Below are 72,089 nucleotides of genomic sequence, written 5' to 3'. Positions count from 1 at the left end.
GTGCTGGACTGGGCTTTTATGATCATATTTTTCAGAGTTTCCCATGCTTCTTGAGTTGTTTTCCTCTTTGAGTTGAGTTGGAATTTTTCTTAGGCTCTCTCTGAGTTTGTTAAAATCAGTTTTTTTAAAGTGTAAGACACTGGTTGGATTATATTCTATTGCATGTGTTTTTATATAAGTGTGCATAAAATTTATTTTATCCTTGTTTTTATAATATTGATGTATTATACTTTTTGTTTCATTTTTAGGCTATTGGGCTTTTAATTATAAACTTCCAAGAGTAACTCTGAGAGTGAGCTTTATATATTTGATAAGCAAACAAATAAAAATAAATCATGATTCCCCCTGTCTTTCTTCATTTGTCACCGATTTAAATTTACCACTCATTAGCACTGTGGAGAAATTTCGTAATAAAGAGAAGGTTTCTTTATTGAAAAAGCAATGGCTGTCAAATCTCTCCTGCAGAGGCTGATGCCAATACTCAGGTTCATTTGATATTTATTAGCATTTGCACAGAGGTCATATGTGGTTATTGTGTCACAATTTAATTGGCTACGGTAACCTTGTGCCCATCTATGATATTGCTATAGTAATAAACATAAAAGATTCTTCTCATATAAATGTCTTAAGCGTGCACAGCATGGAAGATGGATGAGCAGAGATGTACTTGGGACTGAATTCTACTTAGCTATATGGACTCCATTTTGTTTCTACACCAGTTATTGTCAGGTAGAAGATTAGGATACCTTTATAGGTGCCCAAAGGGATGTGGTGGCTCAGCGGCTAAGACACTGAGCTTGTCTAGTGAAAGGTCGGCAGTTCAGCGGTTCGAATCCCTAGTGCCGTGTAATGGGGTGAGCTCCCGTTACTTGTCCCAGCTTTTGCCAACCTAGCAGTTCAAAAGCACGTAAAAAATGCAAGTAGAAAAATAGAGACCACCTTTGCTGGGAAGGCAACAGCGTTCCTTGCGCCTCTGGTGTTAGACATGCCGGTCACATGACCATGGAGACGTCTTCGGACGGTGCTGGCACTTCGGCTTTGAAACGGAGATGAGCACCGCCCCCTAGAGTCAGGAACGACTAGCACATATGTGCGAGGGGAACCTTTACTTTTACCTATAGGTGCCCCAAAGTTGCTAATATCGAAGCAAATGGAAAGATTGTTTGGAACCTAAGTCAAATGGGTAATTTTGAGATATGACCATTCATTTGGTGACCGTTTGAAACTACAACGGCACTGAAAGTAGGGACCTATGACCTGTATCCAAAATTTGGGTTGTGAGAATTGTGGCTGCTTGCAAAATGACACCACCAGCCTCTGGTGGATCAGCTGTTTGTCCTTCCCAAAGGTGATCTTCAGAAAAGGTAAGGGGATCAAGATATGATGGGGCAGAGGAAGCCCAAGGGGCTGTGAGTATTAAGATACTTAAACTTAGTAGCTGGAGTAGTGGGGTTGTGCACTGAGCCAGAACGTACAGTTGTGGTTGATTACTACCAGAATGCTGGCTCCTGTGTGAGGCAATCTCCACTGTGATTGGTTACTATGGGTGTGGAGGGGGAGTTTCCCTTTTTCCCGCCTTTTTTTCACCTTGTTTGCTCTGATTTACCTCATGATATTGCTGCTGTGTTGATTTACCTCATGATGTTCCCGCTGTGCTGATTTACCTCACGATGCTCCTGTTTGCCTGACTTCTTGTTTGCTGTGCATATGGTTGTTAAATATATTTAATTATATAAAACTAGAAGTTTGTGTCAGCATCTCTGACTCCATTTGGACACCAGTTGCGCAAATCCCTGGCACCAGGGCAGACCTTGTGTGAACTGTGGTACGGGCCTGCAGCCTCCCAGTGGCTCCCCTACTTTCAGAGGCACCCTGTGTGCCACTTAATGACCTGTGCAATCACTTAATGACCGCAATAGGGAGAGCAGGGATTGTGGTGGTTTAGCAAGGTGATCATGTGGTCTCCTCGCTTATTGGCCACCACAACCTACGATCGTAATGGGCAGGTTCCATTATGGTCATAAATCGAGGACCACCTGTAACTGCAAATAGATTTGCTGGTTTCTTAGAAATGCAGGAATGAATGAAGCTGGCTTGGGAATCTATAAATGGTGGTTGATCATGTGCTCAAACAAGCAGATGTAGGAGAAGAGCAGGCAGGGCTGGTGGTAGAGTTAAATGTGTCATTAGTGTAGAGTCATTACATTGCTGTAAAAGATCCAGGTTCAACACCCCCTGAATTTCACTGACCCTTATTTAGTGCCAATTTAGTGCTCACAGTTGATTGACTAGATTTTTATGTGTAGACGAATAAATCTTCTCTACTGCAACGTAATGTATCCTTTGTGCCTGACAAAAATAAACATTGTGCTTTTAAGTCTACTACACTAGTAACATGGGGAAGCTTTGTAGGACTCTCCCAAATCTTTGAAAGGGGTTGTGTGGGGCTCTGGAGCTACCAGCTATGCACCCTTGATTGATGATAACGATTGGTTGGATCTGCATCATTTTGCTGATCAAATTATGTGTGTGTGTGTACACATACACACATTAACTTATGGAAGGCTCTTAAATCAAACAAACAATGTGTCAAATCTTATTTTTCTATCTTAAAAATGCCGCTGTTCATCAAGATGGAATAAACTTGACTAAAGAGACAAAGACCAGATTTCCTAGAAGAACGTAGTAGTAACATCTAACTGACTTCCGTTCTTGAAGCTTTCGTTTTTGTTATCCCCATCAAAGGAAAATCCAGCAGTTCATTTTGACATATGCTGCATTTTTATTTTTTGGAGTGCAATGTTTGCTGCAAAAATGCCACCAGGGGGAAAAAAAATCTAAAATTGGAAGATAGCACCTGATCGCTTGACCTACTTAGAGGATGAAGCAGTGGTGGGATTCAACCGGTTCGCACCACTTCGGCAGAACCAGTTTTTAAATTGCTGGCTGGCCCCACTCCTTCCCTCTCTGCCCCTTCCAGAAGTCCCCACATGCCCCATTTTGGCTCCCAGGTAAGTGCCTACTAGGCCCAAAACGGGGCGCGGGAGGAGGGTATGGCGCCGCCCCCTGTGGCTCGTTTTTGCTCCCAGGAGGCTGCAGGGAGGCCTACTAGGCCCAAAACGGGGCATGTGTCCTGTTTTTGCTCCCAGGGGGTGCAAGAGGCTGAGTGATGCCTGTCACACACCCTGGCCACGCCCAACCTGGCCACGCCCATCAAGCCAATCATTAGAGCAGAGAACCGGTTTTTAAATTATTTGAATCCCACCAAGGGGATGAAGATACTAATGGTCTCATGATGAGATGGGGAAAAAAGCTGAAAAATAAAGGTCAGTGGTGAAATGTAAAATTTGTTACTACCAGTTCTGTGGGCGTGGCTTGGTGGGGGGGTAATATGACTGAGTGGGCGTGGCCAACTTTTTTTTATTACTTTTAAAACCATTTTTTCTACAACCTCTTCAGCTGAAGAGGTTGTAAAAAAATGCTTTTAAAAGCCTCTGACGATCCCAGCTGACTTGCCTGATCGGCAGAGGCTTTGTTTTTACTTTTAAAAGCATTTGGAATTTGGAAACCATTCGTGGACTATGCGCTGGGAAAATTGGATGCTTCGGTACCTGTACCCCGAGAACGTGGATTTTGGCGATCATGAGGATATATCCGAAGAACCAAATCTTCCTTTCTTATGTATAGCACAGGGTGAAGTATTGTATATGTTGTTTGTAATGTTAGTAATTAAAAAAATTAAAAAAAAAAAAAAAAGCATTTTTTCGGCCGAAGAGGTTGTAGAAAAAATGCTTTTAAAAATAAAATAAAAAGCCTCTGATGATTGTGCGGCTCAGCTGGGCATGGGGGTGGGGAGGGATTTTTGCTACCGGTTCTCCGAACCACCCGCCACATCGCTACCTGATCGGGTGATCTGGTCCGAACTGGGAGCATTTCACCCCTGATAAAGGTACTAGCTAGGCCAATATTTAAAGAAAAACAAAGTGAAGTCTTCTATCCTTCTCCTTTGTGTGCCCGTCCATAACCCAGAGTGAGGTGGTTAGCAGCACCTATTGATTGCTATGAAGCAAAAGAGCTAAAGCATGAAGAGGGTCTCAGATTCTCAGTTTCAGATTCTCCAAAACACAGATAGTCCTCTACTTACAATCACAATTGAGCCCCAAATATCTCTTGCTAAGTGAGACAGTTGTTAAGTGATTTTCGTCCCGTTTTACGTCCTTTCTTCCTACAGTTAAGTGAATCACTGTAGTTATTAAGTTAGTAACATGGTTGTTAAGTGAATCTGGCTTCCCCAATTGATTTTGCTTGTCAGGAGGTCACATGACCCTGGCACACTGCAACTGTCATAAATATGAGTCAGTTGCCAAGCATAAAAAATCTGATCAGGTGACCATGAAGCGGTTGTAAATGTGAAAAACAATCATTCAGCACCGTTGAAACATCGATTAGTTACTGAATAAACTGCTGTAAGTCAAGGACTACCTGTAGTCTTTAAGTATTTGGTGATCCTTCCTTGTTCCCCACTTGGCCTCATCAATGTGATGCTCTGGTTGAGTTGTTTTGCATTTGTAGACAATAATTAAAAAAAGAATTCCCTGCCTGCTTCCTTTCATAGCAAAGGTTCCTTAATAGAAAGCTAGAATTAAATCAAAATGCTAAGCTCTTAATTTAAACAAATGAACACCGACTAGCAGTCAGGACACATGATGAAAATTAGTTAATTGCCACACACATGGACAGACTTCACCACAGTTTTAACTGAGAAACTGAGCATCCGAGAGCAGGCTGAGTCCAAAAAAATGCCAGAGAATTCCTGGCAGCCTGGCAGCCAGACAAATCAGCCATCAACAGGCACATAGAGATAAACAACATCTACCTACCATTCAAAAGAAACAACCACAAAGCCAAAAAGGAGGGGGGAAAGACCTGAATCAGAAGACCCAGATAAGCAGAGATTAAAACCAAGATTAATACTAGACCAACAATCAAACAGTAAACAATACCCCAAAACAGTGGTGAAATGTAAAATTTGTTACTCCCAGTTCTGTGGGTGTGGCTTGGTGAGGGGGTAATATGACTGGGTGGACGTGGCCAACTTTTTTTTATTTTTTATTTTTAAAAGCATTTTTTTCTACAACCTCTTCGGCTGAAGAGGTTGCAGAAAAAATGCTTTTAAAAGCCTCTAATGATCAGGCAACTCAGCTGGGATCGTCAGAGCTTTTTAAAAGCATTTTGTTCTACAACCTCTTAAAAATGCTTTTAAAAGGCTCTGACGATCCCAGCTGAGCTGCGTGATCATCAGAGCCTTTTTTAAAAAAAAACTTTTAAAAGCATTTGTAGAAAAAATGCTTTTAAAACTAAAAAAAAAAAGCCTCTGATGATCGCACGGCTCAGCTGGGCATGGGAGGGGAGGGATTTCTGCTACCGGTTCTCCGAACCACCCACCGCCATCGCTACCGGATTGGGCGATCCGGTCCGAACCGGGAGCATTTCACCCCTGCCCCATACTTACGACTACCAATTCAAACAAACAATCCAACGATAAACCAGCTAATCAAGGAACCACCAAGAATACTCCCACCAAAATGGTGAGTTAATCAAGGATAGTTTATGGTTCAAAGCATTGGCTATCTCTGGAAGTAGATCATGTGATTAATCAAGAGAGGATGCTTCAAAGAAGCCAAATTATTTAATTATTTTAAATCTATTTTAACTTTTGTGTATAAAGTGTTTTACTTGGCTGTTCACCGCCCTGAGTCCAAAAGGAGAAGTGGGGTATAGAAATCTGAAAAATAAAAATAAATAAATAAATAAATAAAGAGAATATCTGTAGCTCAGGGTTGAACTGTGGGGTCCTTGGTGCTCTCTAAGCTTGGTTGTTGCTTTGCAGACATTTTAATACTCAACTGGGCAACATCATTGGTGCACCATTAGTCAGACAAAAATTTGCCAAATCAAATTAGTCACCATTAGGTGCACCATTAGTCAGCCAAATCAAGGAATCACTAAGAATACTCCCACCAAACCGGACAGGATAAGCGACTTGTATATAAACAGAGAGGAAACCCCACTCCCTTCTAGCACTGATCATGTTACCTAGTTGGCTCATGAAATTTCTGCAAGGAAGCAACCAAGTTCAGAGACCACCAAACAGCCCACCCTCCTCCTCCTCCTCCTTATTTTTTATTTATTTATTTAATTTAATTTATTTTTATATCCCGCCCTTCTCCAGAGACTCAGGGCGGCTTACAATGCATTAAGCAATAGCCTTCATACTTTTGTATATTTTATACAAAGTCAGCTTATTGCCCCCACAAACCGGGTTCTCATTTTACCCACCTTAGAAAGGATGGAAGGCTGGGTCGACCTTGAGCCTGGTGAGATTCGAACTCACAGTAATTGCAGGCAGCTGGATGTTAAATGCTGCCTTAGTAGGAGGCATTAGCCTCCTATGCCATTCAGGCTCCTCTCCACTCCCTTCTAGCACTGGAGATGTTATTTAGTTGGGCAATAAAACGACTGCAAAAAAAACCCCACCAAGCTCAGACTCCCACAATTTAAACAATTTCGAAGCATGGCAGTCAATATAGCTCTGATTGGATTGTGTTCCTTCCAATTGTTGGAATCATCCACATAGCTGCCTTACGATGGGAGCCAGAATTGGGTAAGAGAAGAAGATGGAGCGGTTTTGCATTTACTGACCTGGCCTATAGATATGCAATAAAATTTAAATGGTCGAAATAAGAGGTGGTAGAAGTAATACTTGATAATATTGTATTATACAATTGATGCATTTGTGGGTAGTCGGGTTACGACCACAAGGGTCCTTCTCCTTTCTTTAATCACCTCTAGGTATGTTCAGAATTATCTGACACCAGCAGTCAGAATTAGAGAATAACAGAATTTGAAAGGACCTTGAACAGTGGTGAAATCCAATTTTTTTTACTACCGGTTCTGTGGGCGTGGCTTGGTGGGCGTGGCAGGGGAAGGATACTGCAAAATCTCCATTCCCACGCTGCTCCTGGGGGAAGGATACTACAAAATCTCCATTCCCACCCCACTCCAGGGGAAGGATACTGCAAAATCTCCATTCCCACCCCACTCCAGGGGAAGGATACTGCAAAATCCCCATTCCCACACCACTCTGGGGCCAGCCAGAGGTGGTATTTGCCGGTTCTCCGAACTACTCAAAATTTCCGCTACTGGTTCTCATGCGTGCTGGCCAACTGGTCTTCGCATGCGCTGGAGCACCAGAAAATGGCCTGAAAACTGCCCCCAAAATGGCCCCCAAAATAGCCAAAAAAATGCCCAAAAAACCCAGGCCATTTTTCAGGCCATTTTTTGCCCGAAAAAATGCCTGGAAAATGCCCCCCAAAACACCCTGAAAATGGCCAAAAAACAGACATGTGCACACTGGCCAACTCATCTTCGGGTTTCCGGCGTTCTAGCGTCTGCTCATGCACACACTTGCACACGCATTCTGGTTTGGGCTCTCGGTGCCGAAAAGGTTCTCCATCACTGGTATAGATGAACTTCAGCCTGTCAGCAATGGACATTTGATGGAGTGGAGATGAGAGCAATGAGGGGGAAAAAAACCCACCCTCAATTCTTGACCAAAGGAATGGTCCAGTGCATTCAGACCCAAATGAAACCTTCTCGTTTTGAAGATGCAGAACTTATGGCTACCTACCCTTGCATATCCATCTTTTCGAGCGGGGTGGCGCCTATTTTGAAGACCTCCCTTCCTGAGCACTTAGCTTTTGGGGGATTAGAAATGTTAAATGACAACCATAACCTGGAGCAGCTGCTTCCCTATATCTTTAATTAGAATGGCCCCATGGATTTCCCCCCCCCCAAAGCAGATAACTAATAAATGCAAGCGAGCGTCAGCTCTACAAGATGGCACACGGCCTCTTGTTTTGTCCTCTCTCTCCTTTCTTTATTTTCCCCTTCTCTAAATCTTTGATTAAGCCCAGCACTAAATCTACAAGCACAGGGGATGGGGGCGAAGAGGGGGGGAGAGGAGAGAGAGAGAGAGAGAGAGAAAGAAAAGATGCTATTTAGGCCTTGCCAGTTCCCGGCATTATATATGCAAATGTGGCTGTTCCTTTGGCTCCCGAGAACAGCGGGCGTTGAATGAGGCAGCGGCGGCGAGCGACACGACATCATTCATTTCCATCATTAAAACAAAAGCAGGATAAATCGGTAGCTAATTTGTAAAATATGCTTATCATATCGGCTGGTTGGGTTCTTTAAAAAAAAAGAGAGAGAGAGAGAGAGGCACCAGCTCAAGGATTGGAAGATGGGAGAGGAGAGAGATGGGGAGGGGAAGAATGGGTTTCGGTTGAAATGAGTTCATTTTCTTGTTGGCTTGCAATTGTCCTTTTTCTGCCTTCTTTTTGTTCTTGTTCAGTTTCTATGTTGTGTCCGACTCTTTGCGACCCTATGGACCATACCTGTTCTGACCTAAGCTCCCTTAACAAGCAGGAGGCAGGAATTGGTCCTGGCAAAACCTCTTTTATCTACACGACTCTGAATTACGTTCATTCACAGTCAGCAAGGTTTGTCCAAACAGTTTTTCAAAGGAATATTTCTCAACACAGACCTTATCTCGTTTGGCAAGCTGCCACGTAACTTGTTTCCAACCACAGTACAAGGCAAAACTTGGAACAGAGTCTCTCAGAGTCACGGAACGAACGAATTGTTTCCTGCAAAAGCCCATTCCCTGTTCGCTTCTCTTTTGTTTCCTATGGGAGGGGCTAATCACCTCCGAGGTGTGGCTTTACTCCTGAGTCGCCCCTGCTTTCTGAGTTGTTCTTGTCTTCTGGCAGCTCTGCGCATGCCCACACTGGGAACAGGTTCCAGCTGTTACTCTGCCTCGCTGCTGTCTAGCTCCCTCTCTGCCTCCGACACAGAGCCCTTGTCCGAGCTTTCCCTAGCCTCCAGGACTGCCTCAAGTTCCTCCCCAACCTCCTCACTATCCAACTCTGCTGCCAGCTCTGCTGGCCACCGGCGGGCCACAACGATACCATGCCAGGCTCCCCCCTCCCATCTTCCCGAAGATTGAACATAGAAGCTAGAAATACAACATAGAACCTTCGAGTTGGAAGGGACCTTGAAGGTCTTCAAGGTCGGAGGCTCCAGCTGGTCCAGAATGCGGCCGCGCGGGTGGTTATGGGTGCAACCCTTTGTGCCCACGTGACACCCCTCCTGCGCGCGCTGCACTGGCTCCCAGTGGTCTTCCGGGTGCGATTCAAGGTGTTGGTTACCACCTTTAAAGCGCTCCATGGCATAGGACCCGGGTACATTCGAGACCGTCTTCTGCCACCAGTAGCCTCCCACCGACCAGTTCGCTCCCACAGAGAGGGTCTCCTCAGGGTGCCATTCGCCAAATTATGTCAGCTGGCGACACCCAGGGGAAGGGCCTTCTCTGTGGGAGCCCCTGCCCTGTGGAATGAACTGCCCCCGGAAATGTGTAAGATCTCCGACCTCCGGATATTTCGCTGTGCCCTCAAGACCCTGCTGTTCCGCCAAGCCGGGCTATCAATGTAATGATTTTTAAATTGGGTGTTTTAAATTCTTGGGGTTTTAAATCTGAGCCAAAATTATGTAATAATTTTAATTATTTTTAACTGATGTTTGTCTTTGTGTTTTTAATAGACTGTACACCGCCCTAAGTCCTTCGGGAGAAGGGCGGTATAGAAATAAAATTATTTATTTATTTTATTTAAATCCAACCCCCTGCTCAAGCAGGAGACCCCCCATACCGTTTCAAATAAATGGGTGTCCAGTCTCTTTGTGAAAGTCTCCAGTGATGGAGCATCCACAACTTCTGGAGGCAAGTTGTTCCACTGGTTGATTGCTCTCACCGTTAGGAAATGTCTCCTTTGGTTCCAGGTTGCTTCTCTCCTTGGTTAGTTTCCATCCATTGTTTCTCGTCTTGCCTTCTGGTTCTTTGGAGAATAGTTTGGCCCAAGGGTGCTATTCAGCAGGTTCTGACAGGTCCTGGAGAACCGGTAGCGGAAATTTTGAGTAGTTTGGAGAACTGGCAAATACCACCTCTGGCTGGCCCTAGAGTGGGGTGGGAATGGAGATTTTGCAATATCCTTCCCCCAGGAGTAGAGAGGGAATAGAGATTTTGTAGTATCTTTCGCCTGGAGTGGGGTGGGAATGGAGATTTTGCAGTATCCTTCCCCCAGGAGTAGGGAGGGAATGGAGATTTTGTAGTATCCTTCCTCTGGAGTGGGGTGAGAATGGAGATTTTGCAATATCCTTCCCCCAGGAGTAGGGAGGGAATGGATATTTTGTAGTATCCTTCCTCTGGAGTGGGGTGAGAATGGAGATTTTGCAGTATCCTTCACCTGGAGTGGGGTGGGAATGGAGATTTTGCAGTATCCTTCCCCTGGAGTGGGGTGGGAATGGAGATTTTGCCGTATCCTTCCCCTGGAGTGGGATGGGAATAGAGATTTTGTAGTATCCTTCCCCTGGAGTGAGGTGGGAATGGAGATTTTGTAGTATCCTTCCCCCTGCCATGCCCACCAAGCCACGCCCACCAAGCCACGCCCATAGAACCGTTAGTAAAAAAATTGAATTCCACCAGTGGTTTGGCCCCTTTTGTAGGAGCTCCTCAAATATTGGAAGACTGCTATGATGTCTCCCCTAGTCCTTCTTTTTATTAGACTAGACGTACCCACTTCCTGTAACCGTTCTTCGTATGTTTTACCCCCTAATCATTCTTGTTGCTCTTCTCTGCACTCTTTCCAGAATCTCAACGTCTTTTTTTTTTTTTTTTTTAATATTGTGGTGATCAGAACTGGATGGAGAATTCCGAGGGTTTGCTCAAATTCATGTCCATTGCATCGGCAACACTATCTCACGATCTCATATTCTGCTGTCCTCCTCCTCCTTTTGCCTTCCCTCATTCCCAACATCAGGGTCTTCTCCAAGGACTCCTCTCTTCTCGTTTGGTGGCCAAAACTTTTGAGTTTCAGCTTCAGGATCTGTCCTTCCAAAGGACAAACAGAGTTGATTTCCTGGAAATCATTTTCTCGTCGATTTGGATTCAAGTCCCAATTGGATGGGCACATGCCGGTGGTTGGGTGACCTCTCTATTGGCACATCAAGTCATGTGGGCAGCTAGGGTTAGGCTTAGCTAACCCTAACTCTAGCGTATCTTGGTGGATCTTAAAAAGAACCTTTAACCTGCTAAACATTAAAAGAGAACATTTGTGGGTCAGGGCTGAACTGGTGCTCTGTGAATGTGGTGGCTTTCCTACGGACATTTCATTACTCAACCAGGTAACTTCATCAGGGCTAAAAGAGAGTACTGTTTGCAGATAGGAGGAGGAGGATGGCAGAATAACAGAGTTGGAAGGGATCTTGTAGGTCATCTAGTCCAACCCTCCACCCAAGCAGGAGAACCTACACCTTCCTCTTCCTCCTCCTCTCCCCCTTCTACTTCTCGTTCTGGTTCTCCTCCACCTCCTCCTCTTCCACCTCCTCCTCTTCCTCCTCTTCCTTTCTCCTCCTCCTCCTCTTCCTCTTTTCCCACTTTCTCTTCTCTTCCTCCACCTCCCACTTCTTCTTTTCCTTCTTCTCCTCCTCTCTTCCTCTTCCTCCTCTCCCTTCCTCTTCTCCCTCCCTCCTCCTCTTCTCCTTCTCCTCCTCCTCTCTTCCTCTTCCTCCTTCTCCCCCTTCCCCCTCTTCTACTTCTCCTTTTCCTCCTCCTCCTCCTCCTCCACCTCCTCCTCCTCTTCCTTTCTCCTTCTCCTTCTCATCTTCCTCTTCTCCTGCTTCCCCTATTCCCCACCTCTTCTCTTTTTCCTTCTTCTCCTCCTCTCTTCCTCCTCCTTCTCTCCCTCTTCCCCTTCTCCCTCCTCCTCCTCTTCTCCCTCTTCTCCTTTTCCTTCTCCGCCTCCTCTCTTTCTCTTCCTCCTTCTTCCCCTTCCCCCTTTTCTACTTCTCATTCTCCTCCTCCTCTTCCTTTCTTCTTCTCCTTCTCCTTCTCCTCTTCCTCTTCTCCTGCTTTCCCTTTTCCTCCTCCTCTCCCTATTCCCCTCCTCCTCTTCTCCTTTTCCTTCTTCTTCTCTCTTCCTCTTCCCCTTTGCCCTCTTCTCCTCATTTTCCTTCTCTTCCTCTTCTACTCCTTCTCTTTCCTCCTTCTCTTCCCTCTCCCTCCCCATTCTTTTTCCTCTTCTTCCTCCTCCTCCTCATTCTGATCTCTTATATTAAGAGAGTAATTTTTAAACCATTCTTTCCATGAATATTTTATTGCAACTGCTAATGTGGATGCTTTAGATTGGTTTGGGTTGATTTAAATTGCCAGAGTTTGGTGGCATATAAATGCAATAAATAGATCCCCTTCTCTAGAATTGCCCTCCAATATATCTGAAAATCAAACAGCAGCCAACAATAAGAAAGAAAACTTTTGCACTCTCCAAAATGTAACATAGGGACGGGAATGAACAAAATGGGAAATTATAAAACAGTTCCTTCTCACATGGTGATCTGGATTCTGAGGATGAGGAAGGGAGATATTAGAGAAATCAAAGAGAAAATTCATTCTTAGTTCCCTTCAGATTTGATGGTCATCAGTCACATTTTCTTTTTATACTATTTTTACACATACATTTGCCTGATTGATTACATGCCATCCAGTCGGTGTCGACTCTTAGCAACCACATGGATGAATTTTCTGCAGGACAATTTATCTCCTTCAGGTCTTCTGATGACGATATTTCCATCGCTGCTGTAATTGTGTCCATCCAACCCACTCACACACACAAAATAGCAATTGCGATAACATTTAGACTTATATACCACTTAATAGTGCTTTACAGCCCTCTCTAAGCGGCTTACAGAGTCAGCCTATTGCCCCCAACAATCTAGGTCCTCATTTTACTGATCTCGGAAAGGTGGAAGTCTGAGTCCACCTTCAGCCGGTCAGGATCGAACTCCTGGCAGTGGGCAGAATCAAGCCTGCAATACTGCATTCTACCCACTGCGCCACCACAACTCCTACAAACACAAATGGCTCCACAAACACACACACATAGACCTATTATCTACAGATAATCCTCATTTTACGACCACAATGGAGCCCAACATTTCCATTGCTAAGCAAAACCATTGTTAAGTGAGTTCTTCCCATTTTTATGACCTTTCTTGCCACAGTTGTTAAGTGAATCATGGCAGTTGTTAAGCGAATTGTGTGGTTGTTGAGTGAATCTGGCTTCTCCCATTGACTTCGCTTGTCAGGAGCCAGGTGGGAAGCTCACAAATGCTGATCACATGACCCCAGGACAGTGCAACCGTCATAAATACATGCCAGTTGTAAAGCACCCAAATTTTGATCATGTGACCCTGGGGACACTGCAACAGTCGTAAGTGTGAAAAACAGTCATAAGTCACTTTTTTCAGTGCCATTGTAACTTCAGTCACTAAATGAATTGTTGCACATCAAAATCTAGCTGTACTTGGTTCTTAGTTCCTCATTGGCCAACCAGGTTTGCTGTTCTCATGGCATTTTGTGGGTTTCTTTCTTTCTTTCTTTCTTTCTTTCTTTCTTTCTTTCTTTCTTTCTTTCTTTCTTTCTTTCTTCTTTCTTTCTCTTTCTTTCTTTCTTTCCTTCCTTCCCTCCTTCCTTCTTTCTCTCTCCCCCTCCCTCCCTCCCTGTCCTTTCTTTCGTCTTTCTTTCTTTCTTTCTTTCTCTTTCTTTCTTTCCTTCCTTCCTTCCCTCCTTCCTTCTTTCTCTCTCCCCCTCCCTCCCTGTCCTTTCTTCCTTCTTTCCTTACCTTTTCTTTCCTTCCTTCCCTCCTTCCTTCCTCTTTCTTTCTTTCTTTCTTTCTTTCTTTCTTTCTTTCTTTCCTTCCTTCCTTCCTTTTTTCTCTCTCTCTCCCCCTCCCTCCTTCCCTGTCCTTCTTTCCCTTCCTTCTTTCTCTCTCCTTTCTTTCTTTCTCCCTCCCTCCCTTTCCTTCCTTCCTTCCTTCCCCTTCCTTCCTCCCACCCTCCCTCCCTCCCTTCCTTTCTTTCTCTCTTCTTTCTTTCTTTCTCTCTTCTTTCTTTCTCCTTTCTTTTCCTTTCCTTTCCTTTCCTTTCCTTTCCTTTCCTTTCCTTTCCTTTCCTTTCCTTTCCTGTCCTGTCCTGTCCTGTCCTGTCCTGTCCTGTCCTGTCCTGTCCTGTCCTTTCCTTTCCTTTCCTTTCCTTTCCTTTCCTTCCTTCCTTCCTTTCTTCCTTCCTAGATGCCAACGTACCATACAAACCCGCAAGTAGACAAAGAAGCCGCCATGGTCGTCCCTCCTGTTCTGCAAAGCATCCTTGGTTGATTTGCGGGCTCTTCAGCCATTCAGCTGTTAAAGGACAGAGCCTCTGGCAGTGCAGATTCTCCGCGCGTTGAGCTGCGGGATCACCAGATGGAGCTGATTGTGGTTATTGAAGTCGGGTATGGATTCTCAGATGCTTGCTTTTCCCGGCATATGCAAATCGGTGGCAGGCATCTGTTTTGCCTTTGTTTTCTTGCAGGGAGGGAGGGAGGCCTTTAAAAAAAAGAGAGAGAGAAACAGTCGTAAATTCAAACAAGTACCCTGTGGATAGGTTGCCCCATGGATGACACCAGGGATTCCCCCATTCAATGGGGCCACTCTGATGAACAACCAGGCTGGGAAAGACAAGACATTTGAAAAGAGCGAAGGAGCCACTGTCTTCCATATTTCAACCAGAATAGAGCTGGAAGGGACCTTGGAGGTCTTCTAGTCCATCCCCCTGGTCAAGCGGGAGACCCTATATCAGTGATGGCGAACCTTTTAGGCACAGAGTGCCCAAACCGGATGACCAGCTGGCCAGCACTCATGCGTGCCCCGGAAACCCGACGACCAGCTGGCTGAGCTTGGGGCAACGGCGCACGTGCCAACAGAGAGGGCTCTACATGACACCTCTGGCACCAGGGGTGAAATCCAGCAGGTTCTGACAGGTCCTGGAGAGCCAGTAGTGGAAATTTTGAGCAGTTCAGAGAACTGGCAAATACCACCTCTGGCTGGCCCCAGAGTGGGGTGGGAATGGGGATTTTGCAGTATCCTTCCCCTGGAATGGGGTGGGAATGGAGATTTTGCAATATCCTTCCCTGTCATGCCCACCAAGCCACGCCCACCAAGCCACGCCCACAGAACCGGTAGTAAAAAAAAATTGGATTTCACCACTGCCTAGCACGTGTGCCATAGGCTCAACATCATGGCCCCAGAGGTGGGATTCAGCCAGTTCTGTCCGCTTCGGGCGAACTGGTAGTGGCAACTATCCAGACGTAATGCGCAAGAACTGCGACAAGGGCATGTCCAGTCTCTTCTTAAAAACCTCCAGTTATGGATCACCAACAACTTCTGAAGGCAAGCTGTTCCACTGATTAATTTTTCTCATGTTTAGGAAGCTTCTCCTTCATTCCAGGTTGCTTCTCTCCTTGATTAGTTTCCATCCATTGCTTCTTGTCCTACCCTCTGGTGTTTTGGAAAATAAATTGACCCCCCTCTTCTTTGTGGAAGCCTCTCAAATACTGGAATTCTGCTATCATGTCCCTCCTAGTCCTTCTTTTCTCCAGACTGGCCATACCCAATTCCTGCAATGGTTCTTCAGATGTTTTTAGTCTCCAGGCCTTTAATCAGTGGTGGGTTCCTCCCGGTTCAGCCCGGTTTGGCCGAGCCAGTAGCGGTGACGATATGACATCACCGAACCGGTTCTCTTTGTTCGGGAGCTGGGCCCTCCCACCCCCTGCCCCTGCCCCACCCCCTGTGTTATTCTTACCTTTTATTTGGCCCCACCCCCAATCTATTGCTGCCTCCCAAGTCCCAGCTGATCGGCTAGAAAGAAAAAAACTGTTTAAACTCTTGCTGCGGGGCTTCAAAGGGCCGCCCTACAGCTGATCAGTGTTAAAAGGCAGTGTGGTGGTAGACCGGTGCCTCCAAAAACAAATGGGTAGACCGGTGCCCCCAAAAACAAATGGGTAGACCGGTGCCTCCAAAAACAAATGGGTAGACCGGTGCCTCCAAAAACAAATGGGTAGACCGGTGCCCCCAAAAACAAATGGGTAGACCGGTGCCTCCAAAAACAAATGGGTAGACCGGTGCCCCCAAAAACAAATGGATAGACCGGTGCCTCCAAAAACAAATGGGTAGACCGGTGCCCCCAAAAACAAATGGGTAGACCGGTGCCTCCAAAAACAAATGGGTAGACCGGTGCCTCCAAAAACAAATGGGTAGACCGGTGCCCCCAAAAACAAATGGATAGACCGGTGCCTCCAAAAACAAATGGGTAGACCGGTGCCCCCAAAAACAAATGGGTAGACCGGTGCCTCCAAAAACAAATGGGTAGACCGGTGCCTCCAAAAACAAATGGGTAGACCGGTGCCTCCAAAAACGAATGAGTAGACCGGTGCCTCCAAAAACAAATGGGTAGACCGGTGCCTCCAAAAACAAATGAGTAGACCGGTGCCTCCAAAAACAAATGAGTAGATCGGTGCCTCCAAAAACAAATGAGTAGACCAGTGCCTCCAAAAACAAATGAGTAGACCGGTGCCTCCAAAAACAAATGGGTAGACCGGTGCCCCCAAAAACAAATGAGTAGACCGGTGCCTCCAAAAACAAATGAGTAGACCGGTGCCTCCAAAAACAAATGAGTAGATCGGTGCCTCCAAAAACAAATGAGTAGACCGGTGCCTCCAAAAACAAATGGGTAGACCGGTGCCTCCAAAAACGAATGGGTAGACCGGTGCCTCCAAAAACAAATGGGTAGACCGGTGCCTCCAAAAACAAATGAGTAGACCGATGCCTCCAAAAACAAATGGGTAGACCGGTGCCTCCAAAAACAAATGGGTAGACCGGTGCCTCCAAAAACAAATGGGTAGACCGGTGCCTCCAAAACCAAATGAGTAGACCGGTGCCTCCAAAACCAAATGAGTAGACCGGTGCCTCCAAAAACAAATGGATAGACTGGTACAGCTCTGCAAGCAGTTAAAAGCCTGGTAGACCATTACCTCTGCTAAATCCTAAAGAATTGTCACATGACCATCAAGCCACACCCACAAAATAAGCCACGCCCACAGAACCAGTAGTAAAAAATTTTAGAACCCACCCCTGCCTTTAATCATCTTAGCTGCTCTTCTTTGCACTTTTTTACAAAGTCTCAACATCGTTTTTGTAATGGGGTGACCAAAACTGGATGCAGGATTCCAGGTGTGGCCCTATAAAGCGGTACTAATACTTCCCCTGTTTGTCATCGAGTCGTTTTCTTAAATTTTTACTCACTCACTGGGGGGGGGGGGAAAGATGATCGACTCTGCTGCAGTACCGTGCTCTGCTGCAGCAGCCAGAAATTGGGAAGAAAAGCGTGACGCAGAATGAGCTTTGAAGAATGATCTTGCAGAAAATGCTGGAAGGAAATTGAAAATCAGGGCCATCGTCGTGCAAGGAAGGAGGGACTTGCAAACCTTAAAATTTCTCACATAGATCAAAGGGCTGGGAGAGAAAAGTGTGCCTATCCCTTCCAGCCCGGACTTCATACAAGCCAATTCTCAAATTGGACAGCTAAGAAGTCAATATCGTGCACTAAAGGATTGCGGTGCCTGCGTGAAATGTCCTTTCGCCCATCCTGGATCAAAAGACGTCCTTTCATAACCATCTGATAACCCAAGCACTGCAAATGTATCAAAGAGCAAGATTAAGATGGGGTCTCCAAAGCTCTCTGGGTTTAGGGGTATGTGTGTCAAAACTGCGCCGTCCTGAAGTGATGGAATTTTCTTGGCAAATTTGGGGACTGGGCAACTGGAGAGAAATCTTGAGAACATTTTCAAGGAGCAGAGCTTAGTATGAAAAGGGGCAAAATTCTCACTCCCTGGAACGTCATCGATTTAGAAACAGAACTCATAAGAATAGAATAACAGAATAACAAAGAGTTGGAAGGCACCTTGGAGGTCATCTAGTCCAACCCCCTGCTCATGCCGGAGATCTGTACTAGGGATTTGAACCAGTGGTGAAATCTAAAATTTGTTACTACTGGTTCTGTGGGCGTGGCTTGGTGGGGGGAGTAATGTGACTGGGTAGGCGTGGCCAATTTTTTTTTAACTTTTAAAACCATTTTTTCTACAACCTCTTCGGCGAAGAGGTTGTAAAAAAATGCTTTCAAAAGGCTTTAACGATACCAGCTGAGTTGCCTGATCCTCAGAGGCTTTTTTTCTTTTAAATGCCTCTGATGATCCAACCTGAGTTGCCTGATCCTTAGAGGCATTTAAAAGAAAAAAAGAGTTTTTTTTCTTTTAAAAGCCTTTTAGGATTCCAGCTGAGCCATGCGATCATCAAAGACTTTATTTTTTACTTTTAAAAGCATTTTTTCGGCCGAAGAGGTTGTAGAAAAAATGCTTTTAATAGTAAAAAAAAAAAAAACGCCTCCGATGATTGTGCGGCTCAGCTGGCATGGGGTGGGGGGGGCAGGGATTTTTGCTACCGGTTCTCCGAACCACCCACTGCCATTGCTACCGAATCGGGTGATCCGGTCCGAACTGGGAGCATTTCACCCCTGATGAAATGCTCTGAAGACATTTTTATTTCAGCAAGCCGGCCTGGCCTGAATAGGTTTTACGGGTTAGTTTTTTAATTGTATAGCTTGGGGTTTTAAATTGGGAGGCCGATTAATTTAATTTATTTTTAGTCATCTTAACTTTTATATTGTATGTTTTCAATTTTTGGCTATTCACCGCCCTGAGTCCCTTCGGGGAGAAGGGCGGTATATAAATTCAATAAATAAATAAATAAATTTGAACCGCCGAACTGCCAAATATGGCCAAGTGACCCATTCCTGAACCTCCTTCTCCAAAGTTATGGACGGTTTGTTCAAAGTTTGTCCTAAGTTTTCTCCTTCAGCTGCTTTTTATTCAGCCGGTGTTCTTCACGTATTCAGGACAGCCAGTTCTAAAAGTGAGCCCTTGATGTGATAATAATCAATGCCGCTGACAGTGTGATTCCTGAGGTTTGAGAAACACATTTCAAAACCGCAGGGGACGAGATCTACTCAGAATATTTGACCAGCCTCATCTTCATTTTTTAAAATCTTTCCCCCCACCACCATTCTTTCCCTTCCCTTCCCCACAAGAGTAAAGGTGGACGAGGCATAACCAGCCCTGCCACTTCTCCTCGGGTGCTCAAGCTGTTCTCCCAAAGCTGTTGCGTAGATATTTCTTAGGCTGCGTGTAAAGCCACATTTGGACTAAGCCAGCTGTCAAATCACCTCTGCAAACAGCAGGCTGTTCTTCGGAGTTTAACATCAAATAGATGGAGACAGACAGATGGAATAGGGTAAAAGAGGACAGGATGGGAATGCGACGGGATGGGGTTGAGTGAGGTGGGATGGGATGAGATAGGGTAGGGTAGGTGTCAGCGTTCCAGAAGAACCCAACTCCAATTTAAAAACTCTGAGACAGACATTTTCTCAAAGTTCCCATTTATTAGATACTGGCACATTTGGGAAAAACCGAATCTGAGAGTTCTCTGTGGCCGCACCGACCCTCTGGAATGAATTACCCACTGGGCTCCGGACGGCCCCCGACCTCCGCTCTTTCCGCGGTGGCCTGAAGACATGGCTTTTTCAGCAAATCTCCTGATCTGCTGGGAGTTTTTAGTTTAACTGTTGGGGATTTTAATTGGATTATTTTAGCATTAACTTATTGTTTGGTTGTTTTTATTGTTGTGAGCCGCCCCGAGTCCTTTGGGAGAAGGGCGGCATATAAATATGAATAAAATAAAATAAAAAATAAAAAAAGTCAAAGGGAAAGCCAGATTCACTTAACAGCCATGTTACTCACTGATCAACTGCAGTGATTCACTTAACAACTGTGGCAAGAAAGGTCGTAAAATGGAACAAAACTCACTTAACAAATGTTTCATGTAGCAACCAAAATTTTGGGCTCTATTGTGGTCGAGGACAACCTGTATATTTTAGAAGAAAACATTTCATTTCCTCCCACCACCCAAAAAAATCTACAAATGTGTCCATATTTTCAACAGTGGTCTATCTTGACTTGAGGAATCTTCATATTACTGCTTTTTTAAAAAAAAATTCATTCTTGGTAAATATTTAATGCAAATCACCTACTTTTTTTTAACCCAGGTGGACTCTTGATCAAGAATTTGGGCTTCACTGTTTCTTTGATTAATTTTGTCTTTTCTCTCATTGACCCAAATCCCATTTTATGAAATGCCCCACTCCAACAATATAGAATAGAATAAAATAGGATAGGATAGGATAGGATAGGATAGGATAGGATAGGATACAGTAGGGTAGGGTAGGGTAGGGTAGGGTAGGGTAGGGTAGGGTAGGGTAGGGTAGGATAGGATAGGATAGGATAGGATAGGATAGAATAGAATAGAATAGAAGAATAGAACAGAACAGAACAGAACAGAACAGAACAGAACAGAACAGAACAGAATAGAATAGAATAGAATAGAAAACAGAGTTGGAAGGGACCTTGGAGGTCTTCTAGTCCAGCCCCCTGCTCAGGCAGGAAATCCTATACCATTTCAGACAAATGGTTATCCAATCTCTTCTTAAAAACTCCATCCAGACACCTCATTCTTTGTCGTCCCCTTCTTCTTTTGCCCTCAATCGTTCCCAGCATTAGGCTCTTCTCCAGTGAGTCCTTCCTTCTCATTAGGTGACCAAAGTATTTGAGTTTCATCTTCAGGATCTGGCCTTCTAAAGAAGCAGTCAGGGTTGATATCCTCTAGAACTGACTTGTTTGATCGTTTTGCAGTCCAAGGGACTCGCAGGAGTCTTCTCCAGCACCATAGTTCAAAGGCCTCCATTCTTTGGCGCTCAGCCTTCCTTATGGTAAAAAGGATTTAAAGATTCTTTTAAAAATGCCTTGCTGTTTGGCCTTTGTGATCTTCTCAGATTATATTATTCCTGCTACCCTTTCCGTGACGTTGTACCAGAAAAAAAGAAGACCAAGCCTCCAATGTTGGAGCATTCACAACTTCTGGAGGCAAGTCATTCACTGGTTAATTGTTCTATCAGGAAATTTCTCCTTAGTTCTAGGTTGCTTCTCTCCTTGATCAGTTTCCATCCATTGCTTCTTGTTCTACCCTTAGGTGCTTTGGAGAATAGTTTGACTCCCTCTTCTTTGTGGCAGCCCCTGAGATATCAGAACACTGCTATCATGTCTCCCCTAGTCCTTCTTTTCATTAAGGCCTTAATGAAATATTAAATTACCCTATTTCTATAGTAGACATAATACAAATAGTCATGCCAATTATTCTGAAGTCAGTTTCATTCTATTTATTTATTTAGAAAACAAACGCATTACGCATTGTAAGCCGCCCTGAGTCTCCGGAGAAGGGCGGCATATAAATCAAATTAAACAAACAAACAAACAAACAAACAAACAAACAAACAAACAAAATATGCAGCCCCCAGAAAGATAACTGCGGGGGCTGCAGATTAATGGAGAAAGGTGCTTCCAACCAAAATAAAAATAAAAATAAAAATAGAGGATTCATGCACATTCTCAAAAAACCAGGCATGGATATAAAATATCATGATCAATTTGCTTTATGCCTTTTATAATCTACTGCAAAAAAAGAGAGATGAAAACATTATTTGGCTTTCCAGCAGCTTGAGCTGACCTTTTCTCTGCCAATAGTATCCTGGGTGCTGACTTGCTCCTATGAGGCTAAAGCAATCAATTTGCTAAGGTTAGAGGGGAAGATGGAACTTCTTGCTGCATAGGGTTCAATTTGTGAAATCCAGTAAGTTTTAACAAAAGACCCTCAGCCTGATGAAATGCAAGCAGCGGGTAAGCTAAAGAGAAGAACTGTGTTCATAAAGGCTGCTACCATTTACATTACTGGAGTGGCAAGGCAAGGAATGGAAATAAAGAAGAAATAAAAGAAGGAAGGGAAGGAAATTGAAAAGAATGAAAAAAGGCATGGCAAAGCATTCCAGAAGGGCAGGGCAGGGCAGGGCAGGGCAGGGCAGGGCAGGGCAGGGCAGGGCAGGGCAGGAAAGTGAAAGGAAAGGAAAGGAAAGGAAAGGAAAGGAAAGGAAAGGAAAGGAAAGGAAAGGAAAGGAAAGGAAAGGAAAGGAAAGGAAATAGAGTAGAATAAAAAGAAAGGAGGAAAGAAAGGAGGAGAGGAAAGGAAAGGAAAGGAGGAAAGGAAAGGAAAAAAAGAAAGGAAGGAAAGAAAGGAAAGGAAAGGAAAGGAAATAGAGTAGAATAAAAAGAAAGGAAAAAATAAAGAAGGAAAGAAAGGAGGAGAGGAAAGGAAAGGAAAGGAAAGTGGAATGGAAAGGAAAGGAAAGGAAAGGAAAGGAAATAGAGTAGAATAAAAAGAAAGGAAAAAATAAAGGAAAGAAAGGAGGAGAGGAAAGGAAAGGAAAGGAAAGTGGAATGGAAAGGAAAGGAAAGGAAATAGAGTAGAATAAAAAGAAAGGAAAAAATAAAGAAGGAAAGAAAGGAGGAAAGGAAAGGAAAGGAAATAGAGTAGAATAAAAAGCAAGGAAAAATAAAGGAGGAAAGAAAGGAGGAGAGGAAAGGAAAGGAAAGAAGGAAAGGAAAGGAAAGGAAGGAAAGGAAAGGAAAGGAAAGGAAAGGAAAGGAAAGGAAAGGAAATAGAGTAGAATAAAAAGAAAGGAAAAAATAAAGAAGGAAAGAAAGGAGGAAAGGAAAGTGGAAAGGAAAGGAAAGGAAAGGAAAGGAAGGAAAGGAAAGGAAAGGAAAGGAAATAGAGTAGAATAAAAAGAAAAAAAATAAAGAAGGAAAGAAAGGAGGAGAGGAAAGGAAAGGAAAGTGGAATGGAAAGGAAAGGAAAGGAAATAGAGTAGAATAAAAAGAAAGGAAAAAATAAAGAAGGAAAGAAAGGAGGAAAGGAAAGTGGAATGGAAAGGAAAGGAAAGGAAATAGAGTAGAATAAAAAGAAAGGAAAAAATAAAGAAGGAAAGAAAGGAGGAGAGGAAAGGAAAGTGGAATGGAAAGGAAAGGAAAGGAAATAGAGTAGAATAAAAAGAAAGGAAAAAATAAAGAAGGAAAGAAAGGAGGAGAGGAAAGGAAAGGAAAGGAAAGAAGGAAAGGAAATAAAAGGAAATAGAGTAGAATAAAAAGAAAGGAAAAAATAAAAAAGGAAAGAAAGGAGGAAAGGAAAGGAAAGGAAAGGAAATAGAGTAGAATAAAAAGAAAGGAAAAAATAAAGAAGGAAAGAAAGGAGGAGAGGAAAGGAAAGGAAAAAGAGAAAAAAAGAAGGGATTAAGGGAGAAGGATGGAAGGGATCAATTACAAAGGAAATGGCAGGAGTAAGGTAAATGGAATGGAAACACCTCCAGTCTTTCTCTAAACGTTACGTTGACCTTCTTTTAGGTAAACTATCACAAGATGCAACATAAAAAGGTAATAGGTTGTAAGAATAACCTTGGAAAGGACAAGAAATATTTGATTATTCATATTGTCACAGCTGCTAGACTCTCCTATGCCTGATATTGGAAAGAGAAAAAAGGACCAACCGAGGAACAGATAGTCAATAAGATACTTGACTGCGCAGAAATGTGCAGATTAACGTATGTGTTAAACGGAAAGGAGGATTCAGAATTTTATATGATCTGGGATCTGTGGTATAGGTGGTTAGAAATTAAATGCAAAAGTTAATACTCATGTGGAATAATGTACAACGATTAGTTAACCCTATATATTATTGTACCCTAATTAAACAGTAATCAATTTTATACACAAGAATTTTTGTACAAACTGTATAAATATTTAGATAATTGATTAGATACCGCACTTGTAAATATACAATATGACTACATGTTGCCGAACCGTATAGTTTGAATTGTAATATATTCTTAATTCAATAAAAATTCAAAAAAAAAAAAAAAAAGGAAACTAATCAAGGAGCGACCCAACCTAGAAATAAGGAGAAATTTCCTGACAGTTAGAACAATTAAATCAGCAGAATGCCAGAATTGTTTGCCTTCAGAAGTTGCCAAAGTTTTTAAGGCGAAATTGCACGACCGTTTGTCTGGAATGGGACTATAGGGTTTCCTGCTTGAGCAGGGAGTTGGACTAGAAGACTTCCAAAGGGAATTCTGGGAGTTGAATTCCTTACATCTTCAAGCTGCCGAGGTTGAGAAACACTGCTTTAGACGCTGCATTTTGGCTTTGTAGCCTCAAAATGACATTTATGGCAGGGCCATGTAGGAAAGGAGCTCATCCCTCAAAACAGGAGCCTGTAGTACAGTGGACTAAAGCACTGTTATTAACATCTGCTGCTTGCAATTACTGCAAGTTCAAATCTGACCAGGCTCAAAGTTGACTCAGCCTTCCATCCTTTCTAAGGTAGGTAAAATGAGGTAAAATGTGGGGGCAATAAGCTGACTTTGTATAAATATACAAAAGTATGAAGGCTATTGCTTAACGCATTGTAAGCCACCCTGAGTCTCCGGAGAAGGGCGGCATATAAATTAAAGCAGAAAAAAAAAAAAGAAAAAAAAAAGATTTTTGATCTCTTCAGCTTGTTTCCTCAGTAATAGTTCCCCGGCATCTCTAAGCACAGCTTTTCCATGGCTGCCTGAGGAATTCTGGGAGTTGAAGTCCACACATCTTCAAGCTACCAAGGTTGAGAGAAATAGTGATCTAAAGCCAAAGGGAAGACAACTTGTAGCAAACGCTGTGTCAGAGTTCCAAATAACACCCCTAACAAAAGAAGACTCCGAGGCTTGAAGTTCCTCAAAGTTCCTTTTTATTGAAGATGTCATATTGGCACATCTGGGAAAACCCGAATCTGAAAGCTTCCAGGTTTTCCCCACCCAAGTGAAAGTTCGAGTCCCTGCCCAGCACCTACATGTCCATCACATGGTCCAATCAGGCACCATCAGTGGTGGGTTGCTCCCGGTCCGGTCCGGTTCTATAGAACCGGTACTAAAACCGGCAGAAGGCTCCGCCCACCCGCCACGACATCATCATGGGTGATCTGTGCATGCGCGCGCACGCTTGTGAACTGGTAGTAAAGGTAAGTTGAACCCACCCGTGAGCACCATCCAAAACTGGAGATGCTGCTCAGTCATCTCATCCCAGCTGCAGGGATGGCCTTGACTCTCTGAGAAAAGAATGTTATTTTGACTATATATCATCCATACTCTACACCAGTGATGGCGAACCTTTTCAGCATCAAGTACCGAAAAGGGAGCATGGGTGTGTGTCTGGGCCGCAACCCGGAAAAGGAGCTGCCCAGGGCACATGCGCACGGCCAAAAATGAACTTCCAGTTTCCGGCGTGCACATGCGCACCAGACAGCTACTCTTCCGGGTTTCTGCTGCACATGCATGTGCGATGATCAGCTGGCAGGTGCACATGCTCGCGCAGGAAAACGGAAGACCAGCTCTTCCAGTTTCCGGCACTGCTGCATGCAAAAAGGCCAGCTGATTGTTGCACACGCATGCGCGTCAGAAACCCAGAAGTTTCGCGGGGGAGGGCCTTCTCTGTGGCCGCCCCAGCTCTCTGGAACCAGTTACCTCCTGAGGTCCGGACCATCCCCACCCTATTGGCCTTCTGAAAAGTGGTGAAGACCTGGCTTTTCCAGCAGGCCTGGGGCCGTTGATCTCGCTCTTGCGATCCGGCAAGATTTGGCCATGAATGGTGTGAATGGGTTTTAATCTTTTTAATGTTTTAAATTCTTAAATGTTTTTTATAATGATTTTAAATGCATTGTGAGCCGCCCTGAGTCTTCGGAGAGGGGCGGCATACAAATTGTATAAATAAATAAATAAATAAATAAATAAATAAATAAATAAATAAAAGAGCCTTGGTAGTACAGTGGTTTAAGGCACCCTGTTATTAAGCTGGTTATTAAGACCAGCTGCCTGCCAGAGAGTTACAAAAATTACTGATCAACAAAAGGAAAGAATGAATTATCCTATAACAGAGGAGGAGATAACAGCAGCAATTAAACAGCTAAAAACAGCCAAAGCTCCTGGCACGGATGGTTTGACTGCAGTGTATTATAAAACTTTACAAGCTGAAATGGTGGGACAACTTAGAGATTTATTTTGCAATATTCAACAAGGGGGTAAAATACCCCCATCCTGGACAACTGCTTATATATCTTTGATACCAAAAGAACAAGTTGGTCCTAAAAAACCAGAGAACTACAGACCAATATCTCTTTTGAATACAGACTATAAAATTTACGCGAAGGTATTAGCCAACAGGTTGATGCCAGTAATCCAAAAGGTGATTCATGAGGACCAAGCGGGATTTATTGAGGGTAGATACATGAAGGACAATGTAAGGCAAGTAATAGACTTATTGGAATATCTTGATAAGAATAAACAGATTTCTGCAGTGCTGGTCTTTTTGGATGCAGAGAAGGCCTTTGATAGAGTGGATTGGAATTTTCTACTAAAGACTTTAAAAAAGATGGGCTTTGGGGACCAGTTTACACAGGCAATTTCAGCAATTTATCAAGAGCAAAAAGCACAGATTATTATTAATGGAAGTTTGACGACAGAGTTTAAAATTGAAAAAGGAACAAGACAGGGATGTCCGTTGTCCCCACTTTTATTTATTTTAACATTGGAAGTCTTGCTAAATACAATACGGGACTCAAAAATTTTGAAAGGCATAATGATAAGGCAAGAGGATTATAGAGTAAAGGCATTTGCAGATGATCTGGTGGTTACCCTATCACAACCAATGGAATCAATAATCTTGATGAACGACATTATACAAGACTATGGTAGAGTTTCAGGTTTCAGAGTGAACTCAAAAAAGACTAAAACGATAGTCAAAAATATGACACAAGATCGTAAACATGAGTTTGAAAGGAGGGCAGGTTTTGAAATTGTACCTAAGGTAAAATATCTTGGAGTTCAGGTTGCAGAATCAAACATGAAATTGTTTCAAAATAACTATGAGGTGTTGTGGCGAGAGGTTCAGAAAGACATGGGGACTTGGAAAAAGCTGCAACTGTCTTTACTTGGAAGAATAGCAGCAGTTAAGATGAACATTTTGCCAAGATTTCTGTTTTTGTTTCAAATGATTCCGGTGCTTAAAAGTGATAAACAACTGAAAGTTTGGCAAACTGGACTTAATAAGTTTGTCTGGAACGAGAAAAAGCCGAGAGTGAAATTGAAAATTATGCAAGATGTTCCAGAAAGAGGAGGCCTTAAACTTCCAAACCTACAGTTATACTATGATGCAGCAGCTTTAACTTTAACAAGTGATTGGTTTGGAAGTAAAAAGGCTGGAATATTGAATGCAGAAAGTTTTGATCTTGAATTTGGATGGCATGCTTACCTATTTTATGATGACAAAGTTGATAAAGTATTTAAAAGTCATATACTTAGAGACTCTTTGATGAGAGTTTGGAAGAAGCACCGACTCAAATGGGATTATAAAATACCGCTATGGCTGGATCTTGGTCATACCTTGTGGAATACAAATATAATGTCACTCGGGGGGTTTTTATACAAAGAGGTTCTTTTTACAGATGCGGGCAGATGGCAGTTGAAGACATTGCAGACACTGTTGGACGAAGGGATTAATTTAACCTGGTTACAATATAATCAATTACAATTGAGATGGAAAGAGGACCAAAAAACTGGTATTATGTTGCATGAGGAAGAATTGGTTAGACATATAAGAGAGAAAGGTCCAATGCATATTAAAAGGCTTTACAATGTTTTGCTAGAAAGGGATTCAGAAACGGAATTAGTTAAAGATTGTATGATTAAGTGGGCACAAAATTTTGAAGAACCAGTGATGTTGGAAACATGGGAAAAAATTTGGGTTCAGAATGTTAAATTTACACAGTCGCAGAATTTGAGGGAAAATTTTTATAAAATGTTTTATAGATGGCATCTAGATCCTAAAAAGCTGTCATGTATGTACCCTAATGTTCAGCCAAAATGTTGGAGATGTGAATGTTTGGATGCTACGTATTATCATGTTTGGTGGACCTGTAGGAAAGTTAAGGCTTTTTGGATAAAAATATGGTGGGTCATGCAGAATGTTTTGAAGAAAAAAATTCAATTTTCTCCACAATTGTTTTTATTGGGCATAGTTAAGGGTTTTACACGGGATGAAACAAAATTAATATTGTATATGATAACAGCAGCAAGATTGTTGATAGGTAAATATTGGAAGAATGAAGCTTTGCCTACTATCGAGGAATGGACTTCGAAGATGGCTAGCTTTGCAGAGATGGCGAAGATTTCAGCATATTTAAAAGATTGTTCACAAGAGACTTATGAATGGGAATGGAAAAGGTGGATAGAATATGTTCAGAACAAATACCAAATTAGAAAGTATCAAATAGCTTTTATTTGAAAACAATGTATTAGAAATATTTTAATATAAAGAGACAAAGAGGGAAAATTATGTAGGGGGAGGGATGGGTTCAGGTATATATATCAGTGTTATTAGTTATGAGTACATAATAGGGAAGTCTGGGGGGGGAGGGTTAGGGAGGGTTAGGGAGGACGGGAAGTTTGGGGAGGGAGGTGGGGGGGGTGAAAAAAAGGGGTGAAAATGTAATTGTAAAACTTTTGCAATAAAAAAAAAAAAAAAAAAAAAAAGACCAGCTGCCTGCAATTACTGCAGGTTCGAATCTCGCCAAGGCTCAAGGTTGACTCAGCCTTCCATCCTTTCTAAGGTAGGTAAATTGAGGACCCAGTTTGTGGGGGCAATAAGCTGACTTTGTATAAATATGTATACAAAAGGATGAAGGCTATTGCTGAGCACATTGTAAGCCGCCCTGAGTCTTCGGAGAAGGGCGGCATATAAATCAAATTAAAAATAAATAAATAAATAAGTGGAACAGGCTATGCTTTGTGTGCCAGGCGACATGGCTCCGTGTGCCACTTTGGGCATACGTGCCATCGATTCACCATCACGGCTCTACACAATCCCCCCCCCTCTCATTTTCCCACAGTAGAAAATGTGGCAGACCTGAAGGCCCAACTGTAAAAGATGGCTTCCAGGCCTGACACGCTGCTTTAAAACAAAATACTGATAATAATTCTCCAAATATCCGTCTAGATGTCACCACCGACATTGCAATGCTCGGTGTCGGAACTCTCTGTGCATGCATTTCTCCCCTCTTCTCCTTAAACACTTCCTGCTTCCAACTCTTCCCTTGATATTCTTTTGGCATCTGCCAGCTGGCACCTCTACAGCCCAACTGCTTTTGGCAGCTGAGGAGATACGTTCTTGGCATGTGGCTTTCGGGGAGGCTTCCTGGCAGGAAAGGGAGCAGCTGGATTGGGTCCTGATCTCTGGATTCGGCAAAGATGTCCACAAAAGCACAAGCGAGGCTCCGGGGGAGGGTAGCCAGCTGTGAACCTGGGGCTGCCCCAGCCGGGTGTGCCAAGGCAAAGGCATCCACACGATCAATTGAATCTGGGAAGAGGTGAGGCATGGGGAGAGCTTCAAAGGCAAGGCCTGATGGAATGGAAAAGAGAGGATTGGTTATCAGCTCCTTCTGGGGGGAAACCCAATGAAGGCTTCTTGGAATACAGGATGGAAGACCAGCTTTTGAAATCTTGGATGACCAAGGCGCTTTAGCGCCAGAGAGGCCAGGCTGGCATCCTTCTGATGTGGTAGAGGTCTCAACAAGAATGGTCTCAATGTTCCTTCACCTTGAAAAAGTGGGTTGTTAGGCAGACAACAACTCAGTAAACTGAAGTGATAATAAATCTGTCTCCCTGTCTAAATCCATCTACAGTATATCTATCTATCTGTCTGTCTGTCTGTCTGTCCATCTGTCTTTCTGTCTATCTATCTAACTGTCTGTCTATCTATCCGTCTGTCTATCTATCCATCTATCCGTCTGTCCGTCTATCATATCTGTCTGTCTGTCTGTCTACCTACTTACCTACCTGTCTACCTATCTAGCTATGATATTTATCTGCCTGCCTGCCTGCCTGTCTATCTATCCTATCCTATCCTATCCTATCCTATCCTATCCTATCCTATCCTATCCTATCCTATCCTATCCTATCCTATCCTATCCTATCCTATCCTATCCTATCCTATCCTATCCTCTGTCTGTCTATCTATCATATCTATCTGTCTGTATGTCTACCTACCTACCTGTCTACCTGTCTTGCTACCTATCTAGCTATCATATCTATCTATCTGCCTGCCTGCCTGCCTACCTGCCTACCTATCCTATCCATCCATCCATCCATCCATCCATCCATCCATCCATCTATCTATCTATCCACCCACCCACAATCCATCCATCCATCCATTCATCCATCCATCCATCCATCCATCCATCCATCCCTATCTATCTATCTATCTATCCATCCATCCATCCATCCATCCATCCATCCATCCATCCATCCATCCACCTACCTACCTGCCTATTTGTCTGTCCGCCCGTCTGTCCGTCCACCCGTCTATCTATCTATCTATCTATCTATCTATCTATCTATCTATCTATCTATCTATCTATCTATCTATCTATCCATCCACCCACCCACCCACAATCCATCCATCCTTCCATCTATCTATCTATCTATCTATCTATCTATCTATCTATCTATCTATCTATCTATCTATCTATCATCATCTGCTCCTGCTTCTCCATCGTCTTCATCATCTATCTACCTATCTATCTGCCACCTGGCTGATTTCTTTTCTGACACTACCTCCCCGCTTGATTTTCCCTTGTTTCTTCTTTTTTTTAAATAAAATTTCTCTCCCACTTTTTCATTCTGTAAAAGGTTCCCCCAACGAACTAAGCACAGCTTGGCAAGGTGGGTTGTCTTAGACTCTCAAGACCACTTCTCTGGTTTAGAAAAACAGTGCCGTTTTTCTTCATTTGCTTGGACCTTCCCCCGCTTCACAGTTTTTTGTTATTACTGATTTGTGTGTGTGTGTGTGTGAGAGAGAGAGTTTCTGGAAGAAGAGGATGGGCTGGAAACCAAAGTGTGAACTCAACATGTTCGAAAGATTCCTTTTGAGAATCTTCCTCAGAGAAAAAGGAGAGCAAAAGTGTGCAAGCAACGGGGAGCTATACGAGATAATGTAGCGGTGGTGTTGTTTTGCCAAGTGAAAACAACATAACCTTTAGCGTGCAACGTGTGACTTTCTCCACTGTTGCACATTTCCAGTGTTTCCCACTTCTCCTTCATTTTCACAGAAACAACAGAAAAAAAACAGGCAATTTGTGACTCTGAGAAAGGGAGGCAAACAAAGGGCAGGGTTTTTTTATTTTTCTTTTTTGCAAGAGGGCATTTGTGTGTGTGTGTGTGTGTGTGTGTGTGTGTGTGCACCACCACTGCAATGATGGCTTGCAGGACTGTGATACTTCCAGACAGACACCATGCCAAACCCTGTCAAATGTGAGCTGGGTCTCCATCTTAGAAATGCACAGATCAGCAGAAGTTACGTGCTGCACGGATTTCTGCTCTTCTTTCTAATTTTTCAGGAAATGTCCTTTATAAAACCAGATTCTTGAACAGGGGTGTCAAACTTGATTTCATTGAGGGTCACATCAGGGTTGTGTTTGACCTTGGTGGGGGGGGCAGGGTTGGCGTGGCTGGGGGGGCGTGGCCAGCTCGATGTCACTCGTATCGGGGGCAGCTGTGGTGGCCAATTGCTAAGGCAGGACTTCCCTCAGATCCTCCCTCCCTCTCATTGTAATGTCCTTCCTTCCTTCCTTCCTTCCTTCCTTCCTTCCTTCCTTCCTTCCTTCCTTCCTTCCTTCCTTCCTTCCTTCCTTCCCTCTTTCCTTCTTTTTCCTTCCTTGCTCTCTTCCCATCGTCCCTTCTTTTTCTTTCTCTTTCCTCTTTCCCTTTCTCCTTTTCTATCCCTTCTTGGATGCTCAAATGCAAAAGGGGAAACATTTCTCCTTTTGTTCTGTTTTTAGTTTGTTTTGCTAGCCCTCTGTCAGCGAAAATGGAGCCCCCGGGCGCTGTTTTCACTGGCAGAGGGCTGCAGGAGGCCGTCATGGCTGAAAATGGGGCCTGGGGTGGCAGTGCGTGGCCCTCCCGGGCTCCGTTTCCAGCTACGACGGCCTCCTGCAACTCTCTGCCAGCAAATCGGAGCTCGGGAGCTCCGTTTTTGTTGGCAGAGGCAACTTAGGCGGTTGTTTTGCTGTTTCCAGAGCAGCCCTGTGGGCCAGATCCTGCCCCTGGGCCTTGCGTTTGACACCCCTGATGTAGGGCTACTGGAAGTTAGGCTAGGAACAAAGAAATCCAGAAAATCTAATTCTTTGCAGCTGTCTTTGATTTTGCAGTCTTGATATGCTAATCCTAGTTTATCAACAAGGATGATTAGGGGTGATGTGATAGCAACGTTACAATATCTATGGGGCTGCCACAAAGAAGGGAGAGTTAAGCGATTCTCCAAAGCACCTGAAGGTAGGACAAGAAGCAATGGGTGGAAACTAACCAAGGAACTTGGAACTAAGGAGAAATTTCCTGACAGTGAGAACAATTAATTAGTGGAACAACTTGTCTCCAGAAATTGTGGGAGCTTCATCACTGGAGGTTGTTAAGAAGACACTGGACAGCCACTTGTCTGAAATGGTACAGGGTCTCTTGCTTGAGCAGGGGCTGGACTAGAAGACCTCCAAGGTCCCTTCCAGCTGTATTCTATTCTAATAGATTACTTCCAAAGTCCCTTCCAATTCTGTTATATCTCATTCAGGTCCACAAGTACTTATAAACGTGTCCAGGATATGTTCAGCATCCATTCATTTTTGATGCAAACTTTGTTTTTTTGTTCTACTCGCCATGTTTCTTAAATACTCTAGTCTTTCTGCATTCTTCTCTCAAGAATGAGTAACAATAGAAATCTGAAGAATTTGCAAACTGGGTTCACAACAATCTTTTGCTAATGTGGGGATTAGAATAAAGGACTTATTTATTTCAAACATTGTGGTACAAGCAGTGGTGGGATTCAGCCAGTTCGCACCTATTTGAGAGAACCAGTTGTTAACTTTCTACACAGTTCGGGGAACTGGTTGTTGGAAGAAAACTTATTTTGTTTTTTTCCACTTTACAGGGCTAATCCTGTAAGGTAGGCAGGAAGGAAACATTCTGGTGTTGTTTCTAGCCTAATCTTTATTGTCCTGCTTACAGAAACTGCCTCTCTGGTTAACCCTTATAACATTGTAACAGGTAAGGCGTTACAACGTGAGTTATGTTGAGTTGGTCACGCCCACATGGTCACATGACCACCGAGTCACGCCTACCCAGCTCGTCATTAGGGCAGAGAACCGGTTGTTAAATTATTTGAATCCCACCACCGGGTACAAGTCCAAGCACCTGAAGATGAGAGATAGGCTTCACATACTGTAGCAACCGATTTGCCCAGCACTGAAAATGTGAGCGCGCTTGCTTGCTTCACTCGCACACGTGTCGTCCGCGCATGCGTGCGATGTCAAACAACACGGGAATTCACTCTCTCGCACTGCCCACGAATGTGTGCGACATCAAAAACACAGCAATATAGGATGGGATTGCACCACGGGCGAGTGGGCAGGCCCATCCACAGGTCACTACTACCGGCTCACCTGAACCGGTCTGAACCAGCTGAATCCCACCTCTGTTGAAGATCCATACATATCTAAATGAGCGAGGGGAAAATATCCAGTTGAGGCTGTGGGGATTTTAGTGAGCAAAATCCTTCGCTTTAAAAGTTCACGACCATCCCTTCCTTGTGGTTCAACTCAGTCCCCCCGGCTTCTTCAGTAAACCCCCTGAAGAGGTTAAAAATGTGTCATGGGAGAAATGGGCCAGATCTATTCAGCAGAGTTGAACTATGGGAGGCAGCTTCTCCTTCTGATGATATTGAAAATAAAGCAAGCAAACCAACAAAAAAATCCAGAATAGACATGAGTTCATAAGATGATTATCACACACAGAGCTCAGATAATCTCCTGGACACCTGTCCCATGCTATTCTAAAGCCTCTTTAGGGCTGGGTAGCTTTAATTCTCCATCCTATCTCTGGATTCATGCACGCTATTTCTCACAGGGTTGTTGTAGGGCAGTGATGGCTAACCCTTTTCTCTTCAGGTGCCAAAAGCGTCCGTGCGTGCGACAGCAAATATGCATGCTGGAACCCATAATGCAATGTGTGTGCCCCCCGCACATGCAAGCATGATCCCCCCACTCTCCACGCATGTGCACGCAACCCACAATGCAACCCCCACCCCGCGAATGCACGCGAGCGGTGGGATTCAAAAAGTTTACCAACCTGCAACACAGCAGGGGTGTGTGTATGTTTTTGCCCTTCCCAGGCTCCGGAGGCTTTCCCTGAGCCTCCAGGAGGCTGAAAATGGCTTTCCTTGGGATCCGGAGCCTCTCTGGAGGCCAGAAATGGGCCCATTTCCAGACTTCTGGTACTTCTGGTAGGCCCATTTTTCACCTTCTCCAGGCTCCAGAGGTTTTTCTCGCGCCTCCAGAAGGGCAAAAATGGCCTCCCTTGGGCTCCAGAGGCCCTCCGGAGGCAGGCAATGGGCTCATTTCTGCACTTCTGGAACATGTGTGCGGCTCCCCCCATGCTGCCCTGACCCCCCACTCATGCGGTCATGTCTCCTGCCTGCACCCCACCCCCTGCGCATGCTAAAAATCAGCTGGCCAGCGGGAGGCACGCTTGTGCATGCGCAATAGATGTGAGCTGGGCGACGACTCGTGTACCCGCAGAGAGGGCGCTGCGTGCCAGCTGTGGCACACATGCCATAGGTTCACCATCACGGTTGTAGGGGAAATAGGAGGAAGAATTAATATTATGTACGTTTGCCATCTTGAGTTACTTATAAAGTAATGAAGATGGAATAGCAGTTAAAGAGGCTGAACTTGTCACCTGGAAAACTGAAAGCCTGCGTTCGAGACCCAAGCTCTGTTCAAAGGGGTGAGCTCCTGTTCCCTGCTAAAGCTCCTGCCCACCTAACAGTTTGAAAGCATGCAAACGCGAGTAGATAAATAGGTACTTCATTGGAAAAGTAACAGTGTTCTATGCGCTTTTAGCATATAGTCATGTTGTCCACATGACCACGGAAGATGTATTTGGACAACGCTGGCTCCCTCAACCAAGAAACGGAGATGAGTATTTACCGTAACCTTTTAGAAAATAAATAAATAAATAAAGTAACTAATGGCACTCTTCTCTTTTGAATGATTTTAAATTGGGTTTTCATTTTGGGTTTTAAAATTCGGCCAAAACTATTTAATGATTTTAATTAATTTTAACTATGATATTGTATATTTATGTTTTAATCTTGGCTGTACACCGCCATTATTATTATTATTATTATTATTATTATTATTATTATTATTATTATTATTATTATTATTATTATTATTATTATTATTATTATTATTATTATTATTATTATTATTATTATTATTTTCCCATCCAGTTAGGAGAAAACTGTATTTCTCTTGGTAGCTTTTCACCAAAGTTTCGTACAGGTCTGGAAAGACTCCCAACATTCCCACCCAACCATAATTTTGCCTCAGGTGAGGTCTTTTGTTTCTGAGTGTGCATGAGTGTGTGTGTGTGTGACAAATGTTGTCGAATTTTGACAACCTTAAAGAAACGATCCCACCCATCAGTTTTGCTGGCGTATCCTTTGATTGAGGGAAGGCCACGCTTTCCCTCCCGCCCATCAAAGCTTTTGTAAATTAAATTATTCGGGGGGAGGGTGGGGGGAGTTTGCCTCATGTGGCCTAACAGCGTGATGCTTCTGTGCAGCAATTCAGGAACGTAGAAAGATGGGATTATAATCTAATCTGGCCAAGATGATGAGGCAATCGGAGATGGTTGAATTATGAGGGCCGAGTTAAATCCGGAGTCCTTTTCATGTTTAATTAGATTGTCAAGTTGGTGGGATTCACTCTGCGGCAGCATCAACAGTGCTAAATGAATAGGAAATTCTTTGGCATAATTTCAGCGCTGAAAAAATGTGACTGATGTCTTTGGGGGCCTCTCTATATTCAGTGCCTTGATCATTCAACGGTCTCGCTTACAGGTAGTGCTCAACTTACGACCGGCTTAGCGGTAGCTTCGTTTAACGACTGCAGCAATTGCTTAAGGACTGCTACCAAAAGGTTGTAAAATTGGCCCAAAGGCAGGGCCGGATTTTCCTATAGGCTAACTAGGCTTCAGCCTAGGGCCTCAAGATCAAGAGGGGCCTACATTCAAATTGTTAGCAAAATTAAAATTACACTTTCACTATAGGTGAAAGGGCCTCATAAGTGGAATAGCCTAGGGCCTCTTTTCATCTAAATCCGGCCCTGCCCAAAGGTGCCTTTTTTTCAGGAGGCAACTGGACTTTCTTGCTTTTTCTTTTGAAGATATTTCGCTTCTCATCCAAGAAGCTTCCTCAGCTCTAACAGGATGGTGGGGAATGGAAGGATTTATACTCCTTTCAGACAGCTGGTCATTTGTGTTCTTTTTTTTTTCTGAATAAACATTTTTTTATTTTAAAACAAAAACATAAAATAAACCATCATCATTCCAAACAATTATAGACAGTGTGTCGATCAGTTAACATTCTTTTGTGCTCAATCCCATCTTCAAAGTATCAATATATAACAAAAGCTTATTTCCCATGAAGAAGAACTTCACATATTTTATCTTTACATCCACTTCATATTTCATATTTCATCTCCATGTTTTATTATCTAACCATTGATAAAACAAATCCCACATCAAATAATATTGTTTATCTTCCTGTTCTCTAATTTCAAATGTCAATTTACTCATTTCAGCACAATCCAACATTTTCTTAATGACTTCATCATCAGTTGGTATCTTCTCTCCTTTCCAGTTTCTAGCAAATACAATTCTAGCCACTGTTAAAACATTCACAATTAAATATTGCAATTCTCTATTGTATGTCTCTGGTAAAATCCCTAATAAAAATATCTCTGGTTTAAAGTCAATATGTCTCTTGATCATTTGTGTTCTTTTAGAGAGTCATTGAGGCCACTATCTGTGTCCTCAGGATCACCTGAGTAGTGCTCCTGGTTCCTGTAGTCTGCCATTTTTCCTCTGGAAATCCATTGTAAATTGGGTTGTAAAATTGGGTTGGTTGTATGACCGACCCAATTTACAACCTGGTTAAATCTCCATAGAATGCAACTTTAATGGGCAGACTCTGTTACAGTCGTATGTTGAGGACTACCTTCGTTATGGGATTTCGTTTTGGAATTCCCTCCCCTGGGTCCCATTTCTGACTTTATTGTTAACTGGCCAAGTATATACTGTATGCATATTTATTTGGGACAAATATTTTTTTTATTTAGGTTTTTTATTGCTTTTAAAATGGTTTTATTGTTTTAATTCGAGACCGTCTTCTGCCACCAGTAGCCTCCCACCGGCCAGTCCGCTCCCACAGAGAGGGTCTCCTCAGGGTGCCATCGGCCAAATTATGTCGGCTGGCGACACCCAGGGGGAGGGACTTCTCTGTGGGAGCCCCTGCCCTTTGGAACGAACTGCCCCCAGAATTGCGTAAGATCTCCGATCTCCGTGTATTTCGCTGTGCCCTCAAAACCTTGTTGTTCCATCAGGCCGGGCTATCAATGTAATGATTTTAATTGGTTTTAAATATGGGATTTTAAATTTGGAGGTTTTATAATTGAGCCAATTATTTAATAATTTTAATTATTTTTAAATTTTGTCTGTCTTTGTGCTTTTAATCAAGCTGTACCCCGCCCTGAGTCCTTCGGGAGAAGGGCGATATAGAAAAAAATTAATAAATAATAAATAAAATAAATAATTGTAGCATATTCCTTTTGGGATTTATGACTTTCCCAAGGGGTTCAGAATAACAGAGTTGGAAAGGAACATGGAGGTCTTCTAGTCCAACCCCGTGCTTGAGCAGGAAACCCTATACCAGTGATGGCTAACCTTTTTGCCATCATGTGCCAAAAGTGGGGGGAGTGGGGGGGGGTCGCACCCACACGTTCCCACACCCATAATTCAGTGCACTCCTGCGCTCCCCTCGTTTTTGGCACGTGATGGCATGGTGGGCCCAGGAGACTTACTTGGAGCCTGGGGAGGGCAAAAACAGCCTTCCCCATCCCCCCGGAGGCACTCTGGAGGCCAGAAATGGCCCGTTTGCCGACTTCCAGTGGCACTGGAAGGCCCATTCTTCGCTCTCCCCAGCCTCCAGAGCCTTTCTAGGAGCCTGGGGAGGGCGAAAACGCCCTTCCCCACCCCCCTTGAGGCCCTCCGGAGGACGGAAATAACCTTCCGGTGGGTTCGGAAGGCCCAAAAATGTGCGTGCCGGAGCTGAGCTAGGGCAATGCTCGCATGCCCACCAATATGGCTCTGCTTGCCACCTGTAGCATACGTGCCATAGATTCGCCATCACGGCTCTATACCATTCCAGACAAATGGTTGTCCAATCTCTTCTTAAAAACTTCCAACTCTGTTAATCTGTGTAATCTGAGTTCCCCTTCTATTCCCTCATCTAAGTCATTTATGAAGATATTGAAGAGTACTGGGCCTAAGACACAACCCTGTGGCATCCCACTGCTTACTTCCCTCTATGTATATGGATTACTATTAATTTAACAGATTTAACAGATTAACAGAATTGGAAGGGACCTTATAGGTCATCTAGTCCAACCCTCTGCTCAAGCAGGAGACCCTATACCATTTCTGACAAATGGCAGTCCAATCTTTTCTTGAAAGTCTCAAGTGATGAAGCTCCCACAGCTTCCGAAGGCAACTTCTGTTCCATCGGTTGATTATTCTCACTGTCAGAAAGTTCCTCCTCATTTCTAGGTTGAATCTCTCCTTGGTCAGTTTCCATCCATTAATCCTTGAATGGCCTTCAGGTCCCTTGGAAAATAGCTTGACCCCCTCCTGTCTGTGGCAGCCCCTCAAATATTGGAAGACTGCTATCACGTCTCCCCTGGTCCTTCTCTTCACTAGAATAGCCATGCCCAATTCTTGCAATTGTTCTTCATATGTTTTAATCTCCAGTCCCCTCATCATCCAGGTTGCTCTTCTCTGCCCTTTTTCTAGAATCTCAACATCTTTTTTTTTATAGTGTGGTGACCAAAACTGGATGACTCATTGAATGGGTAGCCTCAGTGGTCCTTTCAACTCTCATCTTCTTGTTTGATTCTATGACTTCCAGAGGATGTTCTCCAGAAATGGGTGCATTTCAAACATTGCACAATTTTCATTTTTATTTTTAATCTTAGACCTGGGTCAGCAGGTTGGGCCAAATCTTGACTCTTCGGCCAAAACTGCAGCACGAGGCCAAATAACACATTTCCAAAGCAACTAGAATTACATCCAGGATCATTACAGATGTCTTCCTGGAGGATTTGATGCAAAAAGTAGACACTATATAAAAATAGAAAATTACTACCTTCTCTTTCTCTGTAATATGCCAGGAGGAAAAGGATGGGAGAGAAATCAAATGACTCAAAGGAATGTCTTCTAATCACAGGGAATAATAGTTCATTACAGGCTCTCCAGTCACCCCACCTTGAATGAGGGTTGTTACGTCTTTTGTCTGCAAATGTCACCTTATTGACTTACCTGTTGGAAATGCTACATAGGTTCTGTATAACTCCCAAGCTGACTTTCAGGATTCTAAAAAGGAGGTGTTAACATTAAAGTTATAGCTGTACAGTTCTAGACATGGTGCATTGTTCTGTTTTCCCTACGTGTTTGAAGTGCTTATTAATAGGACGCAATTTGAGTAGGCCTTCATTTGTGGAAATCATCTTACCTGTTTCATGAAAGGTATTTATTTATTGCTCTCCTAGTGAATATCTAACATACTGAAGTATTATCTTGCATTGTTGATGGATGGATATCCTTTCCTTTCCTTTCCTTTCCTTTCCTTTCCTTTCCTTTCCTTTCCTTTCCTTTCCTTTCCTTTCCTTTCCTTTCCTTTCCTTTCCTTTCCTCTCCTCTCCTCTCCTCTCCTCTCCTCTCCTCTCCTTTCCTTTCTTTCCCTTTCCATTCCACTTTCCCTTTCCCTTTCTTTCCACTTTCCTTTCCTTTCCACTTTCCTTTTCCTTTCCCCTTTCCTTTTCTTTCCACTTTCCTTTCCACTTTCCTTTTCCTTTCCCCTTTCCTTTCCCCTTTCCTTTTGTTTCCACTTTCCTTTCCACTTTCCTTTCCTTTATACTTTACTTTCTTCTTTACCTTCTTCTTTACTTTACTTTCTTCTTTACTTACCTTTCTTTTCTTCTTTCCTTCCTTCCTTCCATTCATTCATTCATCCATCCATCCCCCTCCCTCCCTCCCTCCCTTCCTCACACAAACCAACCTCAGCTGTCCAAAACATCAATCAAAAGACCTAGTGGCTTAAGAAGAAAGACAGGAGTCATCTATGACATATATGGAAAGATTGTAACAGCCTTCTATGTAGGCTAGTTAGGCAGAAGACCTGCAGAGTGCATCCACAAACACCAACTAGTAGTCAGAAAACATAACAAATGCTCCTTAATTTCAGAACACATGGATAGAGTCAACCTTGGTATCAACTGGGCACTATCTTAGACCAAACTAAATCCCAAAAAAAGCTAGGGAATTCCTTGAAGTTTGGCGCTTAGAAAAATCAGCCATCAACACATAAAGATAAGCCACAATGACTCATCACTCAAAAGAGACAATAAAAAGCCAAGAAGTAAACAAACGAACAAAAAGACCAGAGCACATCTTCTCCAGCAACCAGCAGCCAGATAAGCAGGGATTAACACCAGACAAATAAGCAAGCAAGCAAGCAGAAAACAATACCATAAGCAAAGAACTAGCAAGGAGAAACATTGGCAGGGCAAGCTACTGTATATAAATAGGAAGCAAACCCCACACTCACTAGCAGTGATGATGTTACTTAGTTGGATAAGAAAATGTCTGCAAGTAATCAACCCAGCTCATCAGGAGGTTGTGAGTTCAATCCTAGGTAGAGGCAGATGTAGGGTCTCCTGCTTGGGACTCAATGACCTGCAAGGTCCCTTCCAACTCTGTTAATCTGTTAAATATGTTCAACAATTCAACCTTGAGCTACATATATTTTCTTCTGTGGTATTGGTATTTTCCTAGCTGTTTGTCTAGTTAGCAAAAAAGCAAACTAGGTAGATATTGTATCTATCATATCTTGAAGTGAATTAATTTCTTTATCCCTACTGATGGCTTGCTGACTTCTAATGATTTCACCAGAGATCTGGACATATTCCTATCAACCACTGCAATGGGGGGAAAAAAAACCAAGATCAAAATCATATCTTGGTAGGTTGATTAAATTAGCTTTAACACATCAGAGAAGTACATAAATCTTGACCTTTCTATTCGGCTACAAGAGCTGACAGGAAAAAACCTGTTGCTATCTGGAAAGCTCATAATTAGTTTGTTTGTAACCCGGGAAAGGGGAATAGGTCGAACAAACAGAGATACAAATCCATGATGCAAGCCCCTTTAGGGTTGATCCAAAGCCAAGAAAAAGAATAAGAAATAATAGATCACAGGAGAAGGACAGTAACACTGGATGGGCCCATGGAAATTGATTTTGGCCATCATTGCTATGGTTAGTTGTAGACTTCATATTATATTTTTTTTAGTAAGATAAGAGGCAGATTGGTATAGTCACTAGAATAGAATAGAATAGAATAGAATAGAATAGAATAGAATAGAATAGAATAGAATAGAATAGAATAGAATAGCAGAGTTGGAAGGGACCTTGGAGGTCTTCTAGTCCAACCCCCTGCCCAGTCAGGAAACTCTACACCACTTCAGACAAATGGTTATCAACATCTTCTTAAAAATTTCCAGTGTTGGAGCATTCACAACTTTTGGAGGCAAGTTGTTCCACTGGTTAATTGTTCTCACTGTCAGGAAATTTCCTCCTTAGTTCTAGGTTGCTTCTCTCCTTGATGAGTTTCCACCCATCGCTTCTTGTTCTAGCCTCAGGTGCTTTGAAGAATAGTTTGACTCCCTCTTCTTTGTGGCAGCCCCTGAGATATTGGAAGACTGCTATCATGTCTCCCCTAGTCCTTCTTTTCACTAAACTAGACATACCCAGTTCTTGCAACCGTTCTTCATATGTTTTAGCCTCCAGTCCCCTAATCATTTTTGTTCTTCTTCTTTGCACTCTTTCTAGAGTCTCAACATTTTTTAAAAATTGTGGTGACCAAAACTGAATCCAATATTCCAAGTGTGGCCTTACCAAGGCATTATAAAGTGGTATTAACACTTCACGTGATCTTGATTCTATCCCTCTGTTTATGCAGCCCAGAACTGTGTTGGCTTTTTTGGCAGCTGCTGCACACTGCTGGCTCATATCTAAATGGTTGTCCACTAGGACTCCAAGATCCCTCTGACAGTTACTACTACAGTTACTAATAGTGGTTAAGTAACCAGGCTAGAAACCAGGAGACTGTGATTTCTAGTCCCGCCTTAGCCATGAAAACCAGCTGGGTGACTTTGGGCCAATCACCAGGAAACTATGAGTTCTAGTCCCACTTTAGGCATGAAAATCAAAAGGGTAACTTTGAGCAGTAAATAGATACCTTTCACGAAACAGGTAAGATGCTTTCCACAAATGAAGGCCTACACAAATTATGTCCTATTAATATGCACTTCAAACACGTAGGGAAAACAGAACAATGCACCATGTCTAAAACTGTATAGCTATAACTTGGATGTTAGCACCTCATTTTTAGAGCCAGGAAAGTCAGTTAAGTCAATATGATGGGGTTGGTCAGGTGATGGCTTGTTTAATGACTACATCACTTAGCAACCAGAATTCCACCAATTGTCATAAATTTAAGCTGTAGAAAATTAACTGTCTGTCTGCCAATCTGTATCTATCTATCATCTATCTACCTCTTCTCTCTACCTCTTCTCCCTACCACTTCTTTATCTCTCTCTCTCCCCCTCCCTCCCATATACCTATTATCTTTCTATCACCTACCTATCCTATCCTATCCTATCCTATCCTATCCTATCCTATCCTATCCTATCCTATCCTATCCTATCTCCCTATCTCTCTATCTCTCTATCTCTCTATCTATCTTCTACCCTGTTTTCCCCAAAATAAGACATCCCCTGATAATAAACCCAATCGGGTTTTTGAGCACATGGCAATAAGGCCAAGCGCTTATTTCAGGATTCAAAAAAAAATATAAGATAGGATCTTATTTTCAGGGAAACACGGTATCTCTTCTGTCTACCTATTTTTTCTCTCTCTCTCTCCCATCTATTATCGTCCGTCCATCTGTCTGTCCGTCTATCTATCTATCTATCTATCTATCTATCTATCTATCTATCTATCTATTTTCTATCCATCCATTTATCTAACATCTACAAACAATGATGCAAAATTGCTTCTTCATTCTCATTTCTGCCCTAAAATTCTAACCAAGTCCAGAAGATGTGCCATCCTGTGCCAGGTAATAAAAAGTGTTCAGCCCAATTAACAATTTTTTAAGACTTGCTGATTTCATGGGGATAGTGAAACACGTGCTTAAATCACTCCTCTTGAAATCAATCAGTGCTTAACCTTGGCAGCAGAATTAATTAATTCAGCACAGTTAATTATGGCAATAATTCACGTGTTCTCATCGATTTTTTTTTAAAAGTAATAATGCTAAAAATCCCTAAAAATCAACCATCCATTAGCATAAGGGGTGAAGAAAAACACACAAAACCTAAATGAAAAATTAGAGCTGCAAAATACTTTGATGAATTTGCAAATTCCTTCAAGAATTGGTCTGCTGGCTTTGTTAAGAAAACAGATATATTTTGCTGTATGCATATATGTATATATATTCTTCATTAACTCTTTACGCTTTCTACAGCCAAATCAAATATATATATATGTAATGGTAGTTTAATACTCTGATGATGTCAGCAGATGGCTGACGAAAGTTTAGTAAAATAAAATTTTAATTCTTTTAAAATTTTAAAATCTTAAGTTCTGGAGTTCGCAGTATGTTTGCTTCTTTTTTTTACATATATATATGTGTGTGTGTGTGTGTGTGTGTGTGTGTGTAAAGAGTAATGTGGATTAAGATTCAAAATGAGATGATACCTCTTTAATGATACATATGAAAATTAAAGAATACAATAAACACAATTAGCATATCCTTTAAACAGTTTATTAGTGAAGCTTACCATAAAAATTGGAATATATAGAGCTCCGGGGCTTGTGAGGAAACAAGCTTCGGAATCCACAGAGCCATAAAAGTCTCTAGTGTGGAAAAAATGGGCATTTTTAAAGTGATTGAATCAGCAGGTCTCCAGTGAAAACACACAAATTAGACAACTGCAGTGGTGGGTCACTCGGCAATGTTGCAATGCAGCGTGGTGAAGTCACTGGTGACGCCGCCTTTGCAGGAACACAAGAAGGAAAATTACTTGCTCCAAGGAGTAGATTGCGGAAATGACCATTCCTGAAAAGTGAGAACCATCTCTTCTACACGCACAAACACACGCACATAAAGAGAGCGGGGGAGGGAGAGGGTAAGTGAGGGAGAGGGAAAGAAAGAAAGAGAGGGACAGGGGGAGGGAGGAGAGAGAGAGAGAAAGAGGGAGAGAAAGAGAGAGGGGGAAAAGAGAAAGATAGAGAAGGACAGGGGGAGAGAGAAAGAGGCAGAGAAGGAGAGAGAGGGGGAGAAAGAGAGGGAGGAAAAGAGAAAGAGAGGGAGAGTGGGAGAGGGAGAAAAGGAGAGAAACAGGGAGAAAGAGACAGGGAAAGAGAGGGGGAGAAAGAGAGAGGGAGGGAAAGAGAGAGGGAAAGAGGGGGGACAGGGGGAGAGAGAAAGAGGGAGAGAAGAAAAGAGAAAGGGAGAAAGAGAGAGGGAGAGGGACAGGAAAGAGAAAGGGAGAGGGAAAGAAAGAAAGAGAGGGACAGGGAGAGGGGGAGAGAGAGAGAGAGAGAAAGGGAGAGAAAGAGAGGTGGGAAAGAAAGAGAGAGAGGGGAAAGAGAAAGATAGAGAAGGACGGGGAGAGAGAAAGAGGCAGAGAAGGAGAGAGAGGGGGAGAAAGAGAGGGAGGAAAAGAGAAAGGGAGAGGGAGAGAGGGAGAGGGAGAAAAGGAGACAGGGAGAAAGAGACAGGGAAAGAGAGGGGGAGAAAGAGAGAGGGAGGGAAAGAGAGAGGGAAAGAGGGGGACAGGGGGAGAGAGAAAGAGGGAGAGAAGAAAAGAGGGAGAAAGAGAGAGGGAGAGGGACAGAGGAGAGAGAAAGAGGGAGAGGGAAAGAAAGAGAGAGAAGGGCAGGGAGAAAAAGAGAGAGGGGGAAAGAGAAAGATAGAGCGGGACAGGGGGAGAGGGAGAGAAGGAGAGTGGGGGAGAAAAGAGAGGGAGGGAGAGAGAGAGGGAGAGGAAGAGAGGGGACAGGGGAGAGAGAAAGAGGGAGAGAAGAGAGAGAGGGAGAAAGAGAGAGGGAAAGAGAGGGAGAGGGACGGGGAGAGACAAAGAGGGAGAGAAAGAGAGAGAGAGGGAGAAAGAAAGAGAGGAGGGACAGGGAGAGGAAGAGAGAGGAAGAGGGAAAGAGGGAGAGAGAGAGAGAGAAAGGGAGAGAGAGGCTAAAATAAAAAGTGAAAGTGTTTGCAGGGAATTGCAAGTAATGTACCCAAAGTGATTTTAATTGGTAGCAGGGCAGTATTGAGATGTTAGGGAGGGACCTTGGAGACGAAAACATTTTCATCAATTAGTGACAGCAAATCCAAGTTTTTTAGAGACCAAGTTTTGTGCGAGAACATAGATGCTGATCTGAAGTCTCTCCCCATCCACAGTTGAAAATACAGGATGAAATGTTATATATGAAATACATACATAACATATATGAAATGTTAATCGGTAAGTATGTTCCTGGGAAAAGTAAGCATGTTTTTTTAAACCTGAAATATTCCGGGGTTGAATTTTTACATCCAGAAAATAATAGGATCTAATAAGCATTTTGCTCCAGCTGGGATTATTGGTTCAGTTCAGAAAACGAGGTGTTTAAATAGCTCTGTGTTTCTCAACCTCGGCAGGTTGAGGATGCGTGGACTTCAACTCCCACAATTCCCTACCCAGCATGGGGAATTCTGGGAATTGAAGTCCATGTGTCTTGAAGTTGCGGGGATTGAGAAACATTGAAATGGCTGAAGGGATGTCATGCTGAAGAAGAGGGAGCAGATTTAAAGGAAAGGCAGATGATATTAGAATACACTCAAGTTTGCCGATTCATTTTGTAGAGTCATGTTAGATTAACTTCCATTGTTTCTGATTGGGATAAATTAGCATCAGGTAAAAGACAAGACTGCTGTCCTTGGTCCTATTTGGGCCCAGCATTTCTTGCCTTTGAAAAAATAACAGAATAATACAGTTGGAAGGGACCTTGGAGGTCTTCTAGTCCAACCTCCTGCTCAAGCAGGAGACCCTATGCCCGTGATGGCAAACCTATGGCACGCGTGCCACAGGTGGCACGTGGAGCCATATTAATGGGCACATGAGTGTTGCCCTAGCTCAGCTCCAGCGCTCATGTGCTAAGGGGGCCTTGGGGGTGGGGAAGTCCATTTTCGCCCTCCCCAGGCTCCTAGAAAGCCTCTGGAGCCTAGGGAGAGTGAAAAACGGGCCTACCAAGCCCATTGCTTGACCGAGTGGGCCTACCAGGCCCACTCGGTCAAGCAATGTCGGCTGGCAGCCCCCAGGGGGAGAGCCTTCTCTGTGGGGGCACCCGCCCTCTGGAACAAGCTACCTCCCGGAATACGACTGATCCCGGATCTCCGCACTTTCCGTAAGGCCCTGAAGACGTTTTTATTTCAGCAAGCCGGCCTGGCCTGAATAGGTTTTATGGGTTATTTTTTAATTGTAGCTTGGGGTTTTAAATTGGGAGGCCGATTAATTTAATTTATTTTTAGTTATCTTAACTTTTATATTGTATGTTATTTTAATTTTCGGCTGTTCACTGCCCTGAGTCCCTTCGGGGAGAAGGTCGGTATATAAATTCAATAAATAAAATAAATAAATAAATAAATAAACTATGCCATAAGCAGAGGGAGCGTGGGGGGGGTTCGTGTGTACATGTGCGGGGGGCACATTTAACTATGGGTGTGGGCACACGTGAATGCGACCTCCCCCCTCAGCTTTTGGCACGCGATGGCACGATGGGCCCGGTAGGCCCGTTTTTCGTTCTCCTCATGCTTCAGACGCTTTCTAGGAGCCTGGGGAGGGCGAAAACGGCCTTCCCCACCCCCACCCCAGTGGTTACAGTGCAGTATTGCAAGCTACTTCTGCTGACTGCCGGCTGCCAGCAGTTCGGCAGTTCAAATCTCACTAGGCTAAAGATTGATTCAACCTTCCATCCTTCCGAGGTGGGTAAAATGAGGACCCAGATTATTGAGGGGCAATATGCTGACCCTGTAAACTGCTGAGAGACAGCTGGAAAGCCACCGTGAAGCGGTATATAAGTCTAAGTGCTATTGCTCTTAGGCTGTGTAATTGATATTTTCCAGACTGGTGCCACTTGACCAGGGAAAAAGAGATTGCCACATTGGACAAGAACATAGTGTTCCAATATCTCAGGGGCTGCCACAAAGAAGAGGGAGTTCAAGCTATTCTCCAAAGCACCTGAAGGCAGGACAAGAAGCAATGGGTGGAAACTAATCAAGGACAGGAACAACCTAGCACTAAGGAGAAATTTCCTGACAGTGAGAACAATTAATCAGTGGAACTACTTGCCTCCAGAAGTTGTGAATGCTCCAACACTGGAAGTTTTAAAGAAAATGTTGGATAACCATTTGTCTGAAATGGTGTAGGGTTTCCTGCCTAAACAGGGGGGTGGACTAGAAGACCTCCAAAGTTCCTTCCAACTCTGTTATTCTATTCTATCATGCACTGAGGAATGGAGAAAACAATTCAACTCTCACAGATCTCTTTGGGTCTCTAAAACCTGGCAATCTGAATTGTTTTTGCTCGTGGCATTTTCTGAGCTGGAGGACAAAAACCTGCCAAAAGATACATTTTCAGCGGTAGCTCAAAAGTTTAGCCATCCACCTCCAAGTACTGAAAGTCTTTCCCCTTTTAGCCAGCAGCAAAAACTGTCTTGAAAAGGCAAGACCTGGGGAAAAAACAAGCTTTTACTTTAATAATGCATTTCCACAGTGGAATTGTGAACCTTTTCTTTTAGTGCCAAAGATTTGCTTCTTTTTGTATCAAGACAGTTCTTCTTACGGTTTAACTCAGGGGTGAAATGCTCCCGGTTCGGACCGGATCGCCTGATCCGGTAGCAATGGAGGCGGGTGGTTCGGAGAATCGGTAGCAAAAATCCCTGCCCCTCCCCCATGCCCAGTTGAGCCGCGTGATCATCAGAGGCCTTTTTTTAATTTTTAAAAGCATTTTTTCTACAACCTCTTCGGCTGAAAAAATGCTTTTAAAAGTAAAAAAAAAAAAGCCTCTGATGATCACGCAGCTCAGCTGGGATCCTCAGAATCTTTTAAAAGCATTTTTTCTACAACCTCTTCGGCCGATACTTGCAGATGTCATCACCCATCTTGTTTTAGGTCTCTTTTGTGGACATTGTTGGAAGAAATGTCTATCTGGGTTCAGTTCCAAGTGGGGAAAAGGACACTGGAGACATGGAGACTGTTTGGAAAGATGGTTTAATGGTGGACAGGACCACGTGGCTTGAGTTCCTGAGCAGAAAAGGGCTGCGATGCTGAGAGTGCCTGGGTTTTATTCCCTCTGTTGGACTTTGAATTTGAGCTTGTATTCTAATTGGTTGTCAGACTCCCTTGGGGCCATGCAGGGACAACTCAATAGGCTGAGTCCCAAGCTTGGTTGAGCTTTGACTGGGTGATGTAATCTTCCCAGGTGCCATGTGGTGAGTTCTGTTGCTAGATGGGTAGAGGGCTAATCCTATCTTTGCTGGATCTTGGGTGAGGGCATTTGCTTATGAATAGACCTCTTTATCTCTTAAGTGCTGACATCCGCTGTGGGCTATTGAGGATGGTAGGGAGCTATTAAGAGTGAGTCTGTTTTCTGCCTAAAAAACATGTTTCTCCATTTCTCATCCAGGGAAATATAATATTCTGCCTTTTTAATATTTCCTAGAATATTTCATTCTTCTAGGAGAGGGGTAGGTGTTAATTTCCCACAACTTTTTTTTATCAAGTGGGATCCATTCTATGATTGCCTTGGTCCACCTGCCATCAGTTCTTCTTGCTATGTGACCAGCCCATTTCAGTTCTCTTTTGATGGCATTGTATACGTATTTTCATTTCTTCCGTATTTCATGTGCGGGTCTTTCTATCTTGTGATGCCGAGCACGTATCTTTCCATTTACATACCTTTTTCTCCAAGCGATGTGAGAAATTATTCAGAGGTTGACTGGTAGGGCTCCAAACAAGCCAAGATCTTTATAACCATTCTACTTCAAAAGCCTTCCATTTGGGAAAATGTTCAGGAAACATTTGCCTGCCCAAATCATTTGGAAATGACTTTGATATCATATGCATTTCATCCAACATCACCAGACAGAACAACGTTTTAGAAGCTGTCATCAATTTTGCAACGCTGCAATTTCTTGATGTATTTTGTAAAATTCATGGTACCAAGTGCCCTGATGACAATGGGTATCACTGTTACATGTTTCATCCATAATTGCGTAGTTTTGATGGCCAGATCACGATATTTCGTGATTTTTTCCCAGTTCTTTTTCTTCTACTCTGGCGTCTCCTGGTACAGCGATATCAATAAATTGATATCAATAAATTGGGGTACTTACGAGACCGCCTTCTGCCACCAATAGCCTCTCACCGCCCAGTATGCTCCCATAGAGAGGGGCTTCTCAGGGTGCCGTCAGCCAAACAGTGTCGACTGGTGGCCCCCGGGGGAGAGCCTTTTCTGTGGGGGCACCCACCATCTGGAACGAGCTCCCCCCAGAGATACAGAAGATTCCGGATCTGCGCACTTTCCGCCGTGCCCTCAAAACATTCCTGTTTCAGCAGGCCGGCCTGGCCTAACTTTCCCTTTATATTGCTTTCGATTTTATTTTAAACTGGGATGTCTTGAATTATCTAGGACCAGAGTGTTTAGTATATTTTAATTGGTTTTTGTTTAATTAACATTTGTATTACATGTATTTTTTATCGTTCGCTGTTCACCGCTCTGAGTCCCTCGGGAATAGGGCGGTATATAAATTTAATAAATAAATAAATAAATAAATAAATAAATAAATAAATAAATAAATAAATAAATAAATTGTATGATTTAAATTATTATTGTTGTTGTTATCTCTTTTATTCATTAAACATGAAACTCAGTGCCCCGATGACAATGAGTATCACTGTTACATGTTTCATCCATAATCACGTAGTTTCGATGGCCAGGTCATGATATTTTGTGATTTTTTCCCAGTTCTTTTTCTTCGACTGTGGCGTCTCCTGGTACAGCACTATCAATGAATTGTATTATTGTTGTTGTTGTTGTTGTGATGATGATGATGATGATGATGATGATGATGATGATGATGAATCACACAGTCAGCCAGATGTTCAATCTGGGTTTGGCATTTTTGTCTACCTATCGAGTCCTTGCCAAGGACCTGGGATAGGCAAATCTGGATGTTTGATGGTGCTACAGATATTGTCACAGGGTGGAAGCTGTTCCAAGTACAGTTGCCTTCTGCAATTGACTGATGGCAAATTTGTCAATGCCATCAATGGTGTTCAAGTGGTGCTCCAGTTGTTTTGGGATTGCACCCAAGGCGCCTATTACTATTGGTACTACCCTTGCTTGCCTTTGCCACAGTTGTTCTATTTCTATTTATAGATCTTTGTATTTTGTTATCTTCTCCAGTTCTTTCTCTTCTATTCTGCTGTCTCCAGCCACTGCCACATCCACTATCCAGACATTTTGGTCTTTTTTATCGACAACTGTTAAGTCCCGGGTGTTATGTGGCAGGTGCCTGTTTGTCTGAATTCTAAACTCTCAGAGCAATTTAACTTCTTCATTTTCTATGACTTTCTCTATTCCACCAATTCTTGCTTGCAGGCAAATGATATTTCTTGTAACTCTTGCAATGCACCATTGTTGCTACTATGTCGTGCTGCAGCTTGTAGTCAGTATTGCTTTTATTCTTGTTGTTATCATTATCATTATTTAGCATATGATGAGAACATGACAGAAGAAAAGTAAGCATATGTACACAGTCCACATAATTATAAGTAAAACTTCCACGGGGGTATGGCAGTGGCCTCAAAACTGGATGTCGAGTTCAGCTATCCAGGTGATCACCTCTGGCATTGCTTTGGGAAGATCTTCTGGGAACCAGAGAATGCACATCATGGGCAATCTTGCACGGTATGTTTCATAATTTGCATATCGACACAACAATCGCAACAAAGGGATCATCATCAGAGGGGGGCTGCTGTCGGTTCGCACAGGTTTGAGCGAACTGGTAGTTAAGATTCCGCACAGTTTGGCGAACCAACAAATCCCACCACTGGCTGGCCCCTGCTTGTTTTTCGGCCTGTTTTCTGGGCTGTTTTCAGGCCATTTTCCAAGCAGTTTTTGGCCATTTTAGGGCCGTTTTGGGGCCAAAAACGCCCCCAAAACAGCCTGAAAATGGCCTGGAAAATGGCCCCAAAATGGTCCAAAAACAGCCCCAAACCAGCCTGATAACAGCCTGAAAAACAGCCTGAAAATGGCCCCAAAACAACCTGAAAATGGCCTGAAAAACAGCCCCCCAAATGGCCTGAAAATGGCCCAAAAATGGACTGAAAACAGCCTGAAAAACAGCCTGAAAATGGCCTGAAAAATGCCCCAAAATGGACTGGTTTTGGGGTGTTTTCTGTGCCTTTTTCAGGCTGTTTTCAGACTGTTTTTTGAGCCAAAAATGGCCAAAAACAGCTCAAAAAATGCCCTGAAAATGCCCCCAAAATGGCCTGAAAACAGCCCCAAAATGGCCCCAAAAATGGCAAGAAATGGCTCGAAAAACTGCCTGAAAATGGCTCGAAAAACAACCAAAAAATAGGCCGAAAAATGGGTGGGGGCGGGGCCAGCCAGTGGTGAGATTAGCTTCAACTGGCTGAATCCTACTTCTGCCTTTGAGGCGAGTGACCAGGAGGCGGGGCTGGATATGATGAGTGACATCACCCACCCAGTCACATGACCAACCGGCCACGCCTACCCAGCCAGGGAACTGTCTGTTAAGTTATTTAAGTCCCACCACTGCTTTTCATCCCCACTGAAACAGGGCAGAGGCATTTCTTCCAGTATCCATTAATCTAATTCTGTTCAATTTCGACCAGACAAATCGAGGCAGGTCAAAACCAGGTGCTTTGGTAGAGGGATCATTAATGGTCAGGTCACAAGAAGGTACTTCGGACAGTCTGCTCTCCAGGCAATCTCAGGGTTAAACTGGGTAGATATTAAGTGAACAACTGTTTTCCAAGCGTTTTAGGGGATAATCTTCCTTGACTATCTTTTGACAGCATTTAGAGACACATCACCTGGCAGCATGTCTTCACCCTCGGTTGCCATTGGCAGAAGCATTGTCAGCAAAAGCATTTCCATCTTCCCTTTTGCATCCCTTCCTTCCCAGATTGGAATAACAGAATAATAGAGAATGGAAAGGACATTGAAGGTTTTCTAGTCCAACGCCCAGCTCAGAGACTCTACATCATTCCAGACAAATGACTGTCCAATCTCTTAAAAATCTCCAGCTATGAAACACCCACAACTTCTGAAGGCAAGCTGTTTCACTGGTTAATTGTTCTCACTGTCAGGAAATTTCAACTTCATTCCAGATTGGTTCTCCCCTTGGTTAGTTTCCATCCATTGCTTCTTGTCCTACCTTCAAGTGCTTGGGAGAATAGGTTGACCTCGGCCTCTCAAATATTGGAAGACTATTATGTCAGAAGAAGTGTCTCATTTGGTTTAAAAACAAAAACCACAAAACAAAGCAAGAACATCAATGACCTAACATCCTTTGGCTTCTTGAAATATCTTTGGCTTGTCCTCTTTAGGTTTCTGGTTCTAGATTTGTCTGTGTGTATAGATAGATAGATAGATAGATAGATAGATAGATAGATAGATAGATAGATAGATAGATAGATAGAAAGAAAGAAAAATATAGAGAGAGGTAGAGGTAGAGGTAGAGAGAGAGAGAGGTATAGATAGATAGATAGAGAGAGAGAGAGAGAGAGAGAGAGAGAGAGAGAGAGAAAGAGAGAGAGGGAGTTAGAGATAGAGATAGATAGATATAGATATAGATATAGATCCCTTTATTTCTTTATCAGCAAATATGTATGTATGTATGTATGTATGTATGTATGTATGTATGTATACCGTGTTTTCCCGAAAATAAGACCCTGTCTTATATTTTTTTGAACCACGAAATAAGCGCTTGGCCTTATTTTTGGGGGAAGGTCTTATTATTTTGGGGCGCGTGGAGCAAGACGGGACTCCTCTTGCCGTCTTATCTGATTTCCACCTCTGTCTCCCTGACCCTAACCCGAGGAAATGGCGGGGACCGGCTGCACATGTGCTTAAATATTTTCAGGGAGGGCTTATTTTTGGGGAGGGCTTATTTTAGCACATGCGCTCAAAAGCCCGATTGGGCTTATTATCCGGGGAGGTCTTTTTTTCGGGGAAACAGTGTGTGTGTGTGTGTGTGTGTGTGTGTGTGTGTGTGTGTGTGTGTGTTAAGTGTTTTTCTATCGGGGCACCTGGTCTATCCCAACATGGGGGGTGGGAGCATACTGCTTCCCTTTCGTCTTTCAACTCCAATCCAGGAGCCCTCAAGCAGTCGCATTCACGACAAACCATTTTATACCAAATTTATATTTCACCATGTCACGACTGAAACAAACAAAACGTTAAAAAGTTATATTTTTGCAGTTACTTACCAAGCACATCTAAATTATATTAAAGTAACCAAAATATCTTTACAATCCCCAAGGCATGTCACCACTTTGAAGGACCCCTAATGTTTGGAAATTGAAAGTTGAAAAATTTGACACGCCCTAAGTCATGTAGGGAGACATAAACACTGCTCTCTCTGAAATGTATAAGTGCTGGATTTAATTACATAGGCCCTACCTCAAGATTCACACTGTTGCTTCTACTCCCAATTGATTCTAGCAAATCTAACAGTGGAGACCCTCGTGTGTGGGATATAATGTTCCATTTATTTGATTTGATTTTTATCCTGTTGGGCTGAGAGAGAGCAACTAGCCCAAAGTCATCCAGTCGACTTTCATACCTAAGGTGAGACTAGAACTCACTATCTCCTGGTGATTGGCCCAAAATCACCCACCTGGCTTTCATACCTAAGACAGACTAGAACTCACCATTTCTCAGTGATTGAGCCAAGTCACCCAACCAGTTTTCATGCCTAAGGTAGGACTAGAACTCACTGTCTCCTAGTGATTAGGCCAAAGTCACCCAGCTGGCTTTCATGCCTGTAGAACTAGAACTCAGTCTCCTGGTTCCTAGACAAGCACCTTAACCGTCATAGAAAGTCGTTACCCACCCCTCTCCTAGAAGAATGAAATATTTTAGGAAATATTTAAAAAGGCAGAATATTAATATTTTCCTAAGGGAGGAATGGAGAAACATGTTCTTGGAGACAAAAAGCAGCCCCCACCTTTCTTAATAGCCCTCAGCAGATGCCAGCACTTAAGAGATAAAGAGCTTATTGAAAGGAGCCAAGTATCTAGGTAGCTCTATTCATAAACAAATAGCCTTCACTGAAGATCCAAACTAGGACAAAGCCATTAAGCCATAATAGGAATTGCCCAACATCCTTTCAGAACACAAGCTCCTCCATTGCATCATCTCAGCAGTTCAAACTTCAACCAAACTTAACTCAGAAAACCTACAGAGCCAGCTATGACCCCTGCAACAGCCAATAGAATACATGTTTTTGCACAGGAACAGGAAGCTCAAGTGCAAAGCCCAAGAGAAGGTATAAAAACCCCTCACTCTCAACTCCATGTGGTCAGCTACCCAGAATCGCATGTGCTTCGTGGTTCTGCTTCAACAATAAATGGACCCTCTTTCCAAACAGCCTCCAGCCACCATTTTGTCTCCCGTGCGTTTCTCCCAGCTTGGAACTGAAACTGATGGATATTTCTTCCAACACCACTAGGCCAACTGGCTCCATTTTATGCTAGTACAGCAAGCTGAACGACTGGTGGATAGCACTTTAATACAGCTGTATCAAGAAAAACTATTATATCTGCCCCGCAAAAGCCCTGATGATCCTTAAATGGGAGCAGCAGAGCTTTTACAGAAAACTCTTCACTCCTTTAGATGTTCCGATTTGATCTAGACCAGTGGAAACCTGAAGATGTACGGCTGGGGAATTCTGGGACTTGAAACCTTTAGATCCATGATGGCGAACCTATGGCGCGCATGCCAGAGGTGGCACGCAGCGCCCTCTCTGTGGGCACGCTAGCCGTCGCCCCAGTTCAGGTCTGCCGCGCATGTGTGCGCACCTCCCATGGCCAACTAGTCTTTGGGTCTCTGTCATGCATACACGGTGGCAGGGTGTGTGTGTGGGGGCCCTGTACATGCATGCACAGGTTATGTGTGTGGGGGGCACACATGAAGAAGGTGGAGCGCATGTGGGGGGCCACGCATGCATGCGCAGGGCACATGCACAGGGTACATGCGTAGGAGGCACACACATGCACAGGGGCTGTATTTATTTATTTATTTATTTATTTATTTATTTATTTATTTATTTATTTATTTATTTATTTATTTATTTATTTATTAAATTTGTATACCGCCCTACTCCCGAAGGACTCAGGGTGGTGAACAGCCAAATAAAATACATATAATACAAATGTTAAAAAACCGTTAAAATACAATTAAATAATTGGTTCAGAGAACGAAATTTAAAACCCCCAAATTCATAAGACAAAATTTAAAATTTAGAAATTTTAAAAATTTTAAAAAGTTTAAAAGAGAGGTTAGGCCAGGCTGGCCTGCTGGAAAAGAAATGTTTTGATGGCATGGCGGAAAGCGCGCAGGTCCGGGATCCTCCGTATCTCTGGGGGGAGCTCGTTCCAGATGGCGGGTGCCCCCACAGAGAAGGCTCTCCCCCTGGGGGCCGCCAGTTGACATTGTTTGGCCGACGGCACCCTGAGGAGCCCCTCTCTATGGGAGCGTACTGGTCGGTGAGAGGCTACTGGTGGCAGAAGGTGGTCTCGTAGATAGCCCGGTCCTAAGCCATGGAGCGCTCTAAAGGTGGTAACCAAAACCTTGAAGCGCACCCGGAAGACCACTGGGAGCCAGTGCAGCTCGCGCAGGAGGGGGGTCACATGGGAGCGCCCCGTCACTCCCATAACCAGCCGCGCGGCCGCATTCTGGACCAGCTGGAGTCTCCGGGTGCTCCTCAAGGGGAGCCCCATGTATGCACGGAGGTTCACACACATTGCATTTTGGGGGCTCAGGCGCACATGGGCACTCGGTCCGGAAAAGGTTAGCCATCATTGCTATAGATCTTGACAAGTTTGAAAAATACTGATCTGGACACTGCTGGGGGAAGCGTTATGCTGGGGAGGGGATGGCGTGGCATGGCGTGGGGTGAGGTGGCGTGAAAGGTCTCTGCCACCCTCTCCTCTGCCTCCTTCTTGACTATTTCAAGGTATTTGTTACACAGCCTTCAAGGAGACGGGAAAAGCAGAAAACCCTTTCAGCATTCCGAAAGAAGCCTAACCCTGTTTGACAGAGAGAAGCAGAAGCCGCAGTTGGGGTTGCACTTCCCTCTGTCCTCTGGCGAGTATCCAGGCAGGAAAATTGGCCTTGGCTCATTTTCTGATTAAGTACTTGTGACATTCCTCTTCCGCATCAGCCTAAGGCCCACCATTCAAGTCACAGGCTCCTTGATAACTAACGAGGACCAACCACTGGGGAAGAAAAACATGCATCGTGAATTCCCTCCGGGAGAGGAAAAAACCATCCATTTCCACAAGTAAAAGGTGCTGAGTTCCACGGATCACTGATTCGTCTGAGAAGAGCAGTTCAAAGTTTATGGTGCATGTATTCCCAAACAAATCTGAGCTGCCACGCAAGGGCGTCTATGTGTTGGCATCGCATCCACCCGGCCCACCAGGATGGGAAGGCAGGACATGTTGTAGGGCGCCATCCGTTAGGGTTTGTCATTTGGAAGGACCACAAAAAAGGGCCTTCTCGGTGGTGGCTCCTTATTTATGGACCACTAGCTGATAACCTGGCATTGCCCGGGTATTTATTTATCCCAATCCTGTATCAGACAGGAAGAGCAACTTCACTCTGAGCCCTGATTTTGGCGAGAATTAAATTAGTTAAAAATGTTTTCCCTATGCCGCCAGAAGCATCAAGTAAAATGATACCGCCTTGTTGTTTTGCCAGCTGATCCATGATCATTTGATATGCTTTTTTCTGACCTTGATTTAGAAGTGGCTTCTTGTCCTTAAAATATGCACTAAGCTGTTCGACGTTGTAGTTCTTTTCTCGTATGTAATCTGTGTGATGTACGTCGTGTCGATCTTGTAGTGGTGCAGGAAGGCTGAGTGGCAGTAATGTTTTATTGATCATGGCCATACCTTTGTCCTCAAGAATAAACAAAGCCTTGTTGAGAATGTCTGGACCAAACGTAATTTCTAATGTTGGATTTTCCCCCTTACCAGAGGGAGCCCCCTTGTGGAGTACTGTGAAGCCGTTACCATGGCAACTCCACTGTGCTGTACAGTAGAAGCCATTTTAAGGCAGTCCAGTAGAAGCCATTTTAAGGCTCAACAGGCTGTATCTTAACAGAACACACACCCCAATGGGTGTTAGAGGTGTCTTACCCCCACAGTATTTTTTTCCAAAAAGTAAGTCATCTGTGTACCAAGTTTGGTTGAAATTGCTCGAGGCGTTCCATAGTTATGCTGGAACATACACACAAATACACAGAGCTGTTTTTTAATATATAGATTATTTCCCTCAAGGTATGGTCACTCCTTTTTGCTGTTCTGAAAGGCCCTGAAAACATGGTTGGGGGACCACGAATGGAGTGGGAGCTGATCCAGTGGCCGATCTGATTGTGTTGGGGATAGGTGTGCCTTTTTATGGGGTTTTATTATATGGTGGATTATGCTAACTCTGTAAACCACTTAGGGAGGGTTGTAAAGCACTATGAAATGGCATACAGGTAGTCCTCGAGTTACAACCACAATTGAGCCCAACATTCATGTTGCTGAACGAGAAATTTGTTATGTGAGTTTTGCCTCATTTTACCTCATTTTAGACCTTTCTTGCCACAGTTGTTAAGCAAATTGTGCAGTTGTCAAGTTACTAACACGGTTGTTAAGTGAATCTGGCTTCCCCCTTGACTTGGCTTGTCAGAAGAGATTGGACCACCATTTGCCTGAAATAATATAGGCTTAAGCAGGGGGTTGGACTAGAAGACTTCTAAGGTCCCTTCCAACTTAAGCCGGGGGTTGGGCTAGAAGACCTCTAAGGTCCCTTCCAACTTAAGCCGGGGGTTGGGCTAGAAGACCTCTAAGGTCCCTTCCAACTCTTTATTCTCTCTGGACCTCCCAGGAACATGGGCATTTACAGAGAGGCAAGTGACAACATTAAGCAACGATGCAAAGAATTGAATTCACACCATTTGTCCAATGACATGAGGACGTGCAGGGAGTCCTCGACTTATGACCAGTGGCTTAGCTACAATTTGAAGTTATGCTGGACCATCCAAAAGGTACTTACGACCTGGTTCTGAAGGCCTGATGACCAGCCCCTCCTGCAGTCATGTGACCGCATGTCAGTTGCTTAGCAACCAGCCCGCTCCCACAGCCATTTTGCAGTGCTCTGCAGTTGCATGAGTCCAGTGTATAACCGGTTTTGGCAAAAACAGTCCATAGTGAACAAAAGGTTCACTTAACGACCACAGTACCCACTTAACAAAGCTGCTTTACAACTGCGGTGTTCGCTGAACAGCCACCCAAAAAAATGTTGTAAAAATGGGTCCTATATATTCATCACTTCCGCACACATGCACACACCCTTGTATTTTCATTGTACACACACACAAACTTATTTACTCCACTTACACCCACCTCCTCACAAACCTGTATATTCATTATGCACACACATATGCCACTATACTCCACCCTCACACAGACACAGACACACACATGCATACACACAAAGTTGTATATTCATTACACCAGGGGTGAAATGCTCCCGGTTCGGACCAGATCACCCAATCCAGTAGCGAGGGTGGCAGGTGGTTCGGAGAACCGGTAGCAAAAAATCCCTGCTCCTTCCCCATGCACAGCTGAGCTGTGCAATCATCAGAGGCTTTTTTTTTTTTTTTACTTTTAAAAGCATTTTTTCTACAACCTCTTCGGGTTTTACTTTTAAAAGTAAAAAAAAAAAAAAGCCTCTGATGATCAGGCAACTCAGCTGGGATCGTCAGAGCCTTTTAAAACCATTTTTTACATACATATGTATTAGAGTTTTGGAAAAGAAAAACTACAATAAAAATTATTTATAAAAAAAATAATAAAAGCATTTTTTTTTGCAACCTCTTTGGATTTTACTTTTAAAAGTAAAAAAAAAAGCCTCTGACGATCAGGCAACTCAGCTGGGATCGTCAGAGCCTTTTAAAAGCATTTTTTACATACACATGTATTAGAGTTTTGGAAAAGAAAAACTACAATAAAAATTATTTATAAAAAAAATAATAAAAGTATTTTTTTCTACAACCTCTTCGGGTTTTACTTTTAAAAGTAAAAAAAAAAAAGCCTCTGACGATCAGGCAACTCAGCTGGGATCGTCAGAGCCTTTTAAAAGCATTTTTTACATACATATGTATTAGAGTTTTGGAAAAGAAAAACTACAATAAAAATTATTTATAAAAAAATAATAAAAGCATTTTTTTTTTTGCAACCTCTTCGGTCGAAGAGGTTGTAGAAAAAATTCTTTTAAAAGTAAAAAAAAAAAAAAAGGTGGCCACGCCCACCCAGTCATATTACCCTCCCCCACCAAGCCACGCCCACAGAACCAGTAGTAACAAATTTTACATTTCACCACTGCATTACACGCACATATGTCACTATATTCCACCCTCTCACACACAAACACATACAAACCTATATATCCATTACACACACACACACCCAGTGGTGGGATTCAGCCGGTTTGCACCACTTCGGGAGAACCGGTTGTTAACTTTCTGAGCAGTTTAGTGAACTGGTTGTTGGAAGAGATCATTAGAACAGAGAACCGGTTGTTAAATTATTTGAATCCCACCACTGCCCACACCCACACTCAAAGCTGTATATTCATCACACACACACATACACACATATGCCACTATTCTCTACCCTGACACACACACACACACAAATGCACTCAAAGCTGTATATTCATTCCACACACGCACATATAGAATAGAATAGAATCACAGAGTTGGAAGGGACCTCAGCGAAGGAACAAAACCTCGAGAGTTTCATTACATTTTCAGAATAATAGAAAAAAACAGAGTCGGGAGGGACCTTGGAGGTCTTCTAATCCAACCCCCTGTTCAAGCAGGAGACCCATTTCAGACAAATGGTCATCCAATCTCATCTTTAAAACCTCCAGTGTTGGAGCATTCACAACTTCTGCAGGCAAGTTGTTCCACTGATTCATTGTTCTCACTGTCAGGAAATTTCTCCTTAGTTCTAAGTTGCTTCTCTCCATCATTAGTTTCCACCCATTGCTGCTTGTTCTACCCTCAGGTGCTTGTATACGTGTAATGAATACACACACCTGTATATTCATTACACGTACACAGAAGCACACACAAAGCTGTAAATTTATTCCACACACAAACACACACTCATATACAAACCTGTATATTAATTACACACACACACACAAACACAAACAAAGCTATATATTCAGTACACACCCACACCAGTGGTAAGTTGCCCCCGGTTCAGACCGGTTTGCAAGAACCGGTAGTAAAACCGGCGGGAGGCTCCGCCCACTGACCCGGATTATTTATTTATTTATTTATTTATTTATTTATTTATTTATTTATTTATTTTTATTTATTTATTTATTTATTGGTTCGATTTATATGCCGCCCTTCTCCGGAGACTCAGGGCGGCTTACAATGCGTTAAGCAATAGCCTTCATACTTTTGTATATACCTGCTTAGTAGGGCTTTTGCCCCCCCCAAGCGGTGTTCTTTTTTATACGAAGTCAGCTTATTGCCCCCACAAACCGGGTCCTCATTTTACCTACCTCTAAAGGATGGAAGGCTGAGTCAACCTTGAGCCTGGTGAGATTTGAACTTGCAGTAATTGCAGGCAGCTGGTGCTACTTAACAGCACTTTAGTCTGCTGCGCCACCAAGGTCTCTTGATGTCATCAGAAGTGTCATCAGACATCCATCATTGGATGTCATCAGAAGTGATCTGCGCACACGCGGAAGAGTGCGTGCATGCGGGCACGATACGAACCGGTAGTAATGGTAAGTAGAACCCATCCCTGACTCACACCCAAAGCTGTATATTCATTACACACACACAGATGCCACTATTCTCTACCCTCACTCACACACAAACACAAACACGCACAAAGTTGTATATTCAATACACACACACACATATATACAAAGCTGTATACTCATCACCCCCTCACACACACATACCCACAGCTGTGTGTATGTCATTCCACCCAAGTCCCAATTGGTGCCACCTCCCAACAGCTAAACTCTTCCCTTTAACGAATGCCCCCTTTTCTCTCTATTTTTTATTTTCTATTGCGGAGCATAAAAAGCAGGAACCAAAACACAGTGGCTTCTGCTCTTCATACATCATCTTCGGCAATCTTGCACATCAAGAGTTGAACTTTGGCTCCGAAGCCTGTGCTTGTCACACTTGATATATGAAGTGGATAAAATTACAGCTTGATATTTTTTTATTTTTTTTATTTGTTTTTCCTCCCCCTCACGCAAAAGCACACAACTTCATTTTCGGATGGTGCGTAGAGTCCGTGAGCTTCGGGAGCAAGGAAAACCAAACCCTCAATAACCAAGAGCAAGGCTTAACTAGAAATATAAGGAAATTTGACAGAGCCACCGAGTGGATAAATAAGCGCATCCATCATCTGAAATTCAACATTTGACGCTCAGCAAAGGAACAAAACCTCGAGAGTTTCATTACGTTTTCAGAATAATAGAAAAAAACAGAGTCGGGAGGGACCTCGGAGGTCTTCTATTCCAACCCCCTGCTCAAGCAGGAAACCCATTTCAGACAAATGGTCATCCAATCTCATCTTTAAAACCTCCAGTGTTGGAGCATTCACAACTTCTGGAGGCAAGTCGTTCCACTGATTGATTGTTCTCACTGTCAGGAAATTTCTCCTTAGTTCTAAGTTGCTTCTCTCCTTGTTTAGTTTCCATCCATTGCTTCTTGTCCTGCCTTCAGGTGCTTTGGAGAATAGCTTGACTCAGGGGTGAAATCCAATTTTTTTTACGACCAGTTCTTTTTGTTTTTTTTTAATTTGATTTATATGCCGCCCTTCTCCAGAGACTCAGGGCGGCTTACAATGTGCTCAGCAATAGCCTTCATCCTTTTGTATATTTTATACAAAGTCAGCTTTTTGCCCCCACAACTGGGTCCTCAATTTACCTACCTTAGAAAGGATGGAAGGCTGAGTCAACCTTGAGCCTTGGCGAGATTCGAACCTGCAGTAATTGCAGGCAGCTGGTTTTAATAACCAGCTTAATAACAGGGTGCCTTAGACCACTGTACTACCAAGGTTCTGTGGGCGTGGCTTGGTGGGTGTGGCAGGGGAAGGATACTGCAAAATCCCCATTCCCTCCCCACTCCTGGGGGAAAGATATTGCAAAATCTCCATTCCCACCCCAGCCAGAGGTGATATTTGCCGGTTTTCCGAACTACTCAAAATGTCCGCTACCAGTTCTCCAGAACCTGTCAAAACCTGCTGGATTTTACCCCTGTCTTGACTCCCTCTTCTTTCTGGCAACCCCTTAAATATTGGAACACTGCTATCATGTCACCCCTACACCTTCTTTTCATTAAACTAGACATACCCAATTCTTGCAACCATCCATATTTTTTAGCCTTCAGTCCCCTAATCATCAAATTCATGCTGAGCCACTGTCTCGCTTAGCAACACAAATTTTGGGCTCAGTTGTGGTTTTAACTCAAGGTCTACCTGTATTTTTATCTAATTATTTTTTTCCCCCATTGTATCTGCACCTACCATGTTTCCCCGAAAAGAAGATCTCCCCGGATAATAAGCCCAATCGGTCTTTTGAGTGCATGTGCTAAAATAACCCCCCGAAAATAACTCCTTCCCGAAAATAAGCCCTCCCCGAAAATATTTAAATGCATGCACAGCCGATCTCTGCCATTTCCTCTAGTTAGCATTAGGGAGACAGAGCTGGAAATCAGGTAAGACGGCAAGAGGAGCCCCGTCTTGCTCCACGCGCCCCAAAATAATAAGACCTCCCTGAAAATAAGGCCAAGTGCTTTTTTCAGGGTTCAAAAAAATATAAGGCAGGGTCTTATTTTCGGGGAAACATGGTACCAACTGCCCATTTCTTTCATTCCCTGCAAAGTTTAATGAACCTTAAGGGACCTTATATAAAAATCCAGGCCGGGAGTTTTGTTCTGATCTACTGTGCAGGCAAAAGAATTCCAGCCAGCTTGACAATCTCATTTTTTAAAAAAAAGAAGAAAAAGAAAAAGAAGACAAGTCCTTTATCTCCCCGCAGATGGCACTGATCGATACTTACAATTCAACCTGCCTTCGAGCAGAGGACAAGCAAGAACCAGGGACCAGAAGACAGAATTGCTCAATCTTCATCATTTTTGTTCTCTTGGTTGTTGTTGGTTTTTTTTCCCCCCTCTCCCGCTTTTCTAAGCCGGCATCAACACTTCAGGTGCCTGGCTCCATTTTCCTCCAATTTTCTGTTATTTTCTGTACTTCTGTTTCTCTCTCACCTGCCACGGATTGAGGCTCAAATGGCTCGAAATCTCAGAGTGACATCTTGCAAGAGAGGGACAACATTAGAAAACCTAATAGTTTTGTTGAGAGCCGCAAGAGAAGAATGGCTGCAGATGTCAAAATTCTGCATCTGAGGTTTAAGAGCTCTTCGTTGTTTATTTCTGGGGTTCCACTCCAGACTTAAAAACAAACTAAGTAGAGGGGTGCGCTCTAGAATGAGCCTGCATCTTTCTCTAAGCTGCAGTTCTACTGCATCTTCCCTGGTATCCTGGGTAGAAGGGTACCCAGGTGGAAGGCTGGGTACCCTTCTACCTGGGTATCTCTCATCCTTGGGAAGCCAATCATCCTTGACCGATGTGCCTCTAATGGAATGGAATAGTAATAGCACTTAGACTTATATACCGCTTCACAGTGCTTTACAGCCCTCTCTACAGTGCTTTACAGAGATGGCAACTTGCCCCCTCCCCCAACAATCTGGGTCCTCATTTTAGTGACCTCAAAAGGATGGAAGGCTGAGTCAACCTTGAGCCAGTGAGAATCGAACTCCTGGCGGTGGGAAGAGTGAGTTCGAGTAAACCCGCACTAACCACCGCACCACAATGGAATGGAATGGAATGGAATGGAATGGAGGAGAGGAGAGGAGAGGAGGGAAGGGGACAGGATGGGAGGGGACGGGAGGGGAGGGGGAGGAGAGGAGAAGAGAAGAGGGAAGGGGAAGGAAGAAGAAGAGGAGAGGAGTGGAGAGGGGAGGGGAGAGGAGGGGAGAGAATAGGAGAGGAGAGGAGAGGAGAGGAGAGGAGGGAGGGGAGGGGAGGACAGGAGAGGTGAGGAGAGGAGAAGAAGAGAAGAGAAAGAGAAGAGAAGAGGGAAGGGGAAGGAAGAAGAGAGGAGGGGAGGGGGAGCGGAGGGGAGGGGAGGGGAGGGGAGAAGAGAAGAGAAGAGAAGAGAAGAGAAGAGAAGAGAAGAGAAGAGAAGAGAAGAGAAGAGAAGAGAAGAGAAGAGAAGAGAAGAGAAGAGAAGAGAATTCTTTATTGGCCAAGTGTGATTTGACACACAAGGAATTGGTCTCAGTGTACATGCAAAGCAACAGAATAATCTTCATCATAATAATGATGCCAATAAGAGGGGGCAGTAAAGAAGCTTTAAAGGGTAATAATAATAATATTACAGCCATACAATAATATTACCTGGTGATAAGTGGAAGATATGGCCCAACACCCTTGGAAGCCAGGTTGGGGCGCTTGTGTGATAGATAACCCTGAATTAGGCCCATTTACAAAGGAGAGGGAGAACTCAAAGCACAGGACGGCTGAAACCTGTTTTGAAACACAATAAAGTAGATTGTACCACATTTACGTTGCAATTAAAATGAAGGACCCATAGAAATTATTGGTTTCACGGTCAAAGTTGCCAGCCACAGTCTCCAGAAATGAATTTTTGAAGGTCGATACACTTTGGTGCATACCAAATACATAAATACAAAGGGCTTACACAACACAGGTAGTCCTCAACTTACGACCACAACGGGCACCAGACTTTCCGTTGTTAAGCAAGGAGGCTGCTAAATGAGTCTCACACCCGCCCTGAGTCTCCGGAGAGGGGCGGCATATAAATTTAATAAATAATAATAAAATAATAATAACACCCATTTTTACAACGCCTTTGGCCCGGTCGTTAAGCCAATTGCTGCAGCTGTTAACTGAATCATGCGGTCATTAAGTGAATCCAGCATCTCCTCCCCCCTGATTTTGCATGTCAGAAAATGGCGGGGAAGGTCACAAATTGTGATCATGTAACCCTGGGGTGCTTCGATTGTTAGAAATGCATGTTGGTTTGCAACCAACCCAAATTTTGATCACTTGACTGTAAGAAGGCTGCCACAGTCATAAGTGCAAGTATCAGTCATCAATTACTATTTTCAACGCTGTTGTAACGTCAAACAGTCGCTAAACAAATTATTGTCAGTCAACTGTAGGTGTAGCAATAGCACTTCCTGTAGACTTACATACTACTTTACAGTGCTTTACAGCCAGGGATGGGCTACAAAAATTTTAGCAAGAGGTTCTCTGCCCAGTTGCTGGGTGGGCGTGGCCAAGTTAGGTGTGGCCTAGTCAGCCTCCTGCACCATGGTGGGGGAGGGAGCGTTTTTGTCCTCCCCAGGCTTTGGAGGCTTTGCTTGAGCCTCCAGGAGGACGAAAACAGCCTCCCCAGGCTCCATTTCTGGTCTTCCCGAACTTCCGGTAGGCCCATTTTTCGCCCTTCCCGAGCCTCCTTGTATGCCCTGCACTTACCTGCATCCAAAATGGGCCGCATGGGGACTCCTGGGAGGGGAGAGGAAGGGTGGGGAGGGGTGGGTGGGGCCAGCCAGGAGTGGCATCTGTGGGTTCTCCGAACTGCACAGAATCTTAGCTAGAGGTTTTCCCGAACCCCTGCGAACCTCCAGCAGTCCACCCCTGTTTACAGCCCTCTCTAAGCGGTTTATAGAGTCAGCCTATTGCCCCCAACAATCCGGGTCCTCATTTTACCAACCTCGGAAGGATGGAAGGCTGAGTCAACCTTGAGCCTGGTGAGATTCAATCTGCCGAATTGCAGGCAGCTGGTGCTCAGCCGAAGTATCCTGCAGTACTGCACTCTAACCACTGCGCCACTGCGGCTCATGTAAGTATTTTTATTTTTGCAAATCCAAAGGGATTCTTTTTCTCCCTTCCCCCTTTCTTCCTTGCCTCCATTTTTCTCTAAAGAGACCTGTCTCCAGTTGTATGTCCTTTCTTTGCGAATTTAAATTGAGTGACAAAAGTAACATTTTTTAAAAATCGAGGCGGATTCTTAGAAAAGGAGCAAAGAAAGCTCAAGATGAACGTTGCCAACAAATAAAAGCTGATCATATAATTGGAAACCAGGTTGGTGGCAGATGTCAGCTTACATTATGCCGGTTCCTTTACGTAAACCTTTGATAATATTTCCCAAAAAAGGCTCTGCGTTGATTCACACAGTGGTTGATGCCTTCCCTGAATTCAACTCAGCAGAATCACAACTTGCCTGGGTACATTTTGAGTCATTATTTACTTACCTGACATCCTGCAAAGGCTTTATCAAAAGTCGTAAGACTTTCCCTCCTCTCCCCAATTCCAACTGGGGAATCAATCAATCAGTCAGTCAATCAATCATCCAAACTAGTCACCGATCAACTTTGGAAAGCAAAAAAAAAAAAAAAAAGTTCATTTTGATGGGTATGGAACAGTGGTAGGTTGCTCCTGGTTCGGCCTGGTTCGGCCGAGCCGGTAGTGGTGACGATGTGACGTCACCGAACCAGTTCTCTTTGACTGGGAGCTGGGCCCTCCCGCCCGACCCCACTTTATTCCTACCTTTATCTCTTGTTTTTTAGCCCAGCTGATAGGTGCGGCAGAATGGATTGCTCCACCTCAGCTGGGCAGAAACTTAGTGTGCTTGCATGGAGTGCAAGTTTGGTGCGCATGCGAGTGAAGCAAGCAAGCGTGCGGCGATCACGCGCAAAGTGCATGCGTGAAGAGAACCGGTGGTAACACCGATTGGAACCCACCACTGGTATGGAATTGTCTGAATTTGAATTTCAAAACAACTGGATCAGGACTCCCTACGCACGGTCACTCAAGCACTCGTCACATCTCGTCTGGACTATTGTACCTCTCTCTACATGGGGCTCCCCTTGGGGTGTACCTGGAGGCTCCAACTGGTGCAGAATGCGGCCGCGCGGGGGATTATGGGAGCGACAGGGCGCTCCCATGTGACTCCCCTCCTGCGCAAGCTGCATTGGCTTCCGGTGGACTTCCGGGTGTGCTTCAAGGTGTTGGTGATCACCTTTAAAGCGCTCCATGGCTTAGGGCCGGGGTATTTACGGGACCATCTTCTGCCACCAATTGCCTCCCACCGGCCAGTTCGCTCCCACAGAGAGGGCCTCTTCAGGGTGCCGTCGGCCAGACAATGTCGGCTGGCAACCCCCAGGAGGAAAGCCTTCTCTGTGGTGGCACCTACCCTCTGGAACAATCTACCCCCAGAGATACGAGTGATCCCAGACCTCCGGACTTTTCGTCGGGCCCTTAAAACCTATTTTTTTCAGTTAGCCGGGCTGTCCTGATTTTATGGTGGGTTTTTAAAATTTGAAACTGGTTTTGAATTGAAATGTTTTAAATTATGAGCCAAACTTTATTTAATTATTTTAAATCTATTTTAACTTTTGTGTACAAATGTTTTACTTTGGCTGTTCACCGCCCTGAGTCCAAAAGGAGAAGGGCGGTATAGAAATCTGAAAAATAAATAAATAAATAAATAAAACTGGAGCATCGCTTGAAATTGACAAAAATTCCCATCCATCAGTTGCCAAAGGCAGATTTACGGAGCTTACATCCTGTGACAATACCTTTAATTCTATCAAGCAAGAACATCTGCCTACCTCAGGTTCTTGGGAGATGCAAAAAAGCACCAAGACGAGTCTTGGTTGGATTACTGCAATGCCCTCTACATGGGGCTGCCCTTGAAATGCATCCGGAGGCTCCAGCTGATCCAGAATGCGGCTGGGCGGGTAGTTACGGGAGTTCCTCGTTACTCCCGTGCAACACCTCTCCTGCGTGAGCTGCACTGGGTGCCGGTTGCTCTCCGGGTCCGTTTCAAGGTGCTGGTACTTACCTATAAAGCTCTACATGGCTTAGGCCCAGGGTACTTGCAGGACCATCTTCTGCCTTCCTCCCACCGTCCCGTGCGCTCCCACAGAGCAGGCCTCCTCAGGGTGCCATCGGCCAAACAATGTCGACTGGCGGCCTCCAAGGAGAGAGCATTCTCTATCGGAGCGCCGACCCTCCGGAATGATTTGCCCGCCGAGCTCAGGATAGCCCCGGACCTCCTCTCCTTTCGCCACGAACTGAAGACGTGGCTCTTTCGTCAAATAAATTGATCTGCTAGGGGTTGCACAAAGTATAATAATTTTAAATATGGTTTTTAAGGGGTTTTTGTTATTTTGTGATTTATATTGTTGATTGTTGTTGTAAGCCGCCCTGAGTCCTTCGGGAGAATGGCGGCCGGCATATAAATTGCAAAAATAAATAAATAAATAAATAAATAAATAAATAAATAAATAAATAAATAAATAAATAAATAAATAAATATCTGGCTGACTGGGTGATTCAAATAACCATCAATCATCATCAAATTAAAGAGGATGTTTATAATGATAGATGTATGTCTATGGAGATTCTCGGTCATCCAGGTCATGGTTGTCCCAAAGGTGCTTTTTCAGGGGTGCTATTCACTTACCTTCGCTAGTGGTTCGCAAATGTGAGCACGCATGTGCAGAGCGTCAAAAACGGGACATGATGATGTCCGGGCAGATGGGCGGAGCGTCCCACCACCGCCGCTACCGGTTTGCCCAAACCGGATAGAACCAGCTGAATATCAGCAGTGTGCTTTCTCAAGAGGCAACTGGACTTTCTGGGGTTTTTTTTGAAGATGTTTCGCTTCACTCATCCAAGAAGCTTCTTCAGCTCCATCTTCAAAGAAAAACAAGAAACTCCAGTTGCGTCTTGAAAAAGTACCTTTGAGGCAATGATGGATGTAGCAATAGCAATAGCGCGTGGACTTATATACCGCTTCACAGTGCTTCACAGCCCTCTCTAAGCGGTTTACAGAGTCAGCCTATGGCCCCCCAATAATCTGGGTCCTCATTTTACTGACCTCAGAAGGATGGAAGGCAGAGTCAACCTTAAGCCTGGTGAGATTCGAACTGCCAAACTGCTGGCAGCCAGCAGAATTAGCCTGCAATACGGCATTCTAACCACTGCGCCATCACATCTCAAACTGATGTCAAAGTATGCCTCCAAAATATTTAAATATGTTTGAACTTTTGGAATAAGCTTAAAATACTGTATACAGGTAATCCTCGAATTATGGCCACAACTGAGCCCCAAGTTTTTGTTCCTAAACAAGACAGTTGTGAAATGAGTTTTGCCCCATTTTATAACCTTCCTTGCCACAGTTGTTAAGTGAATCACTGCAGTTGTTCAGTTAGTAACAGGGTTGTTAAGTGAAGCTGACTTCCCCATTGACTTTGCTTGTCAGAAGATTGCAAAATGTGATCACATGGATACTGCAACCATCGTAAATACATGCCAGTTGCCAAGCGTCTAATTTCTGATCATCTGGCCATGGGAATGCTGCAGCGGTCATAAGTGTGAAAAATGATCATAACTTGCATTTTTCAGTGCTGTTGTAACTTCAAACAGTCACAGAATAGAATAGAATAGAATAGAATAGAATAGAATAGAATAGAATAGAATAGAATAGAATAGAATAGAATCACAGAGTTGGAAGGGACCTTGGAGGTCATCTAGTTGGTTGTCCATCTTCTTAAAAACTTCCAGTGTTGAAGCATTCACAACTTCTGGAGGCAAGTAGTTCCACTGATTAATTGTCCTCACTGTCAGGAAATTCCTCCTTAGTTCTAAGTTGCTTCTCTCCTTGACTAGTTTCCATTCATTGCTTCTTGTCCTGACTTCAGGTGCTTTGGAGAATAGCTTGACTCCAGGGGTGAAATCCAGCAGGTTCTGACAGATAGCGGGAATTTTGAGTAGTTTGGAGAACCAGCAAATACCACTTCTGCAGGCCCCAGAGTGGGGTGGGAATGGAGATTTTGCAATATCCTTCCCCTGCCACGCCCACAAAGCCACACCATGCCCACCAAGCCACGCCCACAGAACCGGTAGTAAAAAAAATTTGGATTTCAACACTGCTTGACTCCCTCTTCTTTGTGGCAACCCCTGAGATATTGGAACACCGCTATCGTGTCAAATAAACTGTTGTAAGCCGAGGACTATCTGCAGAAGCCTAAAAATGCTATTGCTATTGCTATAAGACCGCGATGACGAACCTATGGCACGGGTGCCACAGGTGGCATACAGAGCTGTATCAGTGGGCACGCGAGCGTTGCCATAGCTCAGCTCCAGCACACATGTGTGCGCTGGCCTGCTGATTTTTGGGTCTTTTGGTCCCACCGGAAGTTGGGAAATGGGCTCTTTCCGGCCTCCAGAGGGTCTCCGGGGGTGGCTCTAGAAAGCCTCTGGAGCCTGGGGAGGATGAAAAACGGGCCTACCGGGCCCACTGTGCCATCAAGTGCTAAAATTGGGGGGGGGCGTGCAGGCGTAGGGGCGGGGCGCACACGTGGGCGACCTCGCCATGCTCCCCCCGCTTTTGGCACACGATGGCAAAAAGGTTAGCCATCACTGCTATAAGAGTTTAGATTCTTAACAAGGCTGTCCCCTAATGGGGAAAACAGGGCAATTTCTGCTTACAATTGTCCGTAACATCTTTTTGGGTTAATTACTGAAATTCTAACATCCCAGCTGGGCTAATCCCAAAGAGAACCGCCAGGAGTCTGCCAAGCTGTTTGCCGGTGTGATAACATTCCTCTGTATAGAGAGCCTAACATTTGGGAGATGCATCAGAAAAACCACCCGGCGCCACGAATCACCCCGTGGAAGCTAGTTGATGGCGAGGTGCCATCTTCGCAGGAGCATGACAAATCCCCAGAAAAGGGAGAACGGTAACTGGATTTTGCTCTCTTTGTTTCTTTGCTTTCCAACATAGCTTGGCTCTCTTCGCTGGAGGCATCTGATGCCCTTGGCACGTGGCATTTTCGGCTGCTGGCAGGCCGTCGCCCTCTTTGTGTGGGCTGCTCTTGGGCAACTTTATCCGCGTGCCAGCCTGGAAGGGTTGGAGCATGGGTGAGCAGGGATGCCATCAGCTGTCTGATCCGGTGCCAGGGATAGACGAGGGAAGAGTCAGTTTGGGTCTAGCAGCGAAGCCATCATGCTAGAAACTGGGAGACTGTGAGTTCTAGTCCCACCTTAGGGGCAAAAGGCCAGCTGGGTGACTTTGGGCCAATCACCATGAGACTCTGAGTTCTAGTTCTGCCAGGCATGAAAGCCAGCTGGGTGACTTGAGATCAATGAGCAGGAGATGGTGCATTCTAGAGGCATGAAGGCTGGTTGGGTGTCTTCAGGCCAATTACCAGGAGAATGTGAGTTCTAGTCCTACCTTAGGTGTGAAAGCCAGTTAGGTAACTTTAGGCCAATCACCAGGAGACAGTGAATTCTAGTCCCATTTTTGGCA

This window comes from Pantherophis guttatus, chromosome 3 (genome assembly GCF_059756535.1).
Source record: "Pantherophis guttatus breed Tessera chromosome 3, ASM5975653v1, whole genome shotgun sequence".
Lineage (NCBI taxonomy): Eukaryota > Metazoa > Chordata > Lepidosauria > Squamata > Colubridae > Pantherophis > Pantherophis guttatus.
This window is presented reverse-complemented; position numbering follows the sequence as displayed.